The sequence below is a fragment of the Zeus faber genome (genome assembly GCF_960531495.2).
Source record: "Zeus faber genome assembly, chromosome: 20".
NCBI lineage: Eukaryota > Metazoa > Chordata > Actinopteri > Zeiformes > Zeidae > Zeus > Zeus faber.
The window spans coordinates 9,227,286-9,299,058 of NC_137207.1; the positions used below are offsets into that span (position 1 = coordinate 9,227,286).

The 71,773-nt window shown below is 44.8% G+C and overlaps 5 protein-coding genes and 1 pseudogene across 7 annotated transcripts in view; 2 read left to right on the forward strand and 4 right to left on the reverse strand.

The window, feature by feature from the left end:
• Positions 1-622: 622 nt before the first annotated feature.
• LOC307245966 (peroxiredoxin-like 2A) lies at positions 623-2,572 on the reverse strand (annotated as a pseudogene). The gene is made up of 5 exons (XR_013844777.1): positions 2,166-2,572; positions 1,899-1,990; positions 1,629-1,769; positions 1,222-1,386; positions 623-1,068 (listed from the first exon to the last, which is right to left on the reverse strand). The product of XR_013844777.1 is annotated as a peroxiredoxin-like 2A (transcript).
• A 1,160-nt stretch (positions 2,573-3,732) lies between these two features.
• dydc2 (DPY30 domain containing 2) lies at positions 3,733-6,815 on the reverse strand (the record flags this gene model as incomplete). Its single annotated transcript, XM_080020866.1, has 5 exons — positions 6,499-6,815; positions 6,272-6,376; positions 4,843-5,034; positions 4,453-4,599; positions 3,733-3,894 (listed from the first exon to the last, which is right to left on the reverse strand). Exons 1-5 carry the CDS (start codon positions 6,643-6,645, stop codon positions 3,733-3,735), a joined length of 753 nt encoding a protein of 250 aa, XP_079876992.1. The 5' UTR covers positions 6,646-6,815.
• Positions 6,816-9,608: 2,793 nt separating this feature from the next.
• LOC307245806 (S-adenosylmethionine synthase-like) lies at positions 9,609-16,801 on the forward strand (the record flags this gene model as incomplete). 2 transcript variants are annotated; one of them, XM_080021487.1, is made up of 9 exons in its annotated part: positions 9,609-9,726; positions 10,846-10,923; positions 11,532-11,654; positions 12,364-12,476; positions 12,690-12,833; positions 13,329-13,547; positions 13,646-13,828; positions 14,367-14,500; positions 14,912-16,801. In XM_080021487.1, the coding sequence occupies exons 1-9, from the start codon at positions 9,642-9,644 to the stop codon at positions 15,012-15,014; spliced, it is 1,182 nt and encodes a 393-aa protein (XP_079877613.1). In that variant the 5' UTR covers positions 9,609-9,641. The 2 variants fall into 2 exon arrangements, with proteins under 2 accessions (XP_079877613.1, XP_079877614.1); XM_080021488.1 differs by lacking the exon at positions 14,912-16,801 and having other exon boundaries at positions 14,367-14,504.
• A 6-nt stretch (positions 16,802-16,807) lies between these two features.
• On the reverse strand, positions 16,808-32,354 carry LOC307245807 (transmembrane protein 150A-like; the record flags this gene model as incomplete). The annotated part of the gene is made up of 7 exons (XM_080021489.1): positions 16,808-17,112; positions 17,594-17,771; positions 22,961-23,088; positions 25,625-25,692; positions 26,939-27,025; positions 29,142-29,189; positions 32,290-32,354. 7 exons carry the CDS (start codon positions 32,352-32,354, stop codon positions 16,868-16,870), a joined length of 819 nt encoding a protein of 272 aa, XP_079877615.1. The 3' UTR covers positions 16,808-16,867.
• A 6,987-nt stretch (positions 32,355-39,341) lies between these two features.
• On the reverse strand, positions 39,342-48,968 carry LOC307245517 (very long chain fatty acid elongase 6-like; the record flags this gene model as incomplete). The annotated part of the gene is made up of 4 exons (XM_080021123.1): positions 39,342-40,739; positions 41,665-41,816; positions 45,027-45,158; positions 48,874-48,968. 4 exons carry the CDS (start codon positions 48,966-48,968, stop codon positions 40,309-40,311), a joined length of 810 nt encoding a protein of 269 aa, XP_079877249.1. The 3' UTR covers positions 39,342-40,308.
• An 18,675-nt stretch (positions 48,969-67,643) lies between these two features.
• Positions 67,644-71,773, forward strand: part of LOC307245337 (PH and SEC7 domain-containing protein 1-like) — a gene marked incomplete at its 3' end in the record, with an annotated part of 35,465 nt that continues 31,335 nt past the window's right edge. The window contains exons 1-4 of the mRNA XM_080020867.1: positions 67,644-68,676; positions 68,984-69,101; positions 69,336-69,885; positions 70,671-71,138. Of these exons, the coding sequence (XP_079876993.1) occupies positions 67,729-68,676; positions 68,984-69,101; positions 69,336-69,885; positions 70,671-71,138 (2,084 nt within the window). The 5' untranslated portion in view covers positions 67,644-67,728. The remainder of the gene's footprint in view (positions 68,677-68,983; positions 69,102-69,335; positions 69,886-70,670; positions 71,139-71,773) is intronic.

Below are 71,773 nucleotides of genomic sequence, written 5' to 3' on the forward strand. Positions count from 1 at the left end.
CAACAACAGATTAAGGACTACACACAGTGATAAGGGGGTTTATCAGTCAGCTATCCTTCACTTCCACAAAACGAGGATCGCCGGTGTTTTTGTCCATTGAAGCAAGAGCAGAAACATAAATATGTTGTTAATAGATGATTAAGCTTAGAATGGATGTATTGTCACAGGTCTTTGTGATAATCTGGGTTTCTGCATTGATTTTCATTTATTATTTTTAAGTGTAAATATTTAGGTTCCCCTATTTCTGGACATTTTAAAAGCAGCAAAAGCATATTTGTTTAGATTTATATTAATACCTGATACACATGCAGATATAAAAATAAAAAAAAAGATCCATTCGTTCCACAGACACTGCAGTCCAAGCCATTTCACCCAGAAGTTTTAGAGTCAGTGTCTGACCAAGTGTTCCTATACGCTACACTGTTCTGATAGATGACTACACTGGTATTTGAAGTGGAAGGGCACACAATCGATTTTGAGTTTAATTGAAGAGGTTTGACCAATGAAGCATCAGAATGTGCGACATGGAACATTTTTCAATCCGGAAAACAGGGCTTGCCCGATAAATTCTTATTTCAATGTCATGTTCGGAAACAACACACAAGATCCAAATGTACATCATACCACTTTATTATTCAAAGACCACCAGCTTTAAGCTTCTGAGAGAACATGTGCAAGAGATGATTAGTAATAAAGTTAACCAAAAGTGTTATACATCAGGCCTAATTCCTCTATCGAGTTTAGAATCAGACCATCATTAACACACCTAGAACCCCTTAAAACAAACACACACACACACACACACGTCCAAAGAGCAGAGGCCCTCAGGAATAGTCACCCCAAAAACAAGCAAGTTTATTTTTTTTACAGATTTTAAATGTGCAAGATTTCAGGTCTTCACTTACAATTTGTAGGAAATAACATTTATCAATGGAAGCAGAAATATTTAGAGTATTATCTATTCTCAAAAGACACAAGCTCCTGTGGTATGTGCCTTGCAGCTCTGAGGACATCCAGAATATTGACCTTATCTCCAAACTCGATCTCTCGATGCTCAAGCAATATTCCCTAAAAGAAACGAAAATGGGACACAACGAGAAAGTTACACAACATGTCCAGATACGGTAAGAAAACAAAAAGAGAAAGCCGGTAAATGCGTAACTTGAGCTCAGCGCAACATTGAAAAACAGTCAGCCGGGGATGAGACTGGAGGGGATTTACCTGCTGTCCTGGTCCAAGAACAAACACCCCTCCCAGAACTAAGCCTTCCCCGAAAACATTTCCCACAAAGCCGTTCCTGAAGGCTCTCAGGCCGTTCATCCACACGCCCACGCGGAGGAACGCGAGCAGACCCATCTTCCGCTCCTGGGGTCCATAGAAATGTCGCTGAAAGAACACAAAGAGTTTCACTTCTCTTCCGCGCACCCTTAAAAAATAAATAAATAAAAATAAAATCTATCCTAACAGCCGAATGACCGGCAACTTTCAGAAGAATAAAAGCCGCCTCTGTCTCACTTGAAGGGCTACGTTCCACTCTAACAGGGGAAGCAGGCCAAACCATAAAACCGCCACCCCCCCCCAGCCCCATGGGAATCAAGCACACGGGACACGCACGACAGGGCCGCCACCTTTTCATCCAAGAAGATCTCCCCGCTGAAGTAGGGTCTGAAGCTCTGGACCTCTGTGCCCACGTCCTCCTTCACCACGGCGAAGAGGGCCACCCCCAGCTGGTCCAGCTGGGGCTTCAGAGAGGACAGCTCTGCGGCCTCCTGGCGGGGTCGGGGTGGGTGAAGAGCGACCACAAATGAACGTCAGATGCCGGGCCGCAATTCCGATTCTCGACGGGTCAAATGGGATTGGACATCCGCAAAAAAAACTAACAAAAAAAAAAACCTTACCTCCCTGCACAGAAATCACCCGGGCCGGCGGACAGCCAGGATAACGGCACCGGAGTCACTCCACAAGGACTTTGCTTTGAAAGTCCTCGTTACTAGGGGAAGAGACACGACATCAGGCATTTTAATACATTTTGTGGGGTTTCGGTAATTATCGGATTCTCTTAAAACACAATAGAAGGCTATAACACACAGTTAAATGCAAGTATAACTGTACACAATACAACTAAAAAATAAAATAAAATAAAACAGGAGGCTTGAAGAACTTACCTCCTTTCAAAGTCTTCAGCTCCGTCTCCTCCAGATGTCTGAGAGTGGCCCTCGGCGGTGGAACGAGAAACAGGTCGGTGAAATAGTTGAAAATACGAGTTATTAGGGCGACAGCTGCGCCCACCGCGCGGGCTATAACCGCCATGGTCAGGTGAGCGTCCAGACGACGACAACAACAACAACAACAACAACAACAACAACAACAACAAACAGCGGCGGGCGGGGGGTGGGTCGGCTGCGGAAATCCCCTCCAAAAAAAAAACCAAAACCCCTTCCTCCGAGCTCAATCCTTGCTTCCTGTTGGAGCTCGAATGAAATGTTTGCGGGCTGAATGCATATTTAAAGCCTCGGTCTTTCCACGGGTCGGACCCATTCGAGTCGTCACCGAGGAGCGCTGCCTCCCGGGGCCGCCTTTCAATCAGGCGCAGCTGCGCGGGAGGCGGCCAAGCCAGTCAGAGTCACATGACGTGACCTTTGAACCGCGTGACCTTAGCCCTGATTTTACTTCCCGATCCCACTTTTCACCGTCAGAGTGTGAAACATTTCGAAGAATGACATCACCACCGGGACGGTAAACGGTCAAATCTACTCAATAAGTATCGTTTATAAAATAATTATAATAGTAATCATGTTTTTTTTCGTTTGATTTTCTTTTTCAAGGGGGACATGGTCAAGAAGGCAGTTGCGGTTATTTAAAAATAAAACCCCACACCCACACACACACACACACACACACACACAAAATACAAAAATACAAAACGCACAACTAATAAAACAAATGTGATACTATAAATGACAGATTCAACACTTTTTTGTTTTTGTAATTAGTTTCAAACCAATGCGTTCCAAAACTTTATTGAGAATGTAAAGTGGACTGCTTCACAAAAAAAAATAATAATAATAAAAATCCACTGGGAGAGTCTAGTCGTTTTTTTCTTCCTAGAAAAGCAAAAAAAGACAGAAATAAGCCTCATTAATAACTTGGCAAATATTAATCAGGGATATATTGTTAACGTATGTGTAAAAAGATTTTGGGCTGGCATTTTCAGGCATTATAGGCAATTTCAAGAATTCTTGTATAACTATTTAATTTTTCTATTTTTCCATGTAGAGATGATAAGACTTATGACACAATAAAATTCATTTTTGAGAAGCATTATCTTCTATCTCCTCTGGGGGCTTCCTTGCTGGAAGGAGAGCGTTCAGGCTCCCCCCCCCCGGTGACGCCGTTAGCCCCTCGTACTCTGTACCGTCCATCAGTACATCACACTCAGTTGGGGCCGTATTATCAGCGGCCCCGCCTGTCTGGGGCCTTGTTTGCCTCTTGAGACAAGACTGTCAAAGCAATACCGGTTAAATATTTAATCAGGGCCTGCTCCCGCATTTCTGTCTCTTGACGTCCTTCCTTTAAGAAGCACTGTTCTTCTCACGGCCCGGACAGGCTGCCTCTAAATCTCCAAGTCTCAAACTGCTGCCTCTCGGCTGGGCTTCTTTTTTTTTTTTTTTTTGTCTCGAAAATGTCAGCCAATCGGTAATTAAATGGATGTATGAATGCATAATGAAGGAATTATATCAGAGCAACCACCTTATCCTGGTCCTGATCATCCGGGGGGACATTTGTTTCTCGTGTTTCCTGTTCCCCTTCCTCCAGACCTTCTTTCACTGGGCCAGGCACTGGCCCCGTCTGGACAGAATCAGCAGCTTCACCGGTTTGAGGTTCATCCGTCGCCTGGTAAAATTGTGCCATGAGAGCAAAAGTAGTAAATTAGACTGTGGTAAAAATGACTCCCAATTCAACTCTACTTTTCTCCTCCCTAAGTCATCCTGATCAATGATGTGGTTTTTTTTCATGAATATCTCAGACCTCTTGGTGGTAAAAGTAAATATTTTTGTCGACAGTACATTCCAAATGCTCCTTTGTGCTTTACCAGAGGTGTTCTCTTACTCCACTGGGTGTTCTTTCCCTCATGCAGCTAGTTGTAGAGGGTCTGTCCTACAGTGTCAACGGTTTGCTCCGAGCAACATGTCTTCCCTGTCGTAGTGTCCTTGAGCAACCAACGCTGGACTCCTATTCTCTTACTTGTGGAAACAGTCGCATCTTAATGGCTAAAAATCCAAATCTGACCTTTTGCATGTCCCCAGTTAGCACTTTTGATTCTTCTACCAACTCGGTCAGCTTGCTTTCCTTCCTGTTGTTTTCTTTTTTTGATGCATAACACAAAATCCTCAAGCTGTGTTAAAATTAAGAAAATGGCATTGGTTGACAACGTCTACATTTCATCAGCACCTCCTTCTCTTCATCCCCAGGACCAAGGGGAGAGGGGCTTTGTTTCTCTCGCTGTTCTTCTATTTGATCATATTTCTGATCATCGGTTTCTTGGCTTGAAGCTTGTTGTCGTCCGTCATCGGGCTCAGGTTCGAGTCCATCGGCCACCTGCTGAGGAGTGCGCAAAACCCACCAATTGTAAGATGTCAAATCCCAGCCGCTTAACTTCTGAACGCTTAACAGCTGAAGATACCTCACCCTGTGCTCTTGAATATCTGCCTTCCACAATTCTGGATACTGCTCATTTATATGGTATTTCATATGAGTGAGACACCATTTGTGTAGTCGGTTAAGCTACAAGGACTTCAAATACAACTTAATGCCCTTTGGTCACTAAAAATGACACATCACCTCATCCTCATCTCGGCCAACCGTGGCATCTTTGTCCTCCAATGGATCACCACTTGGTTCCGCCTCAGTTGCGCCATCAGGCATTTCCATGGACGCCTGTTTGACTTGAGACCCGAGGACCTCAGGAGGGGAAGAGTCCTCTGAGTCCTCCAACAAGGACGCTGGAACGGTTGCGTTATCTCTAACCTCCATCTAGTAGACACACCGCAGCCTCAGTCACTTTCCCACGCCACGCAAACCAAGCGACGAGCCGAGTAATGGAGAAATCATCAAAGCAGGAGGCCCAAACCTACACCCACTCCAACACTACAAGCATCATGCATAAGAACCATCATGCACATCATGCACAAGAACCGAAGGGGCTGCAAAGGGCAGGAAAGAGGTTATCCCAGAAAAGACACCAGAGATAAAGCAGGGATGCTACCACCGAAATCACCAAGATCACACAGGTGACGATCATCATATCTTTCACCTCCTGTTTAACATTCTCTTCGTCAACTTTACTGAGGTCGTCCGTGCTGTGCTGGTTCTCCGAATCAGAGGGAAATGTCTCCTTTGACCTCAGATGACTGTTCCCTTCAGCATCGGCTGTTGTGGCCACTTCTGTCGAATCCGATGCTGAATACTTGCTCTGCGAGATCTGATAATACGTTGATCACATAGTTTATATCTTTTGCCCAAACGGCCTCATTAGATGGAAATCAACTGGCTCCATGAGAGCAGAGGTGTGCAAACATTCATGAGATTATGTTTATTTTTTATCAACCGCCTTTTCTCTCATTTGCACAGAGCTGCCATCATGTATGATTCTTAATAAAGGAATTATATTGGAAAAACCACCGTATCCTGGTCCTGATCATTCGGGGAAACATTTGGTTCTTGTGTTTCCTGTGCCCCCTCCTCCAGACCTTCTTTTACTGGGTCAGACACCGTCTGGACAGAATCAGCGGCTTCACCGATTACAGGTTGATCCGTCGTCTGGTAAAATTGTGGCATGTGAGCAAAAGTTGTAAATTAGACTGTGGTAAAAATGACTTCTAATTCAATTCTACTTTTCCTCCACAACTCAGCCTGGTTAGGTTCTTCAGAGTCAGTTCCTGCTTTATTTCACTTTGCAGTACTTTTAGCACAATGGGTTAAAAAAACCCAACTCATTTTCAAGTGTTGCACTGGAGGGTAACAATGGAAGATAGTAGAAAATGGCCAAACGTTTTAGTCCAGCCCCAAAACCATCCAATGCAATGAAAAACAGATCTTACAACATCTCCCCCCAACACCGGCTCAAGCTTCGTCTGGCCAGCACTTTGCGGTCTCTCACATGCTGGAGCTGGTGGAGGACTTGACGCCTTCAAATTACACACATACTATTAGGTGTGCGGGTCACATGCAAGAAATAATTCAATATCAGTCATAAGATAAGTGCCCATACTTTGTTTGAGTCGGGAGCTTCTTGAATCTCCGTCTCGTTCAGCTTTTTCTGCTCCTCTCTGGCTTCACCCCTTTCCTTCTCTAGTGATGCCAGGTTGCTCTTTTTCTGGAATGAAAAGACGATTTCATGAAACGCGACGGGTCACAATGTCAGGTGATAATGCTGCTTGGTCACACGCCTTGTGCGATTCCGCCACTCGCTGGCAGGAACAAGACACGGCAGTTTACCGTGGCCTCGTATTTCTTTTTAGTGTTGTATCCGTAAATCCAGTGAGCAAGATAATCGATAGGATCCGCAGGTCGTCGTTCGGCCACTTCGGAAAGTGCTTCAGCGAGACATTTACCCAGATGCGTTTTGATGTATTCAGAATCCATTGTTGTTTGAGATTTATATATTTAAAAAAAAGTTAAAAAAAAAACTTTTTTGAAAAAAGTTATACATATATAAAATAATTACATATGTATTAAATCAACTGACTTTATGGATTAAGAAGACTGCAGTCTAATTTAACGTGATATCTGCAGTGTTGCGTTCGTGGTCTGGCGTCCGTATGTCCCTGGCGTTTCCATAGCGACGCTGGTACCGCGTAACCCGCCCTTGCGCTGCTTCCGTTTTACCACAAAAGACAAACGTTGTCGTTGTTTATGTCACGTTTGTACAGCACTTAAAAGCCACGCGTGCTTGCTAATTCTGGTACGGAAACCTGGCAAAGTAGTCGAGCTCACAGGCTCACGCGAGGCGCGTCGCATCTCGCTTTTTGACATCTTTACCGAGCTAGTTATTCAAACGCACACTGTCTCGTCTCCGCCGCTAGGGGTCTCTCAATCAAAACAAGAACAAAAGACGGCGTTTGATGACGTCGTGAAGCACCGTGGGATCATGGGAGTTGCTGCCTTCGTCTTTGCGGAGACGGCCTCGGCGACAGAACGCGCAGCAAATGGCAAATAATAATAAAAAAAACAATCGAGCTCCACCAGACAATGGTAATTGAATTTACAGAGCACGATAGCAGATAAATACAAACATTAGTACAATACAGTGGCGACCATCACCCGGTGTTCCCCGTGTTGACCTGGAACTCGTAGCAAGTAGAAGGGGTAAAGGGGTTATGACGCCATTGACAGGCGACTTAATGAAACGGGCCGTTACAGACGGACGGACGGACGGACGGTAGATGGATGGATGGACGGATAGGTAGGCAGACAGACAGACAGACAGAAAGACAGACAGACAGACGGACAGACAGATAGACAGACAGATAGATGGATATTAGATAGGGAAGTTAAGGCATTACAGCAGCTCACGTCACACACACAACAACAACGACAACGACAACAACAACATAAAAGTGACAATAGAAAAAATTAAATAAAAATAGACATCTGAAACTATATTCCAATCACAGATTTCCCTGGGTTTGAAAATTTGAAAAACATTTGGGATAAAGTAAGAACACAACTCGATTAAAATATGTGACGTAGGTCTAGTCTTTTTCCAGACATTCTACTGCAGAGAAGTCACATAATGCACCTTCAGTGTGAACAATTATGTTTCCACTCCTGTTACAGATGCGACACGTTTTAAGTTACAACGATGCCCTTTTTTCCTTCATTGAACAGAATTACACAAAAAATGTCAGAGGAAATCGGAATTAAACAAATTTACCAAGAAGTATGTCGATGTGAAGTGATTAATAAAGTAATCCGTCGACAGACAATTAACATTTTAAAATTCTAGTTATAAAATAATCGGTTGTGTGATTTATCATGAAAAAAAATATTATGCTATTTACAATTTTAGCAACAATGTCAATGCCACGTCTGCGTTTATTGTGATACAATTAAAAGCTATATTTTAGCTTGATTAAAAAAAGAAAAAGGTATAGATAGCTGTCCACTTCATTTCCATCACCTTATTTTGATTGTCCATTAATCTCTTATTAGATTTACTAAGTGTCTACATGTTTCTTAAATGTTGCTTTGTTATTCATTTTATTGTATCTCCTGTTCGAAATACAGCTGTCGGTTGACTCTTGTTGTGTAAAAGCATACTTGGTCAATAAAGCGTGATTCTGATTGTATTGAATAAGTTAATCGTGCAGATTAATCAACCAAAAAAAAAAATAAATGTGAAGAATCATAGGAAAACGAAAGCAGCATAACTGCATTAATAACATAGCCAATTATTCCGATGATCCCGTTTTAGCCTCAATGTAATTTCTCAGGTACAGGCTTCTTCACTAAACCAAGGGTAGAGCCACTGTTGAGCGGCTCAGAGGAATGTGCTGAGGTCCAGAGATGGACCCTCTGCCCGCAGCTGCTGCATTCCTCTGAGCTGCTGGAGAGGAAACAAGATCTGAGCACATTGCTCATCATGCCCAGCAGCGACAAACCCTCATTTATCAACACCACAGACTGCACTGAGTAGGGTTACAGCAGGCAATTGTCAGGCAGTTACTAATTATTTGGCAAATGCTCACTCGTTAAGTTGTTGGGGGTTTTTTTTCCCCCTCCTGACTTGCTTGAACATCAATACTAGACACGCTTCTGTGAATATTACAACTTTTTAACGGTGTAAATGTATTGTAATACCGTGTTGTCAAAGGAAGAATCAGCCAGCTAATGAATATCTTACTACCTATTGTTTTTGCCCTCAGGTCTGACCTAAAATGTACATGTTTGTTGTTTATTGTGTTATTGTGCTGCAGAAACGGATGCATACATTGCATTAATTTAAAGTATAGAATTTGAATTAATAAAAGACGAGTAGCTCAGCTGCAGAGGTTTCTGTGTACGCTGCCCCAGACAACCCAACAGGAACCTGAGGGGCCCCCGAGCTACAAAGAGACAAAGACCATCGGGAAGAATTGCGTGTCTGGGAATGCCTCACATTGAGTAACATTTGATGAAACAAGCGCTTCGCTTTTATCCTGTCTTATTGCAGGAATTCTAGGACGTCTTTGCACAGGCGATTGCTTTCCATTGGCCTGCTGCTGCCAGGACTCTGGCCAATAGGGAGCGTGTCCGGCACACAAGTGGTTAAATCCCTTTTCGCCCTTCTGAATGGTCAGGCCCGGTGGTTCACATGGCCCCCTCCTCCGGAGAGCAGAGCGCATGTGAGCGTAAGAAGAGTGTACGTTGCCTTTATAAAGAAAAGTGTTGTCCCGCTGCAGCGCCCAAGAACTGTATGATTAGTCTTCACGTTTGCAAAGGACCGGCCAGAGTCTCCTTTACAACTTGCTCTGTCACCATTGTCCATTGCAGATTGAAAAAAAAAAGGGGGGGGCCGCAAAGGTTTCCTGCGCGTCAGACTCGTTCAGACCTCAACGCAGCTCCTTCCCCGTTGAGTCGTGCTCTGGGGGGGGAACACAATGAATGGCTCAGTGGACGAGATGTGCGAGCACCATGACGGGTCCTTCATGTTTACCTCTGAATCTGTCGGGGAAGGACATCCCGGTGAGTACAGGGAGCCCCTCTGACCTCTTCGCCGCATGCTGCGGGACGCGGGAGGACCGTCATGTGGATGTTTGATCTGCAACGCACTGCAAGATAATGATACTTTTGACCAGTCGATGACTACCCCGGATTATTCTATGCTATAAACGACATAATATCCTGTATTATTGTTTTTGCCTCCTGTACAGTAAAAATAAGGCTTGCACGAGATTGAACCAAGCTAAGACCTAAGAGTAAGTCTGAAGGTCCACGCAGGGACGACTTGTAAAAGGTTTCTCTTTTAACGCAGAGTATTACGTGTGAACAGGAGGTGAAACGAACCCATCTGCGACAGGCGTTTGAGGAACGAGAACCACAACTGCCTTTTGAACTCAGAAAAGTGGGAAAACCAGCACGGATCGTGCGTTGTGGGTTCCCGCCTGTTGATTTCCCTCTTAATATAAGTTTGAAAACGACGATCCTTTGCACAAACGTCGTTGATGAAAAGCTCACATTGAAACACACGGTGCATACTGTACTAAACATGTTACATAAGCGATGCTGAAGATTCATGCATCGTTTCGACGCAGACCCGGCAGCCTTCCGTGCAATACAGTCGCATGCACGCACGCACACAAACACACACACACACACACACACACACACACATACACATACAAAAAAATCTGCCTTTGAATATGTTGCAATGACATTGTTGCAAGGCCAAAAGAAACAATATTATGGTGTGATAGATGCTCTTCAAAAAACTATTGGTTTTCTATTTCTCTGTTATACTGTAGTGTGGCAACTCAGTAGGGTTTGGTTGTATTTTGGCTCTGATGGGCATGGGATACTACATGCTACAGTGCAATGCATCTGACAAACTACCAGGCTATTCTGGGCACTGTGGCTCCAAATATGACCCACGAGTAGTAGTCTGGTGGAGGGTTTGAAACGTGATATTTTTGTGACCCGGCTCAGTTGGGGCATCTGATATGTGGTGCAAAAAGGTCACGCAATGAAATATCGCCAATATGTTAAGAAAGCTGACATATGCACACCCCAGCCTTCTGGGGAACCTGGCGTAGTCAGGCGGTGGGCCCTCTTTGAAACAGTCCCGACCCCTCCCCTGTTTTCCAGATAAGATATGTGACCAGATCAGTGATGCTGTGCTGGACGCTTACCTGAAGCAGGACCCTGATGCGAAGGTGGCCTGTGGTGAGTAGCAAACATGGCCACTAGGGAGCAGCAAAGCACAAACCGGGCTTATTGTTTTTTCAGACCAGTCAGATAAAACTCTGTAGAGGACTCTAAGTCTAAACATGATGATAATTATAATCAGCTGCATTACAAGTAAGTCATATCTAAGTAGTACACCGAAAGTAAAGAAATGGCAAAATGAGAAACATATTGATGGAAATAATGAACACAATAGCAGAGACATGAAGTATTTGTATTACATGAAACAATATTTTAGAGGCACTTGTATGAAGTCCATGCCATTACTGCTAATGTAATGTAATTATCAAACCAGTGCCAAAATAATAAATTACTAAACAAGTGTTTATATATATATATATATATATATATATATACATACACACACACACACACACACACACACACACACACATATATATATAGTTTTCCATAACTGATGACACAATGCTGGGTTACTTTGCATTGATATGATAGTTGTCTGAAAATACATTATAAAGATGCCATATAACTGTATCTTAAATCTGAACCCCAGTTTGTTTTATCATCAACACAAATAAATGAATGCTTAGTGCTGTACATACTCTAATGTGTGTATTCTGAAACAGAGACGGTGTGTAAGACCGGCATGGTGCTGCTCTGTGGAGAGATCACGTCCCGGGCCACAGTAGACTATCAGAAGGTGGTGCGGGACACCATCCGACACATCGGCTACGACAACTCAGACAAGGGTACTGTATGAAAACAAAATGAACAAATACCTTTTTTGGTGTCAGTTGTAACCATTGTGAGTCTCATATAGAACATTTTCCATTCATTATGTGCGTGTGTGTGTGTGTGTGTGAGAGTTAAAGACAGCAAACCTGTCCCTGCCCCTGCCCCTGTTATTTTGCTTTATAATCAAATATAGGAGTGGTTCCCAACATTGGGTGCCCGACCACCACAGGCGGTCACCAGAGTTTGCACAGGGGTCACAAGGCCTTGGACGAATTGAGGCATGTCTCCTAAATCGTGCTTAAAGAAGTGTTTGTTTATTTCTAATTGCCAAGTGTGGTCGGATTTGGGGAACTTCATAAATCCACACGGGTTCAAACGTAAACTGTGACAAATTCCACCTCTATATGTTCTAATGCATCGCATGCCCTAAAAACCTGCTCTCGCTACCAGTGAAGTAGAACCAATCAAGATGAAAAGGGCCATTAATAAATACATGAAAACAAAAAAAAACCATCTTGTCCTTAAATGGGGGGTCTCGGATTGAATCAGGTTTGATTTAGGGGGGTCTTTTAGGGAAAGGGGATGGGAGCCCCTAAATTACACAACATGCATAAGTGAATGGAATCCAGTTTGAGCACCAGTGCTGTCTCTTGTTAAAATTAGGTATCTCTCTCTCTCTCTCTCTCTCTCTCTTTTTCTCTCTCTCTCTCTCTCTCTGCGCAGGCTTTGATTATAAGACCTGTAACGTGCTGGTGGCCTTGGAGCAGCAGTCCCCCGACATTGCTCAGGGCGTCCACATCGACCGCCTGGAGAGTGACATCGGAGCAGGGGACCAGGTGACCTGCAACACAAACACAACTCAGTTTTTCCCGCTGTCCTTCCAATGTCACCCCAATACCTTCACAGGGGGGCGGGGCATCGCTTTAGCGGGCAATGAAAGAATATTAACCCTTTACCCTCCTTTGGTTTGCATCTGCATTTACTTTGCTGGTGAGGGTGCGAGGCATTATGCACAGGCCAACAACGTACTGATCGTTTTATGCCGACAGGGTCTGATGTTTGGTTATGCCACGGACGAGACGGAGGAATGCATGCCCCTCACCATCATCCTCGCCCACAAACTCAACGCCAAGATGGCGGAGCTGAGGCGGAACGGCACGGTCCCCTGGCTGCGCCCCGACTCCAAGACACAGGTATTAGGGTTGGGATGGTAGGGCCGCGCGTCGAAGGTCAACTTGTTATCAAATAGGTTGAATACTATCAGTGCTATTGACTATCCAAAATTGAGTATTGGCATTTGATTCCAGAATTTGACACCTATTTCAAAGGAAAATAACAGTAAGAATAAAAAATTAAAAAATAAAATAAACTACTACATTGTAGAGTAAGAATAACATGAATAATCTGTTTTTCTTTTTGTGAACGAGGATTATTTTCCTTGTTTTATCTTGTCTTAACTTATCACACAATTGTCTTTTAAAGCAATATTATATGAAGTATTTAAAGAAATATTTACCCCAATGTTTCTGCGATTAACAAAAATAAATTGCTATAATAGAAAAATATTGAAGTTTAGGAGCTGGCATCAAAGTCATGGTATTGAAAACATTTCAAAAGTACCCAGTCTTACAGCAGACTCTCTTCTCCAACTCCTCCGCATCTCCTCCTCTTCCTCCTCCTCCTCCCAGGTGACCGTGCACTACACCCAGGAGAACGGCGCCGTGATCCCCAAGCGGGTGCACACAGTGGTGATCTCTGTGCAGCACGACGACTTTGTGAGCTTGGACGAGCAGAAGCAGGTCCTGAAGGAGAAGGTGATCAAGGCCGTAGTCCCGTCCAAGTACCTGGACGAGAAAACCATCTATCACCTGCAGCCCAGCGGACGCTTCGTCATCGGTGGACCCCAGGTACGAAAATTTAAAAAAGAAAAAGGTGACATGGTGGGTGTGCTCAAGTGAAACTCAACAAGTTGCGGTAATCCGGGTGCGTGTCACCGGCTCGTCAGGGGGACGCTGGAGTGACCGGCAGGAAGATCATCGTCGACACGTACGGCGGTTGGGGGGCCCACGGCGGCGGGGCCTTCTCCGGGAAGGACTACACCAAGGTGGATCGCTCCGCCGCCTACGCCGCACGCTGGGTGGCCAAGTCCCTGGTCAAGGCCAAACTCTGCAGGAGGGTCCTGGTGCAGGTGAGGGGAGGCTGTCCGACCGATCTGCAGGGAGCCAACCAAATTAACCCATATCGACAGATATAAGCATCTCACTCTGATACCGTCAGTGGTTGGAAAGACATTCAGTGTGATCATAGTAAATTATGCAAAGCCTATCCAGAAGACAATGGATTCAGACGCTGGATATACCGTATGGAACTGTGTTGTACCAAAAGCAGACTGCAGTTCAATATAGTATGTGCAAAATAATACTATTCAATGAGGGTATTATATGATAAAACTATGACATTTTTGTATACCACAGTGGTAACCTGAGCATTTTCTTATATTGGAGAACAGTAGCCACCAGCCTGAAAGCCATCAGTACTTAAGTGCACATTCCACCACGACTCGCAACTTACCTGGCGTTTTTGAATGAGAACGATTTGCCTGTGTGGTCCCCTTTAATCACACTAAAACAAATACTTCAAACGCTCCCCGCTCTCTCCCCAGCTGTGCGTGACAATGCATTACAAGGCCCTGTGTCCGAGTCTCCCTGCCGTTTGTGTTGTTTCAGGTGGCCTACGCAATCGGAGTAGCCCATCCGCTGTCCATCTCCCTGTTCACCTACGGCTCCTCGCAGAAGAACGAGATGGAGCTTCTGCAGATCGTCAATAAGAACTTTGACCTCAGGCCTGGGGTCATCGTGAGGTGAGCGTCAGACGGTTGTGCGTAATACAGTCTCACACGTTGACGGCGCATTGCTCTTTGAGCCACGCGGTGGCGATTTTTATGACAGGAAAGTTTCAGCTTTAAATTGATATTTGCAATGGAATTGGCCAAGCCAACGTCAAGGCTGAGTTTTAAGGTCGGCGTAAATCTGATATGAAAAAGAAAATATGTAAAGTTATCGGTGCTGCATTTGACAGATGGAGGGAGTTCAAAGATCTTTATAGAAACACGGACATGCCGATGTTTAAGACATTTGTTCTGGGAATTGTACAAATAACCGTTTAAGTAACCGAGAACAGCTGTATTTTGGTCTTTATTAAACAAGGCCAGAGAGGATGGTGTAATTTGCACAAACTTTGATTGCTCTGATTGGTGACGATTGGTTTGCAGAGACCTGGATCTGAAGAGGCCGATCTACCAGAGGACAGCCTGTTATGGCCACTTCGGCAGAAAAGACTTTCCCTGGGAAGTCCCCAAGAACCTTAATTTCTAACGTGTGTGTGTGTGTGTGTGTGTGTGTGTGTTCATGTGGCGCCAGGGTGTGGCTACCTGTATATGTGTGTGTGTGTGTGTGAGTGTGAGGCTGGCGACTCAGATAGCTGTCCTCGTGCTCTGGTCAGGTGTAAATGAGATGTGCAGCCTCCCTGTAAACTCTGTTCTTTGAATGAGGTTTTGGGAGTATGTGTAATTTATGACTCAGGTTTTGAGTCATCACTACTTTACAGTTCTAGTGAATAATAGGGAGGGGGTGTGGTTGTATTACAAAGATATACAGTAGTTTGCTATATGCACATATATGCATAATTACTTTCTTTTGTACAGATAATTAGCTGGTTGGTACCAGTTATGTAGTTACATCTGTTACAGAAGCCTTGCAGTATTCAGCAAATGACCAAATCTGAAGGTGGAAGAGCCATATTTTGCAAAGAGAGACATCTCAGAATGTGTTAGTGTCTTAATATAAAGGAAATATTTAAAATTAAACACTGTTTTGCGAGGTTACGGCAGCTTAATTATACATCTTTGAAATCTTGTGTAAAAAAAAAATAGGGAATGGGTTTTGAGAAAGCATAGATTGTTTTGTTTTTTTCTCATCATAAACGCTGCATGATTCATATGTGGATGGATGGTGTTTACACTGTGTGACTTCAGATCTCCAAAAGCTTTGGGTTAGATTATGGATAGATTCCCATAGGTATACAGCAGCATTTAAGTTGAAATGCTCATGTTAGGTCGAGTGTGTGTTTTTTCCCCTCAAATAATACTTGCAGTGTCTTTGATTCCCCCCCAAAATGTTGGTAAAGAAAGAGACCAAGTGAAACACTCATAAGGAAATATTGCTTAAAGTAGATTCAATTGTCAAATAGAGAGAAAATCGAAATCTGTGGCCTCTTCCTCTACCTGTCATCTTGGTAATTGCAACATGTCAACTGACGTTGTTAATATGCATTTTGAACAATAAAACATTAAACACTTTTTGTTTATCGGCCCACACAATAAAAGAAAACAATAAAATATAAAAATTGTATTACTTTGAATGGTAATAGGAACAACCGAACAATTTAACTCAACATGACAAGGAATGGAGAGGTGCATAAGATCAAGAAGAGCCCACCAGCTCGGTACTCGGTTTTGGTCCTGTAGAGCCTTTGAGCAGTCTTTGAAGGCTCTTTTTTTTTTAAAGTGGATTTCAAGGCACGGAAATATACAAACACATGCCTATGCACCATGGAGAACTGGAACATCTGCTGGAGCGAAACGTTTTCTTTTTTGAACAAAATGTATGCTTTCGTGTACCAAAACAGTTTAAAACCTTGGACCAATACTTGGAGCAAATAATCCACTGTAAAAAACAACAGTCCCTCTATTGTTTTAAGATTTTGGGTGATTCTAGCGCTGGTGATGAAAGAGAATGTTCCTGAGAATAAAACAATACAGGGCTTGGTGGCCAACCACCAAACATGAGAACAAACTCCCAACCCCCACGACATTCTGCAGCGAAAGGAAGGACATCTGAGGCACCGACGGGATGCTGGAACAGGAGTCAAGAATGGGAGAGTGATGGTTACATAATGGTTATCAGAGCGGACGGACAGAAGAATAGTGCATGCGTGAGCCTCCGCACTCATGTAGTGGTGTTTGATTTCGTTCCAAGAGGCGCCTCGGAATACACAGCGCCGCAATCCGCGGATTGAATCCACTCCGTTACGCGGTTTGATCATCTGTCGTCCAGTCCGGGTCTTTGTTCATCGGCGGCAGCGTTGTCAGGCGTGGCAGAATGCCGGAGTCCCAGCTCTATGTTCTTCATGTTGGAACTGTCCTTTGTTTCTGGCTCCCATGGGGAGTTTACGGTATGGCCAAACTCTCTAGCTGGTGGCGGTGGGATTCCGCCTCCTCAGCTTTGTGGTTGACGATGGAAAAGTGTTGAACTCCGACTCCCCTGGAGAGAACCGTGAGGGTGTCCCCCGACACGTCCCCAAATTCATGGGCGAACGTGCTGTAGAAGAGCATGATGAGTATGCAGAAGATCCACTCGAAGATGGCGGAGGCGTGCTGCAGGGCGAAGCTCTCCTGGCAAAAGAAAACGCCGCCTGGAGGGTAGAAGTTAAGGGAAAACTCTACAGAGACGGAGAGAGAGCGAGACAAAGAAAGAAACTGTTGCCTTTGGAGATTAACCTCAGTGCTTCACCACAATACATTTCATTTTGACTTTTAAGTTTCAGCCTGCCTATAATAAGGAAAAAAACCATGGGGCATGAACGGAACCATCAATATTTTGGTTGAAACAGCGCAGGTGAATGCATTTTCCACTACTGTATTATTCGTTATTATTCATCTCGTCATTTTTTCCACCTGAAATTTCTTGCATGTGGAAAATATCTGTAAGTTGCGCTTCCAGATTCTATTGCCATACCAGGCCGGTTAAGGCTTTTTCGACTGGCCTTGAGTGCTTGTAAATATACCGTCGGGCCACCCAGTATGTTGAGCCCTGGCGGAGACACAAGCAGTGCCAGTCAATGAGAATGGACTTCTCGAACCTTTTGAGGAGTGAACATTTGTGGTAAAGGATACTGAGCACCAGTGCGATGAGCGCCAGCAGGGACATCCCCACGCGCACGTGACCCATGCGGTACTCCTGCCGCGTTTTGGCCAATCTGTAGGTCAGGGCGGACTGGAGACACACAAACAGCATACTGGTTGGGAAGGCCACCCCGGCTCCGACATAGTGGAGGACTTTGGCGTAATCCACCTGCAAACGCACGCGCACGCACACGCACACACAGGTTTTATTCATATGGCGACAGAATGGTTTTTAAAAAACAATCCATCATTCTCGATACCAGTGATTTTCAACCTGGAGGCCACGTCCCCCTGGTGGCATGCAAGGGGACTGGAAGTGCATAAAGCAAAAACATAAAGCTTCCACTGACTTCATAACTTGAACTTCTGAACTCAAATAAATAACAAACATCACAACAGTGCCCGGGATATTTGTGCAGGGACATTTGGAGGCACAAACAGAGGCCCAGCAACCTCTACTTCACCACTCTGAGTAACCACACCCTAATCTGACTGAATGTCACGTTGAAGGACTCTCAGCTGCTCTCCAGGAGACACGCTGCACCAGGAAGATACACCATGTACAGGAACAATAACATTATTATGTCTTGTAATAAAAGAGATTGGATAGTGTCAAGATGAGCCATCTTGACACACTTGGATAGTGTCAAGATGAGCCAGAGTTAGAGATGCATCTCTGCATCTCTAACTCTTTATTTATCTACATTATGCCATTTGATTACGAAAGCAATTAAAAAGTAGTAAGTGAGTGCCATGGAGCTAATTGTCACGGAATCCTTCAAGGAATTCCAGAACCTCCAATGGGAACACGGACCAATGTGCCAACGACAGAAAAAACATGCGAAAAAAAAAAAAAAAAAAAAGGATTGAACTACAAGGCAGGATTCCAGGATTCTCCCAATAGCTTCTCTCAGTGGCTGAAGGACGAACGGTGCAAGAGTGAAAAGGTATGGACATGGTTCACGCAGATTAAGCCTATTTGTACTGTGCACAACATTACAGTACACTATTGTTGTTCAAAGATAATGCTGTTTTATCCTTTCCTCCTGTACAATCATTTAAAATGCACACACATGACGGACGGACGGACGGACGGACGGACGGACAGAGAGACAGACAGACAGACAGACAGACAGACAGACAGACAGACAGACAGCTACTGCACCTTCATTCACTTCCATGTGACCCGGGAACCATTTCTCTGGTCGCGTTTAAAATCCCAATGTCACACGTTTAACCCTTTGCTCTTCTGCAAACATTGGGCCGCCACCTCATTCAAAACACTGTGGCTGCGTTATGTAAACTGCAGACCATGAGTCTTTGCGTGTCGGTAAAGTTGTATATCGGGCCGATAAGACGCCAAAGGAGCACATGCAGAGTTTGGTGTGTTTTCCAGTTTTTTTTTTGTGTATTCCAAACTCTTAAGAAGCCCGCCATGTTTACCCCCAGGCAAACAGCGAGGTCCATTATGCAACAGGAAGGGCCAAGCGGGGGCCTACCACACGTAGGGGAGGTGGATGCGGGGACCAATGAGGGGCTGGCAGACAGGAGGACAGAGCTTGTTGCTGTGATTTATGAGATGGGGGTGGGGGGATTTGGGGGGCAGTCCCTTAGGTGTCAAATACTAAACCCCTTCCCTCCCGAACCTCACACCTCCGTCCACCCCGACATTAACCACCAGTTACTATATTTCACGATGGGTTGAGTCAGGGGTTCTGCTGGCGGGATTGTCACTACCAAATAAAGAGGGGTTTTGGGGGGGATTGGGGCCCTGGGCCACGAACAGACGAAACCGGGAGGTTTCACGAAAAAAGAAAGACTTCCCACAAGAGTGAACTTTGACACCACTCCACATGTGCACTATACATGTAACATGTGCTCACCTCCACTGTACCGACTTCAACACACAATGACGTCCATCCTCACACACTTCAATAAATAAACTTTGAGCAGGGAATGTGATCCAGAGTGTGTTTGTGTGCCATGTGTGACATTTTTAACATCCTGCCCCCGCCGCCCTAAATTCTTCTCCAAATCAAATATGATCAAGCTTTGACAATCAATCACTCTTCACTTCAATATAGTTTCAACTAACAGTTTTAAATTGTTTACTCTTGGTGCATTAAGCAGTTGTTTGTCAGAAATGTCGGTAACTGTGGAATTGATGTTTCCATGGATTATACCGTACATTACACTGCTGCGGCTGGGGAAAGCCCCGGTGTTCAAAAGCTATTCTTTAGATTGCGTCTTTATCCAGAACTCATTCCACAGTCACACTTTTTGATTTCTCATTGTCATTTTTCATTCGCATAGTTTGACACAAATGTCTTTATTTGAAAAGCCATTCGTCACTATACATACCGCTTGGCTGCGTAAATCCCCACTATTTTTAATCTGAGCTCCCATTTTAGTCCAGAGGGATGCGGCGCGTGGAACCTTTTTTTCTGGATACAAGATAATACCAGTCTACGTATGGCTGTCGTCAACGGCCACGCAAGGTGGCACTTGCTCTTTGCTGGAGGAGGAAGGGGAGGGGAGAAGTTGAGCACGTCCTTAAACTGAACTTGCCTTTGAGTGTACGGAGGGCAGGACACTCTGGGCGGAGCGCAGGGGGGGGGGGGTGAAAAAAAAAAGCCTCTTGTTTTTAAGATCATGCTACCGCGGAGAAGCCGCCGCGTGATTTCCAAACAGAGCGTCGGGGGGAGATACGTCTGGGAGGCCTACAAAGGGATGCGAGGGTGCAGGTGGGTTTTCGGGGGGGGGGGGGGTCGGGGCTCTGGAAGCCCCCAGCGGCTCCACCGCAGCAACGGTAGAGGGCTCGCAATGGTGTTTTTTTGGGTTTTTTTTAAGCCTGCGGCCGTTGTAAGCCAAGGTCCTGTTACAGGACGACGCGTGGGCTGTGTACGCAATGGGCCGTTTCGCGCGGAGCAAATGTGTGCGTTCCAAGTTTTGGAAAGGTGTGGTGCAATTCCTTGCGTTTCCAATAGAGGCGCTAAATACTACTCAACAAGTTCAAGTTCAAGTTCAAGAGATTATTTGTCACATATATACACATACGGTCGTACATATATGCAGTGAAATGTCATGACACCTGGTGATTAAGCACAAGCTCTATAAGCTCAAAAAATACTCTAATGTGCGCACGCGGTGCTCGTGCAGGCGGCCTCAAGGGGAGGCGCCACAATCGCGATTCTGGGTTCTATAATTATATAATAGAATAAATTGTCTGTGTTGTATTAAATATACATCTAAATCCTCCTAAATGAAACTTTACCATAACTTACCTACAGAGTACAAATCCTCCAAGTGTTCACATTGTATCTTGGTCACAACGCCCCACTAGCTGAGGGATGTTTATTGTCTTCACCATGCTGTTTTGAACAACTGCTGCAATTTCCGCAAGTGTGTTCACCCTCGTCTTTCTGGAGTCCAAAGCACCAGTCTGGTGAAAACTTAGTGTGGCCTACAATCAGGAAGTGTAGATCCATACGATGGAGCAGCTTATGCAGTATACGCCAAGCACAGTACCACAGCATGAACTTGTTTTTGTTCTGTCCACTACAGTTGTCACAGTGAAGGTCTACCTCAGTCTCCCCAAGACCATAGTCTTGGAAGAGGTGGTGCAGGGAACTAATCACGGCGTTGCTGCCTTTGCTGGATGACATACCTTCGTGCAACAAGTAGTTGACACTGAAGACGTAACCACTTCCAGGGAACATGAACTGAGCGTACCGTGGAAATAATTTGGGCGTACACTCATCTCTGTGACACGGCGATCGAGAATACGCAAAATGATGCGTTCCTCCTCGGTAGACATTTTTAAATACCCTATTAATTAGTGATTTTGGCGCCGCCTGGTGGATTAGCCATTTAAGACTCCGGCAGGGCATGTGGCGTGTACGAAAAAGAGTTGCGTATGGTCAGGTACCTGGTCATGTATTGTTATGGGTTGTTAACGCTCATATTATCGCATTATTCTTTTTCCTAAATGTATCTGTGTCAAAAGTCTGTGTGAGGTTTGATGGACGACAATATGAGACAACCTAGAAATCATTTGATGATTTCATGATCTTTTAAATTGATCGTTGATTGAGAGAATAGCTTCAGCCGGTTGCTACACAGAAAGCTGCAATAGGTAGCACAATTAGGAAATCACAGTTGCTGAAGAACTTGGTTGCATTGATCGAAAGATGAGGGTAAAAAAAATATATATATTTTTTTGTTTTTATTATAATTGCAGGCACTAAAGATGATTTAGGGGCTGGGAGCTCTTTCGAGAACCGCAGATCGTTTCCGTGAGTTCAAACTCTCAGCCCTGGTTGTTTACATCTCAGCGAGAGACCAGAGACCCTCCACTCTCTGTTGCCATGAAGTCACAGAACCCACCCCCACGCCCCACACGGTGACACCACAGAGGCAAGATCAGAACGCTGCACGGGCCTGAGGAATTAGATATGTTTTCCTTTTATAGCCAAAACCTCAGCGAACCCTGGCCCGTGCACACACGCACACGCGCACGCACACACACACACACACACACACACACACACACACACACACACACACACACACACACACACACACACACACACACACACACACAGCTGAGCTTTAAATCAACATAATGGAGTTAACTGTAACCCCCCGGGCTAGAGACAGTCAAATCAAGCCAGTTCAAAAGGCTTGAGTGGCTAAAACAATCCTGCATACTATTGCGATTAGAGAATAGGCCCCCCCCACCCCCTAATTCTCCACCCAGCCTGGGGGAGCTTCCACTCCCCCAACAAGATCAAACGTCCACCATAACAAAGTTACTGCGAAGAAGAATGGGCGGAAGTAGCATAAATGGTGATAAAGAAGATAGAAATCAATCTCAGGAGATGAATATTGTTCGGCACTTAAATAACAATTTATGAAATTTGGTTGTTGACTTTTATCTTTTGGAACCCTTTTTATAACTCGAACACGGTGGGGGATAGAAAGGTTTGGTATTAAAAGTCATAGCAGGAGGAGTATCATTTTTTTTTCTGCTGAAAACAAATCCAATGTGCTGTTTCCTGTAGTCTATGAAGTCAACCCACCTACCCGCTGATGTAACTGGTTTCCATGGTTACTTGTTTCCCTATTCATCTGAAAACTGCCTATGAAGATTAATCTACTGGTTGGAAGAAGTGACGCAGAACAGGGGAGTCAAATTTGACCATTCATTTACCAGGGAGGGAAAAAAAATGCTTTGCCGTCACTTTGTCCTTGTTGTCCCCCTTGATAGCGAATGATAACACAGAGAGACGGCCAAACAAATCAACTGAAAACAAACTGAGCACGTCATCAATGCGACTTGTGACGGGCGACGCTTACCTGAAAGTTCCCCACCATGATGAGGCCGGCGGCGCAGATCCAGCCGGTGGAAAGGCCCGCCGTGTTCAGGACGCAGCTCTGGTGCTTCTCTATGACATGGACGTAGCGCAGCAGGCTGATCAGCATCACTGCGGGCACGAGTGAAAGCAGAAGGAAGTTGGGAGAAGGGTACACCACAGAAACCCCGATGTCTTCGCCTCTGGGAGCTCACGAACGAACGCCCTGGTTGTAGTTTACCACTCGCTTTTTAAGATAGAACGACCCCCCCCCTGAATCCAGCTAAGAATAGTGTCCATATCTCATTATGCCACGTTAAGAAGGAGATGTGTTACTTTCAAATGTCCTTGTGCGTCGCTTTCCTCTCTACCACATTTCAGCACGATATACAATGCTGCTCACATCTGGCATCCATCCCTCCACCGACAAACAAGGACAAGTGTTTAGATTTCCATGCTGTTTGTAACTGAAAGTTGTCACAATTTGTCATGCCCGATGTTTTGCTATTAAACGTTCTCGGGCGATTCGCCCCCGTCGGCGTTCGGGGCCCGTCGGCATCCTTTGTGTCGAAACTCACGCCGCACCTTTTGAGTTCATCAAACTCTTTCACAAGAATTAACTGGGCATTGTTTGCGGGGGGAAGACATTTGATGTCGGGGAAACTTTTGAAAGTCGCCCAAACAAAAGACAAGAACACCCGTAGAGTGCTGAGCTTTCATTATGGGACTAAAGGTGGAGCTACTGTAATGCAGCTATGTTCCTGTACAAATGACCCTTTTTTTTTGTTGTTGCCAGATTAGCAAATGGTCTCTCTCAACACTTGCGCCCACCATGTTGCTTTTGCTTTCCCTACAGACATAACAGGCATTGGACGAGGGACAGGATCAGGGTTGCCAGGTCTGTGTGATAAAACCATCGCAATGGCCAATCAAAACCAGCTGAAAGCCAGGTGGTCGGGGGCACTCCCGGAGAACGTGTCCCCATTACGCACGGTTTCGTTCCAAACCGTTCCATATCCAGCCCCATTTTTATTATTTTTATTTATACATATAATTCATGTAATTTGCATGCAAAATAGGTCTACCCAATCCACGGACAACAAATTCAACCTGCGGCAACCGTGGGAAAACTGCAGACCTGGCAACACTGGACAGGATGATGAATGATTGTTTGACAAAATATGTTTTTCTTTTAATTGTTATGAATACATGAACTGTTTGACACTATAAATATAAAACCCTGGTACTGGTTGAAAAAAAAAAAATGGCTTTCTTACCAGAAGTCATAAAGACTTGACAACACTCAAAGTTGGAGTTAACAGGTAAGTAGTAAAGATAAATAGCAGATACAGGAAAAAATAAAAAACTCTGGCAGACAGGTTAATGGCCTCGAGAAATATTCCAAAGTGCCTGTGTTTTCTCAGGAAACCGATAACAACCAGGTGTGCCCTGGTGAGATGGATCGGGTTCAGCCCTCAGGAACAGAACCAACATTTTCCTCCACTCTTCAAGGTCGAAGTGCTAAATGTCCGCGATCCAGTGTCCCAGTTGTTCCTTAGTGTTTATATCATAGTTGGTTTTTTCCCCCTTTTAATGCAGTGGTCTCAAACTCAAATGACCCGGGGGCCACCAGCCCGCTTGTCTTCTTCTAGGGGGGCCGTGTTGAACTTCCAAGGGAAAACTGGCCTGTTTGTTTTGTTCTGTTTCTCCCGCACAGTGAATTGTGCCTTGTAATCCTGTTCGAAACAGCTCTCTTATGATCTATTTAATTCTGTTTCATATTTTAAAAACATGAAGTACATTTGCATGGATTAATTAAGTATTGCGATTAAAAAAAAATAAATAAAAAAAAGTTTTCGCTATGATCACCATGTAGCGGGCCACATTGAATTGAAGGTTGAGACCCCTGGTTCAATGGATGGCTCCATCACCGCCAGTTTAAAAAAAGGAATCGAAAACATAACTTGAATGTTTCAGGTCAGCTTTTCAATCTTTGAAAGAGAAACACATGAAATCAAAACTCATTCAACATCAGGGTGTGAGGCTTTCTAATGCCCGATCTATAGATCTGCATCGACTCAGTCCAGTGCATTTAGCACATTTTAAATGGAGACTTTTGTAAAACTCAGCAGTCTGATTATATTTCCTGTGTCAACAAAGCTGGACCATATTTGGTAAACTCCCGGCAGAGTTTTGTGAAGCAAATATCCAAGAAAAGAAAATCAAATAAAAATAGATAGGTTCAGTGTTTTTTGGGCACAGCCTGCCATCTCCATATAGACTGTCCACTCCGCAGTAGTTGCCCTTGTGGTCAAATGGCTGCTGCTATTGGGGGTCATGGGGGGCGCACGGAAGGGCACAGAAAAATGTACCTTCCAGGGCACAGATTTTCCCGGCAGAGAGTGGAGGGGAAAGGGGATCTGGCAGCAGACCCAGTGGAAATACAAAGACCTGGCTGGTGCCACTGCTACAGCTGGAAAAACAAGACCACGGTCTTGAGAGTATAAAGCCCCATTCAAACAAGAGCAGCGCATAGTGCAAAGCATGTGTGGCGGCTGAAGGTTGAGCCTAAAGGTCTAAATATAAATGTAACCACCTTTTTTTTTAAAACGTGCTGCATATATTCATGTACTTCTGAAAAAAAACAAAAACAGATGTGGATACTTACCCATGAAGGATCCCGTGCTGCATATGAGGCTGAAGAAGCAGCTCTCTGGCGGCAGAGTCCCACACTTACTGTAATGAACACGGAGAGACTGTGTTGGGGGATGGTAGGGAAGCAGCTCATATTGACAACATACCATCTTCACATCCTTACGTTTGGGCAAGACTCCCTACAAATTATCCATAGAGAACAGTTCCGCAGATACACCACAATATGTATAAATTAGGGATGGATACGGACCCCCTGCATCTGGACATCTTGGTCCAACACTGCGCACACGTAGCTGTAATAATTCTCTGACACCTGACACTAACGTAACGTGATGTAACTGCATTGTTTTCAAGGTGAATCTTTTGAACTCGGTGAATGTTGAATGTAAAATCTCAGTTTGTTCAATTATAACAGTGAATAAATCCATTGCCGAAAAAGGATAAACAGTCAGGGTCTTCAAAACAATGATCTCACTATTATTGTAACTGAAAATATCTCTGTAGTCCAGCGCAGGTCCGGAAAAAACAAACAAACATAAATATGCATAGCTTGGAGCCACAGAGTGATTTCATCGGTTTGCAGCGCTGTGCTTCTCACACTGTGGTACAGGTGGGCCGGTCCACAGACGCTCGCCTAGAGACCCTCAAAGACAGGAGAGACGCGGACACGGTGACGACTGAACACAATACGGACGACGAGGGCGCTCGGATGGACATCTTTTGCTCCGGAATTTTCTATGCCTCTTTTTCGGATTGAGCGGCCCAAAAAAATAAAAAAAATAAAACAATGCAATCAGGAAGTAAGAGAAGAAGTAGGAAGGAAGGGAAAATGATGGAAGATATAACAAAATAATAGATCAAAATACACCCGAGTGGCACTCCCTTTGAATATAAATATGTTGACGATAGGATTAAGAGGGATTTTAAATTTGACGACGTAATTGTTGATTTACCAACGATGGTAACCTATTTATTTATTTATTTATTAATCCCTTTGGGGAAATTGGACCTCTGCGTTTTACCCGTCCTATACCTAGGAGCAGTGGGCAGCCTCAGTGCAGTGCCCGGGGACCCACACTAGCTCTTTTGCCAGTGCCTTGGCCGGGTCTTAGGATGGCTGGGTGAAACCGGAGCACCCGGAGGAAACCCACACGAACACAAACACGGGGAGAACAAACCCCACACAGAAAGGACCAGGGACCCAGGACCTTCGTGCTGTGAGGCAACAGCGCTCACCACCGAGCCACCAAAATGCAAACACATTTCAAATGCATGTCTCTAAGACATCAACAGAATAATCAGTAAAGACAATAAGTCTGACACAAACCTGATGAGTGGTATGTTGTCCAGGGTGCAGCATAAGACAGGGCCCCTCTGCAGAGGCAGCTGCACCTCACACGACTCATTATAAAACCTGCACGCGCGCGCGCACACACACACACACACACACGCACACACACACAAGAATACAGTGACAAAAATATGAATTCTCCATTCTACAGACCATGAAGGATATTTGAATGAATATATTTTTACATTTATATGCATCTTTTTATATGAATATATATTTATATATACATACGCAGTTTATATATTTTTAATGATATTGAAGATTCTTAAACTTCTACACACTGGGTACCTCCTCCACTGTGTGTAAGAAACAACGTCAGGCATATCTAATGTTCGCCGAACTGGTACAAATTCTGTTAATGTTTCAGCATGTGAGTAACCCCTCAGGGCCAACATCATCACTCATACTTTACGCAAATGACAGTAGAAAATTAACCTGTTGTACGTTTTAGGCAAAAGGCTCCATGACAAACTCCTCGTGCAGTTTTAATTTTAAATCCCTAAAAGTCCTACGGCAGTGTATGATAGGGCCACATGTCAAAATATTAAAGGTCTGCATAATACTGCCTCCCACAGTGTTTTGGAAAGTAAAAAATATTATTGTCCATTGTAACTGTAGTGTTATACGTTTACAGATGTACAATAGCTTGGCTAGACAATGAATGGAATGGATAATTATGAATTATTATTGCATGTCTAGTGTTTTTGAAAAGCAGAATATCATCATATATTTAGGTAAAGACAAAGACGTCTTATTGAAGCATGGGTTTTTAAGTTTTAAGTATAATGCTTTATAATAACCCAATTAAAGCTCTTTCGTCATTAGCACTGACTGGACACAAGGCAGCAAAATAATGATAATAATAATAACAGTAAAAACCTTGGGTTTTAAAAGCACAGGTGTATCAACAGACATCTGGGCTTCTACGCTCCCGCAGACAGACGCTTAACAGACCTCCTTTCAAACGCGATAGCACGACTACCACGCCTGCACTTTTTTATTTTCTCTGCTGGGCTGACGTGTCGACGGGGAAAGACGCGTATTAATGGGAAAAGAAGGTGATTTTTAAATTTCTGTTTAGTCTGCAAATATCCCACATGTCACCTGGAAGTATCTGCTGTCCAAATAATATTCTGAAAAAGTCTGGTCAGGAGTCTTCCAATGCATTTTCAGGACGGTGACTGGTACCATCTCACTACCAGTGGAATAGCTATCCGTCATAGAAAATATTGCTTAAATAGATTAAGCTGAATTGTAAACAAATTCAATTTGCTCACTCAAAGATTTGCAATAAAAAGTGAAAGTTAAACCAAAGTTACACTTATTTACACTTTCTCACACATGCACTTACAAACACACAAATACATACTGGGTTCCTTACACTCCCTCACAATAGCTCCTTATCGTTATGTTTATCGATCTCCACGTGCAATGTCCCATTTTCTTTGCGCCAGCTCCCCGTCCTTCCTTTTTCTCCCCACCTCGCCCCAAAACCTTTTCTCCCCCCCCGTGATTTTTTCATGTTCCAAGTCATGACTGGAAACCCGCCCGGGAAATCTAAAGCAGGGCCTTGTTGCCGTAGGAGGCAAAAAGCAATGGAGTGTTTTCGGTCTTGCGCAAAGCCCACAACTAAATACCTTTCCCTGACTCCATGTTGAGTAAACATCGAAGTTGTGGGGTCTTGTGTTTATCCGTCTTATTGCTGGACGACAACTCTGCTTCACTCTGGGACACTGGTCTTAAATAGTATCTCGCTCAATGAAAGACTAACTCCGCGGCAACTTCCGGGCGTTCAGTTCGTCCCACACATCTGCTCGATTATAAAAAGAGAATCCCAAGCAATCACTGGTTATAGAAGCCAAATGGGTAATTCCCACCAATGACCATTCTTGCTAAATCTGAAAGCTGTCAGTGTATTAATCACGATGAAATGACTTTCCGTGAAGGTTTCGATTGTAAACAAATTGGTGACCTGGCTCTCACGGTCAGTATTTTTTGGAGAGAAATGATTTGCCTGTATAAGTGAGCTGCCTTAGACGAGAGGGATAGAATTACAGCACGTGGGCATTTGAAGTGGTCTGCTGTCCGAGAACTAAAATAAACATGACGACACAAGGAGCAACATAATAACGTCGTGGACATTCAACAGCGGAATTGTGTGTAAAGTGGAGTACTTTACCAGTTATTTATAGGGCAGACGTGCTGGTTGTACAGGGCCATTGCATATCTGAAAGGAGGGAGACGGAGAGAATTAGTCTGTCTGTCTGTCGATCAACAAGCCTAAAAAGCTTCAATTTTATAATACTTTCAATAGACTCAATAACTCCATATCAAAACAATAATGCTGTACAGGTTATTACGGTTCAACAAAACAGTCGTGTTATTACATAAATCATATAGGGACACGTGGAATATGTGCCAACTGAATTACCAGACAACATTTCTCCATAATAAATGTAAACTCTGTTGGTGGTGAAGTCTCGCTTTAGTTTTAAGCTGACCTCAACACCAAAAGGGACCCTTCTTCCCCTTTCCCTCGAGGGCCTAATCTGTCGAGCACGTGGTAAAACCGCTTCACAAATGCAACGCCGTGGCCACAGCCCGACCTCAATACCTCATTATACTGGAGAGGACACCCTTACCCTACCTACCTCATCATAGAATACACATTCAGATATACCTGATCACAGGGGGAACACTTCAGGATACTTAATCATAGAGGACACCTTTTTGAGATACCGCATTATAGAGGACATGATTAAGATACCTTACTAAAGAGGACATGATTAAGATACCTCATTATAGAGGACATGATCAAGATACCTCCCTATAGAGGACATGAATAAGATACCTCCTTATAGAGGACATGATTAAGATACCTCATTATAGAGGACATGGTTAAGATACCTCATTACAGAGGACATGATTAAAGATAGCTCACTATAGAGGAAATACTTTGAGATACTTAATCAGGACACTTTATTGAGATACCGCATTATAGATGACACACTTTAAAATACCTCATCATAGAATATACACTCAAATATACCTGATCATAGAGGGAACACTTTAAGATATTTAATCATAGAGGACACCTTTTTGAGATACCTCATTATAGAGGACAGGAATAAGATACCTTATTATAGAGGACATGATTAAGACACCTCATATAAAGGACCCACTTAAAGACACCTCATCATAGAGAAAATACTTTAAGATACTTAATCATAGAGGACATTTTTTTGAGATACTTCATTATGGAGGACATGTTAAGATACCCCATAATAGAGAACACACTTAAAAATGCCTCATCATAGAGGAATGTAAGGCTTGAGAGTAAGGCTGTAACATAACAAAAAGCGAAGGTCTGAAAGCTTTCGGAATGTGCCTGTGTTTCATCCTCGAGGACACATTTACAACATGTAAGGTAACTTAGAATAAACTGAACAAACCGCAAACTACTGCCGACCAGGTGCATTCTGAAGTGTTCCAACAACTGCCAATGCGATACACATGGCGCAGTGACCGCAAACCAGCTTGAACACAAGCTACCTCCAAAAAAGCTCCATCGTCATATTTGCGCAAAGACAGCGCAGTGTCTTTGCACGGCCATTTTGGGATCTTCACTGGTCACGCGGTTTAATCATTCCTCACTTGACCGAAGGGTGGCAAAAGCAAATAAACCCCAAGGCAGGACGCAGATAAACGTGCGGAGAAAAACAGTAGCACTCTAAGCTCAGCGGAGCGGAGGGCACAGAGGTCACCTGAACGGGAGATAAAATGTAACTGATTAAACATTTCTGCAGCTCTTGAATGTCACCTGAATCTGTAACGAAGCCGCAAAATCCCACTGCTGGGCTTACGACTTCTTTCTTCACATTTTCGGGGTCATTTCTTAGTCTAAGTCGAAAAAAAGAAGAAAAAGTACGTTTCGCGGGTATCGCGCGTACACAAAATCGGTGTTTACGCGTCCGTGAAAGAGCAGGTTCAGGTCGGCGGATTTGCCAGCCCGCTCCCAAACACGCGGAGGCTTTTTCGACATCTGCCGTGAAAAAATTCTCGTGTCCACTTTTCAAAAGCGGGGCCAGAAAGTTTCCCGGTGCCCGAAGGTCTGTGTGAACCGACTCAACAGGAGGGAGTTTGCGAGAAAGAGGTAGAGGACGGGAAAAAAGAGGGGGGAGGTAAAAGGAGCGGCGAGGAGGGATAAACATCCAAGAGAAAGAGATGAGAAAAGATGGACGGTGAACGTAAACTAAAGAAAGGGGGAATCAGAGACCGGGGGAAAGATAAATGGAGGGAAAAGTTTGGTTACACACACACACACACACACACATACACACACACACACACACACACATACACACACACACACACAATTCCTGAAACCTTTTTAGTATCTCCATGAAATAGCAGATATGTTGCAGCAGCGTTTCATTTGTAAATTTGGGGGAATTTTCCTCATGTTGTCTGTCCAAAAATCCCGGGTTCCTCCAAAGATCTATTCGATTTTTGTAAAATGGTCCAAAGTGGTAAATGCAGCGAAAAGCACGGACCCCGTTCGGGCGAGCAACTCGGGCAGGTAAGTGTCACGCCTTTGTATAATGTACCACAGGACGACGGATTACTGATCAAAGAAAATATATATCCTTATTCCTGCGTGAAATGAGAGGGTTCCCCCATTCAACATTTGATCGTTTTTGTTGGTATTACGTTATGCCGTCCCTTTCACCGTGAAAACCGATCAGTCGGCGAGGTCACCGCCTCTACCTCGCCATCGGTGAATAATCTGAGGGACTACACCTTTACATGCTGTGATCCACTCCATGAATACAGTCTGTGTATCACTTTACTACCATCCCCCCGATATAACTACCTGTCTATGAACATGAGTTTTGTGGCTGCTTTTTTGGCATAGGTCCACTGCAGAGTTTCACTCCTCCAGATGTTACGAGAGATTTCCCCGACGTGACACCGGGGGACGCCCCAGCAGCTGTGGGCCGCAAATGCCCACTGACAGATGCTGAGTGGGCCTCCACGCTGTAGCGCCGCGAGCTTCTTTTCAACGTGAGAGTCGGCTTTCTTTCAGGCGCTTGTCCGGTAGATATCCAGAGATGTTCCCCGACTAATTCTCCCACTTAAAAAAAACAACAAAAAACTTTGTGGGCTCAGTCAAGTTCATCACTGTCGAGTCTGAGGCTCATGCCGAAGAAAAAAATATAAATAATGCAATATACAGTGTGAATAAGGTTAATGGATGGTTGCAAACTGGGCCATCGTGGCAAATGGATAAATAGACAAACGTGCTGAATGTTTCACTCGGTACTTACACGACCCATATTCCAGTGATGGTAAAGACAGCTAGGCTGACGGGAAGAATCATCCACATGGACATGTTGATGGCTCGTAGTGCCCCCCCCCCCCTGAAACAAGAGAATGCAATGCACACGTTAAGAGTAACCTGTCGTGGACAGTTTATATCCTCAGGTGTTCGTCGTCATTTTGGTTTACTCTACATTACCGTAGGGTCAGTGCAAACGCAAAGACATACTAGGTTTGGGCGACAAAAATAAATAAATAAATAAACAAACAAATAAATAAATAAATCCCTTTAAAACAAATATTTTTGATACCACGATAACGAATAATGACAAGGTTGGGGGGTCGTATCATGACGATATTGATATTACATCGATACATCGCTCAGCCACGTCACATATAACAACCCACACTCCAGAGATGTGTATACTTTCATTTTAAAATGTATAATTAATTGAATAAGTTAAATGACGCCAGTTAGGAACTGTTTATTACTTAGTGGGACGTAATGAAGTAATTAAGTTATTAATGATTTCGTTCGGCCTTTACTGGATAAAATGAATGTTATATATATATATATATATATATATATATATATATATATATAAAATTTTATATATAATTGTATATATATATATATATATATATATATATATATATATATATATACACACACATATACACTTTTTAGGTTAAAGTTAGGAAAATATGCAGCTTTTCACGTGACTCTCCTCAAAAAAGTCCATGATTTGTCATAGAACAAACAATATAAACAGTAATGAAACAATGCAGGAAACAATGTTGCGTGAACGAAAACGTCCACGGGGGGTGAAATGACGCGGAGAGGAGTCCTACCTTGATCTAAAAGGAAGAGCTCAAGCTCCCGGCTCCGCTGCTCCGCGTCCCCGCTCCGCCGCAGAACCCCACGAGGCCCGCGGTGCGTCCACGCCGCGTGTCCCGAGCGCGGCCACGCGTCTTCATCTCGGAAAAAAATAAAAACCCCCACCACGCACACTTCTCGAGACCAGCCGAGCCGCGGGCGGGGGCAGCGTCTCCGTCCACCCACCCCTGCCCACTCCGCCACACGTGTTATTATGGTATGGCTGGAGGAGGTGGAACACCTTTAGCGCCGCCTACTCAAGTCGCTTCCAAGTCGTACTTTTAACAGCTTGTTTCAAGAGGCCGGTTTTTTTTTAATTTGTATTATCAAGTACGGTGCAGTAATGGTGAAAGGGCAAACAATGAAACAAACTGGATAAAAACGATCTCAATAAATGTATCCCCCCCCCAAAAAAAAAAAAAAATATATATATATATATATTCTATAAACATATATACACAAGAAAAGCACATAAATAGTGAGTTCTAATCAAAATATATATGTATGTAACAGGGCATGTACATTGTACAGTGTAGCATGGATAATAATAATAACAATAACAATAATAATAATAATAATAATAATAACATTAATTATAATATTGCTGTTATAGTAGTGATAATAACTACTTTAAAAGCCATTAAACTGTAGTTTTGTGTTTCTGTGAGAGAGATAATAGCTGGGGTGGGAGCCGTCGAGACAGCGAGTAGACAGTGGGAACCAGCGCAATAAAAGCGCAAGAGGGCGGCTCCGCACTCCGGGTCCACACTCCTCGATTTGGCGCTGTGGCGTCGACGTGAGCGGGCGCGCAGTTGAAAACCTGTCTGTTGCCTTTTGGGGGCACACCTCCTGGAAACTGCTCAAAGGGTTAATACACGAGAGAAGCGCAGGAGTGGACCCCTCCCTCTCTCTCTCTCTTTCTCCCTCCTTCTCGCTCTCTCTCACCTCCCCCTCTCTCTCTTTCCCTCTCACCCCCCCTCTCTCCCCTCTCCCTCTCACCCCCTCTCTCTCTCTTTCCCTCTCACCCCCCTCTCTCCCTCTCTCTCTTTCTCCCTCCTTCTCGCTCTCTCTCACCTCCCCCTCTCTCTCTTTCCCTCTCTCGCCCCCACCCCCCCTCTCTCCCCCTCTCTCTTTCTCCCTCTCTCTCCCTCTTTCCCCCTCTCTCTCTTTCCCTCTCACCCCCTCTCTCTCTTTCTCCCTCCTTCTCGCTCTCTCTCACCTCCCCCTCTCTCTCTTTCCCTCTCTCCCCTCACCCCCCCTCTCTCTCGTTCTCTCTCACCCCTCTCTCTCTTTCTCCCTCTCTCTCCCTCTCACCCCCCTCTCTCTCTCCCTCTTTCCCCCTCTCTCTCTTTCCCTCTCACCCCCCTCTCTCTCTTTCTCCCTCCTTCTCGCTCTCTCTCACCTCCCCCTCTCTCTCTCTCCCCTCACCCCCCCTCTCTCTCGCTCTCTCTCACCCCTCTCTTTCTTTCTCCCTCTCTCTCCCTCTTTCCCCCTCTCTCTCTTTCCCTCTCACCCCCCTCTCTCTCTTTCTCCCTCCTTCTCGCTCTCTCTCACCTCCCCCTCTCTCTCTCTCCCCTCACCCCCCCTCTCTCTCGCTCTCTCTCACCCCTCTCTCTCTTTCTCCCTCTCTCTCCCTCTCACCCCCTCTCTCTCTCCCTCTTTCCCCCTCTCTCTCTTTCCCTCTCACCCCCCTCTCTCCCTCTCTCTCTTTCTCCCTCCTTCTCGCTCTCTCTCACCTCCCCCTCTCTCTCTTTCCCTCTCTCCCCTCACCCCCCTCTCTCGCTCTCTCTCACCCCTCTCTCTCTTTCTCCCTCTCTCTCCCTCTTTCCCCCTCTCTCTCTTTCCCTCTCTCTCTTTCTCCCTCCTTCTCGCTCTCTCTCACCTCCCCCTCTCTCTCTTTCCCTCTCTCCCCTCACCCCCCCTCTCTCTCTTTCCCTCTCTCCCCTCACCCCCCCTCTCTCGCTCTCTCTCTTTCTCCCTCTCTCTCCCTCCCTCTCTCTCCCTCTTTCCCCCTCTCTCTCTTTCCCTCTCTCCCCTCACCCCCCCTCTCTCGCTCTCTCTCTTTCTCCCTCTCTCTCCCTCCCTCTCTCTCCCTCTTTCCCCCTCTCTCTCTTTCCCTCTCACCCCCCTCTCTCTCTTTCTCCCTCCTTCTCGCTCTCTCTCACCTCCCCCCCTCTCTCTTTCCCTCTCTCCCCTCACCCCCCCCTCTCTCGCTCTCTCTCACCCCTCTCTCTCTTTCTCCCTCTCTCCCTCTCACCCCCCCTCTCTCTCCCTCTTTCCCCCTCTCTCTCTTTCCCTCTCACCCCCTCTCTCCCTCTCTCTCTTTCTCCCTCCTTCTCGCTCTCTCTCACCTCCCCCTCTCTCTCTTTCCCTCTCTCCCCTCACCCCCCCTCTCTCGCTCTCTCTCTTTCTCCCTCTCTCTCCCTTTCACCCCCTCTCTCTTTCCCTCTCACCCCCCTCTCTCTCTTTCTCCCTCCTTCTCGCTCTCTCTCACCTCCCCCTCTCTCTCTTTCCCTCTCTCCCCCCCTCTCTCCCCTCTCTCTCTTTCTCCCTCTCACCCCTCTCTCTCTTTCTCCCTCTCTCTCCCTCTTTCCCCCTCTCTCTTTCCCTCTCACCCCCCCTCTCGCTCTCTCTTCCTCTCTCTCTCTCCCTCTCACCCCCTCTCTTCCCTCTCTCTCTTTCTCCCCCTCTCTTTCTCCCTCTCTCTTTCATCCCTCTCTCTCTCTCTCTTTCTCCCCCTCTCTCCCTCTCCCCTCTCTCTCATCCCTCTCTCTCTCTCCCCCCCTCTCTTTCTCCCTCTCTCTCCCCCCCTCTCGCTCTATCTTCCTCTCTCTCTCTCTCTCCCTCTCTCCCTCTCTTCCCTCTCTCTCCCCCCCTCTCCCTCCTCCCTCTCATCCCTCTCTTTCTCCCTCTCTCTTTCATCCCTCTCTCTGTCTTTCTCCCCCTCTCTCTCATCCCTCTCTTTCATCCCTCTCTCTCTCTTTCTCCCCCTCTCTCCCTCTCCCCTCTCTCTCATCCCTCTCTCTCTCTCCCCCCCTCTCTTTCTCCCTCTCTCTCCCCCCCTCTCGCTCTATCTTCCTCTCTCTCTCTCTCCCTCTCTTCCCTCTCTCTCCTCCCCCCCCTCTCCCTCCTCCCTCTCATCCCTCTCTTTCTCTCTCTCTCTTTCATCCCTCTCTGTCTTTCTCCCCCTCTCTCTCATCCCTCTCTTTCTCCCTCTCTCTTTCATCCCTCTCTCTCTCTCTTTCCCCCCCTCTCACCCCCCCCTCTCTCTCACCCCCCCCCCCTCGCTCTCTCTCATAGCAACAACTGACTCATGTTTAAACGCGCGCGAGGCCCCGCAGCTGTGAGCCATTAGAGCTCGGTGTCGTTTTGGCGGGAGATTTATCGCAGCCGCGCGCCGCCGCTTCCTGTACCGCGGGGTCACCGCGGAGATATACCAGCGTTCACCGCAAGGGGGCAATAACGGCGAGTTGTCGATGCTGAGCCTCATGGCCTTCTAAATTCTAACGACGGTAAATAATGTCCTCTATTGATACTGATTTTTATTATATATATATATTTTTTTTTTATCACACCGTTGTAATTGTTGTTGTTTTTTTGCGTGTTTCTATGGAGGTGCATCTACAAATGTCACCTTCACCGATACAATTCTGCTGTATTTGTATCTGCGTTTCACTGTCGAAACAACGGAATGTACAAGGTAGTGAGTGCCGAGCAAGCGGGTTGGTCAATTTCACTTTTACCAAACGCCGCGATGGCGGATTCGACAGACCGTTCTATGTGAGCGGCAGCCATCTTGGTTGTTTACGGAAACGCCTCAACGGCTCCTCTGCACGGTCACCGTATCAAACCCCATATTAGATAAACAGGTGTGGTTGGCCCCACCCTGCCTAGGTTCGGCAGGAAATATGTTTGAATGGGAGGGTGGAACACGAGCTGCAGATTGGTATGGATCCCAAACGTATACAACCGAGGCCTAGCTAACTAGTTATGTAGTTGCTCTAACCCCAATATCAATACAATCGATATCCTTCGCCCATATAAATACATCATAATTGGAGGGAACAGCAAACAGCTTTCAATAACGGAGTCATGCAGCTGTGATGGATGTTTTATATTCTGTATTGTTTACAAATAATGTCTTGAACTTGAACTTGTTTGCTGACTTTGCTTTCTGCCGGTTAAGGAAGCTTTTCTTCTACTTTGCTCCCGGTTTTGGTTCTGGAGGAGTGACGCCACCCGACAGAGACGCCGAAAGGTACCGTTGGTGATGGGATGTCGGTCGAACAGGACTCAAGAACGTGACGTATGAGGCCCAGCGATGCAACGCTGCGCTCAATTGTGAGTGACGCTGTGTAATGCATGTTGTCGTTTAGAAAATATAAAAAGCACAACAGTTATGAGGAGTGTATGGGTAGTGCGTAAGGAAACTGAGCAGTAATGGAAAATACGAGGAAACACCAAACAACAGGAGACATTTCAAAACCACAATGGATTTATTGATGCAACATTAAACATCAAAGCCCTTGAAGTGATTATTTCCCCTTCCGTTGTGTTTGACGTTAGAACCTAGAGGGGTGAAATAAGCTTGTGTTTTGGCATTTTACAATGTAAGACATGATGCAGACTAACAAGTGAGCTCGCATTTAACCGTGACGGAAGGCAGGAGTATCGTTTGGCACACCGATAAGTCAATAAGTGGACAATGTAGGAAACACGTCAAGTTAGCCGGTACAGTAGTGGTTTCAAATGGCAATTTCATGTTAAACCAGATCTTTTTAATTTTGCTTCAGAGATCAAATCTCGCCAAGAAAACAGGTGCGTTATTTTCATCGAGGTTTAGACTATAACAGCTGTTGCCTTGACCCAGTGTCCCCTTACAATGCTTGAAGGCAAGTATATGGAACTGATTTGAATTTATGAATTGGTAACGACCCTTTAAAACCCAAACCTACAAACTAACGCTCCCTTGTTGATACAAACACAGTACTGTACACATGATCACACAACTATGGTTGGGAAAGGGACGGCACAGTGAGCTCCAGCTCTTCACTACATACAGATGGACAAATAAACCGCCGGAGATTGAACCTACAGCAACAATAAAAATCTTGAATCTACAGTGTGTGATTGGATATGATAACGCACCAGATTCAGTTGGATGTACTAGTCCCAAGAATCAGCTATGAATGTGAATCTTTCTTCAACCCGGTCAACTGTTTGTGTTCCTTGCTAGATATTTGAAAATCTATGCTCCTTAAATGGACAGCTTGGATGCCTTTCTTCAAAAATGCACCACTGAGCCATATTCAGTGGATATGGGAAGATGAGGGGTGAAATTATGCGACGCATTCTGGACACAGTGTGACACTGATAGATGGTTTGAGAAGGACATTTGAGTAAGGCAGACTATAACCTTACAAACACTCAGGCTTGGCTACGCTCAAAGTCTTTCCAGTCGAGAGGCAAAATGGCGCAGAGAACAGTTCCAGTGGACGCAGAGAACAGAGAAATGCATAAATACATCACAGTTCATTTGGATGGACTAAGTGTAAAATCAACGTTACATGGCATGACGATTCCCAATGTAAGACAGACAGACACCCAATCCTGCATTTACCGGGCAAACTTCAAAACTGCTGGAGACTTAGATATTAAGAAAATAAATAGATTCTTATATACAATGGACACATCACTATTACCAGTTGCTGTGCTGTTTAGCTTCAACGCTTCATTAACTTTTTACAGTATCCCAATTTCCAAAAGAATAGGACACATCAAACTAATTCTTTTTTGGACATCACATGAGGGTATGTCATATCTAATGCTGTTCCTACAGTATGTAGATCCAAGTGTACTACTAGGACACTGTGTTACGATTTTAATTGTTTTATTACAAACATGTTCAATAAAAGGCCAATTTTAGAATTGTAACTACTATTTTTAGTTTTTAAGTCAGGTGGGGAACTGCATACGGGTGTCAGTACAGTGTTCTAATTGAAAGGGACAAAGACTAAAAGTGCGCGGTCGGTAAACATTTCAGAAAGGAGATGGGGTAAGGTACAACGGTTGGAGGGAGTTCGGCATTAATTCAAATAGACACAGGTGTCAACTGAGGTACGTGTCTGTCTTTGTGTATTCTAAGATTCACTCAAGAGACAATACAATTTTAACGAGGTGCTGATTAGCCAAGTAAAATATATCACAGAAAACATAGCAATAATGACATTTGTATCATATTTCCATTGTATCTGTCTGATTAAACACTAACCCTAACCCTACCCCAATTAGTAAGGTTCAGAAATTTTCAGTAAATTGCACATGGCTTTATGAAGGAGATTGGGAATATCGCTAGTCAGTAAAGATATGCAATAGCATAAGAAGATGGCATTAAATGCCGCAATCAGGTTTTTGTTCTCTGACAACATAAGTAAGTAAATTGTTTGTGTGTGTGCCTTAAGCTTCATAATTGCATTGTAAGTGCTATGTTGTCCTGTTGTGTGTGCTAATTCCTAAAGCTAAATAGAAGAAAAGTCTATGCAGTGCATTGTGAATTCACATTTCCCTTTTTGAGTATCCCACAATTCCTGTTTCACAGGTGTGTATTAAAAACAGCGGCCCCATAATTACAACTTTCTGCCCAAATTATGAGCTTGTTCATATGCCTCAATTAATGTAATGGAATGTTTTTTTCCCCAAAATATTCAGATGTAAGTACATTAACAGCTGTCGAAACAACTTTTTACACTTAGCTATAACACTACTCAAGAGTCTGAGACAGAAAGCAAATTATTTAAATGAAGTCACTCCGATGTTCATACACAAAATAATCATCTCTTTACTGTTGGTGTATTCCTGGGGAAGATATTATAGTGTGCCTGCACTGGTTCCCCGGTCCACTCATCCCTGACAAGCATCTTTTATGGGTTTTGGGAGTATGTTCTTAAAACAATATTTCACCCCACAGGTGCCTTCAATAGGTTGTGTAAAAATAGACACATTTAGACGTGGACCCAGCAACCAGCAAACTAGTTGTGACTCACCCCTTCATGGCACAACATTGTTTATCATTTATACGTACGGTATGGCACACTCTAATATGACACCCCAGCAGGGTCCAGAGGCTTGTTCCGCCCTGGACCAAAGCAATCTACTCAGCCTTGGTTCCCTTTTCCCCAGCGGAGCCCTTGAGGTAGGAGTTGTAGAAGAATGAGGCGAACAGGAAAAGGTAGCTGAGGTACATTAGAAAGCCCCAGGCCACGTTATGCACATTGGTCGGACAGCGCACCTCATGCATCCAGAGGTACACCAGGCCCAGGACAGTGAGGCCCATCACCATCTGCAGGATCTGTGTGGCGGTGATGACCATGGCGAAGGGGCGAGGCACCCGCATGCCCGCTGCCCGGGCGGCGTAGTAGGTGTACATGAGGGAGTGCACAACGTAGTTCATGGTCATGAACCAGCCGCCTCCGGCCACCTGGTCCTTGTAGGAGTACCAGGAGTAGAGCAGCACGGTGATATGGTGGTACCAGTGGAGGAAGATGAGGCGCTGCTTACGGAGCACAATGAACACAGTGTCACCTGCGGGGAGATGATGGTCGGTTATGCACAAAGTCCAAACAATCTGTATTCATGAGGCAAGCTTTGACCGTGTCAAAAACATTAATCTTACCATCCTCCAGAAAAACAAGCATAGGTCTATGAATGATTTAGTATAAAAATAAATCATCAGTAAAGCTATATTCGGAATTAACACCCCTAAATCCAATAAGCCAGCATGGTATAGTTTATGTCTGACCTCTTGTTAAATAATGCCCCAATCTGTAAGGAACCAGAATGTCCTTCTTATATGAGGCAGAGGAGACATTTCATGTATCAATCACGCACTAATGGATTTTTTTTCCTGCCAGCTCAGCATCATCTTCCATTGAGGACAGCAGCTGAGTCTCTGTCTGACAGGGAGAAAGAAGACCGGATTGCTGTACAGAGAGGGAGAGGGAGGTCCAGCTGCAGAGACATGGCTTTTGAGGTAATGGTTTTCCACTGATCAATGTAAATGCACTAGACCATTAAAGTTCTCCATGAGGAATGCATGAGTATAAAGTGACTTGGTCAGGCAAGGTTACAGCATTGTCTGGCCACTGCTTTGTTCCCACTTAAGGTAAATTGCAGTGGATGTCTGTAATGTAAGATACCAATACAAATTGTGAGATCCTTACTAATATGCATGTGTGTCAAAAAGGGCTTCTAATTTCTATTTTTAAATGCTTACTAGGGAAGTTCATTAGTGTACACAGCATTACGCCTAATTTCTTAACCTTTCACAATTCCCTACAAAAAAGTTTATCAGAGCCTGTCGACAACTGATGTACAAAGGTTGTGTTTAACCACTAAAGTCGATTCCCCTGTATCCCTCACTCCATTCAACCTTGCATTTGCTCATGCACTTATCTATACATTATGCAAGTTTGATCCCTTGACACATTTTATGCCAGCACAGACTTACCCAGCTCGGGGGCCTTGCTGAGGACAAAGGCGTAAGCCCAGAACTTGCTGACGGGAGCGCTGTAGAAGCTGGTGTCACACACCGACTGCCTGAAGCCGCTGCCGGTGAGGACGTGCAGCATGTAGGAGCCGGTCCTGAGAGCTCCTATGATACTGAACGAAGAAGAAGCCAATCCAGCGGCAAATAGATTAGCAAGACAAAAGCCCAGCCTCATAATGCCACCCTCACCAGAGTGGACGATTTACGGTCCACTTTGGCGATTAAGTAATGTCCTCAGATACATCTGTGGTCCAGTAGATAGCTATAAAAACAGCAGGCAAGTGGGTGTGTAGTATAATTGTGCCGTATAGTTCACTATACATCAATATCACAGACGTTTGATCATTAGCAACGATTATAGACTGTGTTTGTGACTACAAATCCCCTTATTAAACGTCCTTGGTTGGCACTGGAACATTGCTGAGTGCTGTGAACAGCACATTCTAACTCAACAGGCTAAATGTAGCACTTAACTTGTGAAATGTTGAATCTAACTTTCCTGTGGATAACGAGTAAGGGCCTACAGAAACTCTTCTCTATTTTTCTAAGAAAGAGTTGAGTTCTTGGATCGGGGTGAACATGGGAAAAATACAAAAAACATACATTGGCGCCTAAATTTACAACTGTGTAATAACAACAATAAGGAGTAGCAACGCAGGTGGGGCAGGAAGAGAAGAACTGGTGACACATCACAGCTACAGCGGGACTTAGTGTATTAGTATTAGTAGTAGTGGTACTCAGTATTTAGGACAGTTGTCGTAAAAGCTCATAGAGAAACACCCTCTTGCTGTAATAGTGTATTGATTCAGATTCTTCAGAGAAATCAAGACTTTTTCTCTGCACCGGATGATGTGACAAAGCAAACACAATTCATGCCATACTTCCAACATGCAGTTTATTGACTGGTAGGATGAGGTGCTTCAGTGACGTCATCGTCGTAAAACACTGTCACCCCTTACACTTCAAATAATTTAAATCAGTTGTTTTCTGTTACGATGAGTGGTGTTTTCTATTGATCATGTTACTTTTACCTAGTGCTTAATGTATACATTGGCATTGACATTCACATACACTGTTTGCTCAGGTGAAGGTCTCTGGACTGCAATGAGACGTCGCATGGGAGAATCATTTTATTAGGTGGCACATTTTACTATCGCTCATTCAAAACCTCCATCTGAGTATTTTGCACATGTCATGACTAGCCTTATGTGGTTTGATCTCTGATGTTGCACACATCAGAGATTTTGTGACTTGGTGCATCATTTCATTTAAAAATGGAGAAGTTCGAGGCAAGACTTGCTGATTTTGCTGGTTCGCGCATGCAGGAATATTTACGACTCACTTGGTGCAGATATGAACATTGAGATGCCAATAATATTACTAAAGACTACTAAAATTATTATATAGAATAACAGACACGAAATAAGAACATTTTATATGTTTTATTGGAGTCATCACCATAGCAAAATATCTCTTGTTTCGTTTTGCTGTCGTACCTCTCCCTTACTCCGGGTTTTTTTTTCCTCTGACGTTATCCCGTTCCCATCTACCGTGTTACATCTGAACGCAGCATAAGTTGTTGAGCAACAATAGACATATACTGAGGTCTCCTCCTTGGCATCGAGAGTGGCCAAATATTATTTACAGATCACTGGGAAATGTGGGCGTGACACTCCTTATAACAAGTTACCACCAGTTCTCTACAGACGATAATAATTTCACTAACTGCGTGTGTCTATCAGCACCAGTGTTTGTGAATTGGACGCTTTTTGCAACGAGGCTCATTTGCATACAAAAGAGCCAATTTTGCACCAAATGTATGAATAATACATCATTAAAATACGTGTAAATAGCACCGTTAGCACAGTTAGCAGTGAATTTCGCCGTTTGCGGGTGCTTTGTGAATTAGGCACTCGCTTTTTCTGTTATTTGCGTCGGTTTAGTGGGCGCAAAAGCCGCGCAATCACTTTGTGAATTTGCCCCTTCACCGATTAAATTCTTATTAGTAATTAATCAATAGTCGATTCATATATGCCTACCTGTAACTGTCTCAATAGAGCGGACGTGGTCTTGGCTGAATATATATTCACGAGCTGACCCTTGAGTGACTTGCTACAGTAACTAGCCAATTACAGGGCAGAGGTTTGGTTAAAACTTAATTAGGTGTTTTAAAAGGATAAAAGGTTCTGAGTTCGCTCCGCACCACCGCGTTGTTCCTCCAACATCTCAACCGAACTGAACCGAACCAAAGAAGGAAAGAAAGCCCGTTTCAGAATGACCTGGAAATGGGTTTTACGGTGGATTTATTTATCCTATTTGAGAATTTCTCCAGACAGGTAGAAAAGGCACTGGATGTTGTTAAAGCGGCAACGTGGAATTCCAGTTCCTATTAGCGCACACTTTGAATTGCCCTTTGCAGGTCATTAAAAACAAAATAAAAAGGACAAAAATCACCCCAAAAATCACCTAAAAAAAAAAACAACTACCGCTGATGGACACGGTTGACATTCAATGTCATCACTGAGAATATTATAATCAATTAAAAACATAAAAAACACAATCAGACCTCAGAAAATATGAAAAACACAATTTGGAAAGGCTTTATGGCCGTTATCACACTCATACGCCATAAATGAATGTCCTGCCGTCAAGTGTGTAGCCGGCGGAGTTAGGCAGGTCATTCCCGCCGCTGTGGGATTAGGATTAAAGAGAGAGCTCAGTGATTATAGCCAGCCATGTCCGGCGCTGTGCAGAGTGTGTGCGCATCTGTATGCGTGCGCTCTCCTCATGTAACAGGGGTTATGAGCTGATTCTACTAATAGACTTTTGCAATGAGATGCGCAGCAACTTCAAGTTTGGTAATTGTATTCCTTCCTCCTTTGCAGTCTAAAACTATACATTTAGGGTCGGTAACTGTTACTCTGAGTGCCTGAGCTGGACTAGATTATAAACATCTCACAATCTCCTGTGCTATTTTCAACGAGAATTTATTATTTTGATCATTACAAAACATTGTTTTCTGAGGTGCTGAGGTGTGTTTTCTTATGGAACATATTTCCGCCTCCTTTGTTAAGTGTAAGTATGTTTGCCATAACATAGCAAACATAAATGCAATGACTGGATTCTCATCTGATAACAAAATACCGTTTATTGACAAAAGCAGTATAGACAGTGGCAGAAATGGTTGTGACACATGTCCAAATAACGTATATAGGTCAACTTTTCTATTAAGGAGAAAGTGAATGAATTAGGGTTAATAAAAACAGTTCATTTTTTTGCACACCACTTAATGTGTGCGAAAATCGCTGCTTTGTGTATCTCACCTGAAGATGGCCAGGCTGAGTGACCACAGCACCAGCGGTCTGCGCAGGTTCAGCTTTGGTCTTTCCCTCATGAAGTGTTGTCCTCCGAATATGAGTGCAGCATACAGGCCACAGAACATGAAGGACTTGCTCCTGGAGAGGGACGAGAGAAACACGGATTATAACTACATCGGCCGCCACATGTAGCAGAGCCAAACAAAAGAGAACAGAGCCAAATTGGACCCGAGCGTCCTGCCGAACCATAAAACTGTGTTGAACCTGCTTCCGATACAATTAATAATACAAAAATAACATAAGGCTCCAGGTTATCGAGTCTTTTTGACGAGACTAAAAATATAGGCAGCATGGTGCTACTCAATTTAATCCTTGTTCAGTTACAGTATTAATCCGTTCAATAAGTAGGAAGTCAAATAAATCTATGATACCGTTTTTACACCAAAATTAGCAGGTATACCCGGGTTTTAAATGTGGGTTTTAAACCCGCTAAAAAATAGGCGATTGATGCCTTTCCCATGGCCAGTAGAGGACTATGCCTTTCTTTTTTTCTGGTCCGGTGTGTCACGTTCAACGTCACAAACCCACCCGAAAAGGGTGTGTCGTGGTTCCAGTGTGATTAGGGAAAAGATCCCCACATTCAAAACATTTCATGGTTCCGCATGCATACTTCTGAATTTGATGTCGGATTCCAAATCGGATATGAAATTATCAAATGATACAAGGATACTCCTGTCTATTTACGCACCCCTGTCTGGGACTTCAACGTGGGTCCCACCGTGCAGGTAAAGGGGTGAAAATTTGCGTGTCTACCCGGGTGTCATGTTTTCATCACAGCTGATCGGAGCTGGAGCCAATAAATACCCATGACTTTTGCAGGGTCATTTGACCTGGGAATGAAACCCGGGTGCAACCTTTCCCACTAATGACAAATACCAGATGTTAGCTGGTGTTAGCAGGTTTTTTGCACAGTGGAAAAGGTGTTTAAGTACGTAAGTGTTGACTGATTTTGTTTGGTTGAATTTCGGCATCAATAAAGTGTTCTCTCTTATCTTAAAAATATAGTACCAATATATTCTTCTGTGCCGCTGCATGAGCATACTATCTAGAAACCACCTGTACACTTAAAGTAGTAGGGCAGAACATGGAGAGAATGTCGTTTCACACCTTGAACACTGTGTTTCAACTTCATCGAAAATATCAAATACCAGCATCAATATTGCTGCATTCCTAAATTAAAGACATCAAAAGTCATAAGAACACCCTAATGTTACCCTCTTATTTGGGTTAACAACTAATTGTGTCAATACTATAAAGGTGGAAAGTGGATAGGGAGACTCTTTCTGATGATGTTTGGCTTTTTTAACTGCAGCTTCTGCCCACGCAGGCGCATAATGTTGCACCTGTACGGCCCCAACCCTAAATTGCATTATTTAGCAATAATACACTGTTGTATGCAATGTAGTTGCGTAAGGCGATCAGAGGTCGGGAGGGTCCATATCTTTATGGTCAAACAACTGTTCTGGGACATCAGACTGTCAGACCCACTGCCATGTGTTCGTGTGATAAACCTATGTTGACTTTGTTATCACTGGTAACCTCTTTCAATGTGCGCATGAAGGCTTTCTGTTTTGTTCTTCCAAGTGTGTAACACTGAATTCTGGTTAAATCAATTGAAACTTATAATAATTGAGTATTCGATTATATTGTTAAGTGACGCCTATCCCAAGATGGAGGCACCAAAGCTAGTCGAGAATCTATGAAAACCTGCTGGCTCGCCGTTCGCTGTTTATTGAAAGTTTTTAAATATTACGCGTGCCGGGGGTCCAAATTGCACCTTATTCGACTCTGCCCATCCTTGGGTCCCCAGCAGTACACCCGCCAAGAGTGAAGTTGATCGGACAAATGGTTGTCGAGATAATAGAAGGACATTATAATCGAAGACATATGTACACATTTGCACATTTCTGAAAGAGGTTTCACATAAAACTGCTGGCCATGTTGCATACTCGTCTGACGTCCATAATTAGGAATAGTTAGATGCGGATCATTTGGAATCGCCTGAATGAACGCTAACTTTGAGGCAGTGAGCCACTGGACACACCTCACCGCGGTCGATTGATGTTTGTGAAAAGTCTAGTTTTATCATGAAGAACTCACTTGGGTAATGGGCGTTAAATATATCTCATGTAAAAGTGTCATTGGGAAAACAGGCATATTATTATGGGAAGGTGCATGTTACAACTGCTAATGTAATAACTGTAACCGCTCTCTAGTTTTTCTATACTTGTGAACCTTAGCCTGGGGCACCAGGATCATGCAGGGGAGTGTCCTCAGCTCATTGTAGGATTAAGATAACACTTTGCGACACATGTTATCCTGGCGGAGTCCAGAATTTTAGATAACCCTTTGGTTTGCTGACACAATAACCTGAGTTGGCTCCTTGTCTTTGACATTATTGTTAAAAAAAAGTCAAATTTTTTGCCATTCATGTCTGCGTATGATACAGGGAAAGGCTATTGTTGTTAATTATTACACATTGTCATAATAATGATATTACACAACTCCTCCTCATGTGAACTACAGTGTGGCAGTGCCTGGTTCCCTTCATTTACTCAAAGTTTTGTGTGTGTGTGTGTGTCTGCGATTGCGCATGCGTGTTTGTGAGACAAAAGAGATAGTGTTGTGTGCATTCCTGAAGCAGCTACAAATGCATGATTATAGTAAGGTCATGACTGATGACAAAGTCATGAAAGGGACACAGAGGTACAAAAGGGAATTTGCTCATCTGTGCCCCTTCTAATTCCCCTTTTCTGCCCATCCGTGTCCTTCTAATTCCCCTTTTCCTCCTTCCTCATTTCGGCTTTACTTCCTCATCAGGAAATGTGTTTCGTGGAAATTGATATGTGATGGAGTTAATGGCGTTGCTGGAAGTATTGGGTGCCTCAGGCTTTGCAGAAGGCTTATGGCAAAACAGCAGAAGGAAGAGGTCAGTCAAGTCAGAAATCACTCCCACTTTGCACACATTTAATTGGAAAATGGGAAAATCGCTTGGTGAATAAACGATAAACATGTATACAGGGGTTGAGTCAGATGCGCAATTTATTATTATATCATATAGTGTATATATGAGAATGAGAAGGGTAGAAATGGCCCACTGTCTTGTCCTATATCTATTTTTATGTCCCAACCTTCAACGCAAATACAACTTCTGTAATAGGCGGATGTGCAAATATGCAAGTTTTACTCGATGCCACTATATAGTGCCATTAAACGAACAAAATGAAAAGATCACAACTGATCACAATTATGTGTGTGATAATTAATCGTCAACTACAATTTCATTGGAGTGCCAAGCTCAGAGAAATTTGATTCACTTCGGCAGTGAGGGCGGGGTTACATGTATATTTGTGTGTGTGGGGGGGGGTTATATACTAAAAACGTAAAACAAAGAATAAAGGAAAGTATTTTTGGGGGCGGGCCCCCTGCGATCCCTCCACCGTGCCCCCCAGATGCAAATCATGGTGCTGATGATCATGATGCTCATGAACACGCTGCGGATGATGCTTTGAAAGGTGGAGCCCCGACGTAAACTACATTACGTGTGTGGTCCGAGGGGAAGTTCACGGCCGCGTGGCGCATCCCCAAGGACATCCCAGTGGGGACCGGGGCCGGTGTGGAACATATCAACCCGCACGAAGACACGCGAAGCGCCCGCCCACCGCAGAGACGGTCGCTCCCGCATGGGGCGCGGAGCTGCGCGCCAGGAGGGAGGGGAGCAGCGACCCGCCGGTTTTTTTTTTTTTTTTTAAGGCGTTCGGTTGCACATAGTTTGGATCCGGGCGTGACCTACCAGTTTTCCTGCATCCATTCCAGAGCCTCCCTCTCGTCGAACCTCCGCTCAAAGTCGTACTCTTCCAGCGGAGCGGAGCCGTCGGTCTCGTTCATTTTTTCGTGCCTTTTAAAAAAGGGCGATATCGCCGCGTTCTTCCGCCAAACTCGGGGCCTGTGCTCCTCTATCGGCGGGTATAAAAACAAACAAACCAAAAACAAAAAACAAAAACAAAAAAAAAAACCGCACACGCAGCGAGCACCCGTTTGGCCGCGGACACGGTGGCGCTCGGTCCTGCTCTCGCTTCTGTTCCCCGGGCGGACGTCGGAGATGCGGAGACGCGGAGACGCGGAGACGCGGAGATGCGGAGCCCCGGGCCGGACGCGCGTCCCTACCGTCACCCGAGAGCGAGACCCGGTGCCTGGATCCTCTGCGTGCGCGCGCGCGGGGGGAGAGAGAGGAAGCGCGTGGTGGGTGCAGACGGGCGGAGGGGCGGAGGGTGGAGGGTGGAGGGTGGAGGGCGGAGGGTGGAGGGCTTGTGTGTGACGTAGAAAGGCCTCGGCGGTAGCGCGCGGCAAATAAAAAAAATCGCCACGCTCCACCGGGCACTACAGGCCTGTAATCTATATATACGCAGGAATAATTCATGCTAAATTCATATTATATATATATATATATAATATTTATAATATATATACATTTTACATGTACATATATACATTTTAGTTGAATAGAATTACTTCATAATAATGATTATAATTATATATATTGTACATTTTATTATATTTTATTTTATTATAATTAACACGATAACAAAACACGTCTGTGTTGGACGTTTAGAAATGCAGGTGAAACAGACAAAAACAGACTGCGCGTCATTACGCATTATTACCCAGTCACAACGCTTTATGTTCTGATGTTTTCCTCATGTTTTAAACAGTGTCGCCCCAATACACGTGAATACACCAGTGGACTGTGTACAACTCTTCGTGCATCACACCCAGCAATTCATTACAACCATTTCCCCCTCGTTACAGGTTTGCATGCAATTTGGCCGAAGTTTATCTTTATACTACCGGTACACAAGTGGCATTAAAATGAAAGGTGTGCACTTTGAGCGTGATTTGAGTGTATTTTGGATGTATTTACAGCTGGCTATTATAGTCGTCCGAAAAGTCGTCGGAAAAGACATGCGCGCCATCTTGTGGACAACACATAGAGGTACTGTTGCAGCTGTCAATGCATCCGAATGCATGGTCTTGGTTTAATCTTTAGTCTGTTATTCTTCGTCTTAAAAAAACCCAATAATAATAACAATAATTATATATATATATAAAATAAGCCTTCCGTTTATAAAGTGAAATTATGGGTAAACAACGGAATTAACGTTGAAAAACCTTGATTACCATGCGGGTCAGGTAATACTGCATGGTGACTGTGAGCTCTGAGTGAGCTCCACCACGTCTTGGGCACCACGTAGAGGTGCTGCTTCAGTTGTCTAAGTGAAGTTTGTTGAGAGGATAATCCTGGCCTGCTTTGCAAATGAACATGGGCAGTTTTGTAATTCCGCAACAATTATTGCACATCAGTAAAGCAGTCGATCGCAAAAGCCTCAGGGGGATACAAGTCACCCAACATAAATGGTGCAGTGGAGGTCAGATTAACTAGTTTAAATCAACAAAAACAACAGCAATAATAATAACAATATTAAAAATAATAAAAATGATGATGATGTTGTTAAACAATATTAAAATAAACAATTAAAGCAACAACAATTTGGTTGGACCTCAGCCCAACTGGAAGCCTATTCCAACAGCATGTTAAAGTCAATCGTTGATCATATGCAAAGTAAAAGTACACTGATCTGAACACAGATGTGATGTGTTTATTTTTGCGATCAGACTCAGGCAGCAGTAATGTGAATAAGCTGCTGCTCTTTTCCTTCTGCTAAGCAGTGTGAAAAGTAAAAGTAATCATAGTAATAATAATAATAAATATTATTATGATGATTATTATTATGATGATGATGATGATGATGATGATGATTATTATTATTATTATTATTATTATTATTATTATTATTATTATTATTATTATTATTATTTCATAGTCTTGTGATGACATCGTCTTCTATGACTGTAAAGCACTTTGAGTTGTATGTTGTGTATGAATATAGCTATACAAATAAAGGTTATTATTATTATCGTTATAATTATAATAATAATAATAATAATTATTATTATTATTATTATTATTACTACTACTACTTAATTGTATGACTCTCACCAGTCAACCTGCAGTTTACTGCTGTTAAGTAAAAGGTAGTGACTGGGCATGCCCGACACGGTAGGTGGGGAGGAGACAGGAGATTGGGGAATGAAGAGAGAGAGTGTGTTGCTCCAAGTGTTGTGATGAAGCTGGAAGCACGTCGAGCTGGACCTGAAGCCCCTTCCCTGCACGCCTCATCCCGGAATGCAGCGTTGCCCGAACTGGGTGCTGTCCGCCTCAGCACCCCACCACCTCCGTCCAGACCTGACGTAGGACAGACGCACCGCACGAGCTGGAGGAAGGATGGATGTGGACTGCAGCACCGCCTGCAGCACAGCGCGGTGTAGCGGAAGCTCAGCATCCATGGCTCCCCGGCAGCCAATGCAACCCGCAGAGATCACGGGCATTCTGGTAAGTACACGCTCTCCCATCGCTTCCGTGGCAATGCCCCGGCTGAGGCTGCGACGAAGCGGGTTGCCGGTTTCTTGCGCGTAGCGTGCGGCGGGTTTTGGCGGAGAAGCGGTCGCTGCGTGTAGATGCAGAGCATAACTTATGCACTATCTGCATGCATCTCAGAAAGAGGTGCAACCGTCCGCATGGACCTATGGGATAAACCTCCAGAGAGGTCACCACATCACGCACGGAGCATCGAGGCAAACAACACCAGCAGTGACTGACTGACTTCGGTCCTGTGTCTCGGTGATGTCCTACTTAACAGGAATAAGTTTCGCCCTTGGCTGTGAAAGTTGACATTGGGCTATTTGTGTATGAACTGAGAGTATTTCCCATAACTTTTATCTTCGATTCGTGTGTTTCCCTGAACGATGCAGGTCAGCACAACACATCTCGCAATGCATGTCTGGTGGCTTAATGGCAAACGTGTTTTCTATCTTTGAGCTGTCAGTTATTCTTATCGGCTCAACAGGCATATAAAGCCACCATGTTGCAGCAAGACAAACACATAAGCATTTCAATTCATCCATAGCATATTTTACAGAATCATCTCCTGACCAGACGTGGAGTTAATCTCTCTCTATTGTCTGTGTAATGTATGTTTCTGCATGCCGATGATGACAAATGATACTGCAGAGGACATCGTTCTTCCCTGCGGCTTGGTGACAAGGCCACACCGCCGCTCTAAGACCCTGTCAAGTGTCTCTTTTGCCCCAGAAGCAGCTCCGTTCCCTCCTGACAAGGGCGGCTCGGGGTATTTGTCTTCATTTGTGGCAGTCTATGAAACCCCCCCATTCTGCTGTTGGCCCGTTGGGCGGCGCAGGTAGAAAGGCGCCGCATTCCCTGGACAGAGAGAAAAGGAGACTTATAGACAGGGAGGGAGAGAGAGTGTCTGATGTACACAGACATCTCTCTGAAGGTCTAGCTGTCAGCTCCTGAACGCACAGGAAAATCCACATAGAGAAAGATCCAATATAAAGGAGCGTATACAGGTATTGTCAGGGCTCGACGATAGCAGTTGCCCAGTTGCCTTGGGCAACCAGATGTGTGCCGTCTGGTTGCCTCGTTGTTAACCAGTGCAGTATATCTGTCCGTTTAGAAATCTGTTGATCTATCGATTTATCTATTGATCATACTAATTTACAAGACGGTTAAAATTGGGCAACCATTTTGTCAGTCTTGGCAACCAAAAGCTGATGCATGTTTGCCAATTTAGCAGCCACTTCTAAGGGTCAGTGACTGGCCCTGATTGTGAATCATCATTTTCATATTAACGCATTATATTAGTCCATTTCACTTTTTATAAATCGATAATTCAGTGTCAGTCCATTGGTTAGTCGATCACATATTGCCAAATATTTGAGGAACGACTCGGATTATAGACTTCCATGTGGGAAAAACATTGGATACCCTTCCATTCTGGTATTATAACCTTTTGCGGTCCCAGATTTGAAAGTAATGCGGGGACAAACAGACAGGGCAGGGAGCACATTTGTGGCCAGCAGCTGATGCCCTGCTGGTGTGTGTGCGAGACGGGCTGAGAAAGTGGTGAGTGCTTGCACACGGGTCTCGATCAATCCTCATCTGGAGGCCGTGATGGTCCAGCGTCGTGTTGATAGTGGTGCTGAGACAACAGAATTATAGACCGTGGCTTCTTAAAGGATTGTTTTCTACTCCTTCCCACGTCTCCGGTTTCTCTCTCCTCTCTCTGCCCACACCCTCCCACCGTGTTCTGCTCGCTTCCAGGAGCCCAAATGTATCACCGCTTCCCGTCTTACCGCTTTCATTTGTTTATATCTTATTTCTTATTTTTTGGGCCTTTTCTTTTCTTTTTAAACTTTGAAGACCAATGGCCGGAACATATCCCAAATGTGGGGAAACGTGGGGAGTTTTTTTTTTTTTTTTTTTTACGACATTGCATCCACCCTTAAATCCAGTCATTAAAGCTAGTCCTGGGAGCGAAGAACACATTTTGAAGGGGCGTCAGTGGGCGGATTGGGGAGGTGAGAGTCGCTGAAATCGGCCCGTTAGCGTTTCCATAAGCTCAGGCGATGATGGCGAGCATTAGCATTTTACAATCCTGCTGCATCCCCCCCCCGCAGCGAGCGGCCTGCTCCTCGCCACTCCGATCTGCAGCTCGCTCTCCCGTGTTGGCTGCGCTGCGGATCGAGCGCTTTGCAGTGGCCTGGATCCTGTGTTTAATGAAAAAAACAAATCTGCTGTCGAGCCCCTCTCTCCCTCTCTTTCTTTCTCTATCGCTCCTTGTTACATGCTCAAATGCCTCCTTGCATCACTTTGTCACGTCCTGCTGTCAGCCAGAAGGGGGACGGCATGGTTGCGGGTTTTAGCGTCGGCCTTGGAGCCAAAGTTTCTCAAGTAACAATTCATTGCATGTAACGGATATGGACTGTTGAATTGTTAGGCTCCATTCCCAGTTTGAAGCCTTTAGCTACAACTGATGCTGCAGTATGCAAGGATGTCTGTCTGCAAGGAGTTCAGATGAGAAACCTGAGGAGCAAATATCAAAGTGGTATAATTTCTCATTTTAGTTTCTTGTTTCGTTCACAAGATATTCAGCTCCGACAGCTGGCACAGTGAGAGAAAATCCATCTGTAATATGTCACATTCTGAAATGTTCCTTTTGAAAGGCGGTTCATCAATGGGTGAAGTTATCCATCGGCTTCTCAGTTGCGCGAAGAAAACGAAAATGAGCGAGGGGGGGGTGGAAGAAATCAGCAGTTCCTTCAATTGGATTATCCCCCAATGTTATTTGTTTAGAATGGGACAAAGTCGCAGGTGGCTGAAGTATTTTTGTACACAGCTGCTGATCACCTTGCCACTTTTAAAACCCATCCATGTCTGCTTCAGCATTTCTAACACTGCCACGAGTTAAAAAAAAAACAACTACAATTCCGGCGTGTTTGGTGTGTTTGGTGCAGTCTGGAGAGCAGGTGTGTTTCGATAGCTGGCCTAGTATCCGCTTTCGCTGGTGGCGGACCCTGCATCGCTGCTCACTTTGCCCCTCAGATCGTCGCCGCGATCACAAGGCCGCAAAGTGTTGTTCCGTCGAATGTCAAGGACCCAAGTGACGGGCAGATGGCGAGGGGTCTCCTGAGGGAAGAACCTCGAAAAAAAAAAAAACAACAACTCTTCCCCGGGTGTTGGGCTCAGACTAAATAAGCCGCTCTCTCTGCCCGTGTTTGTCGAATCCATTTTTCCCGTCATCTTAGCGGGGCGGGATTAGTGGATATTGTTGCTCAGAGTCGAACGTGAATCCTCGCCCCAACTCTAGAGAGTAGGCTCGCACACAGCAACTTGGCTGACAGGAAGTATATTTAGATAAATGAGCGGCCTGCTCCAAGGGCTGGCTAGAGGTCATGGGATAAAGATGCCCAGCTGCCATACAGCACCCTCTTCCACTGTAACAAACGAGCGTTTTTTCCAATTGATTCTCAAAGGAGGCCTTGGGAATAGTGCAAGGATCTATCGGAAAGAAAAACAAAAAAACTGTTGTTATAGCACTTACTGGAGGCTACTTCATACTAATATGTCTTTTTTGACGATGCAAATAATACAATGACTTATACAGCGGTGGTTCTCTCAACTAGTGGGTGCCGCTCCAAAACGAGGTGGTCGGTCCATTTCGAGTGGACTGTGGCAGTTCTTCTTCAACGATCAAAATATTTGGTATATATTTCCACCGAACTGCACATGCTGTGCTTTTATTTTGAAATGCTGTTTCCATTGGCAGCGTGTGGCAGTCATGACCTCATATCATCAATGTCCCACAGGTCGCACCATCATAAAGCTTTCTTTTATGACCCTTTTTTTATTATTACCTTTTCCTCTAGCTGTGACCACTATTTGTTTTCTACGTCTTTGTTCCTGTCTGTGTTCACACCTTCAGTATAGTTTTGAATGTTTAAACAGCCATTTATATATATATATTTTTTTTTGAGAGTTCATACTATGTGCTGATTTTGTAACTTAAATAAAAGTCAACAACAAAAGAATAGTGCCTTAATCCACAATGCTTTTGTGGAAAATGTCATTATTCTTTTATGTGAAATAAATAAGAATGGTTCAAATCTCAAATTATGTTTGGGTCATGACATAATGACTTAGGACAAAAAGGCAAGAGCAGTTGAGAACAACTGATTTATAGTATTACATTTACATTTAGTCATTTAGCAGACGCTTTTATCCAAAGCGACTTACAATTGTTCAAACACCGACGGACGCAGCCATCAGGAGCAATTAGGGGTTAAGTGTCTTGCTCAAGGACACTACAGCATGCTAGCAGGAGGAGCCTGGGATCGAACCAGCAACCTTTAAATCACTAGACCACCAGCTCTACCGCCTGAGCTACCATCCCCCATAAGTATTACTAGTATGCATGGCTTATATAAAATAGAAAACTGCAGTAAAGGGGAGTGGTCAAGTCATCCAAACTTGTGTTTCATGACACTAAAATTATATTTTAAAAAAATACAGAGACATCACTATTTTCAAATGCGACAATTAAACAACCTTTCTGGCAAGGGCAGAAATCACCCAGTTTGTCTAGACAGTTTGCGGTATTTACGAGGCCTCTAGGATTGCTGGAAATTGTTGAAGGCTGCCCGGGTAGGATCGGAGGAGGGAAAAGTTATGGTCGTAGCTGCACAGTTTATCTTCCCTTGTAACTCATGGCCAGCGGGTCACATCGTCCCTCGGTGGGTCAGGGCGTTGGACGGCTACTCGGCCTCACCCTCAGCGTTGGTAAGGCAAGACAGGTTGGAAAACAGGCAAGTAGGCGATCACACGTACACATTGGCATTAGTGGGAAGATACAGTATAGTCAAATGTATGTGTTATTGATTATTAAATAGTTTAAATTGAGTAATAGGGGGGTGGTAGCTCAGGAGGTAGAGCTAGTGATCTAAAGGTTGCTGGTTCGATCCCAGGCTCCTGCTAGCATGCTGTAGTGTCCTTGAGCAAGACCCTTAACCCCTCATTGCTCCTGATGGCTGCGTCCGTCGGTGTTTGAATAATTGTAAGTCGCTTTGGATAAAAGCGTCTGCTAAATGACAAAATGTAAATGTAATGTAATGTAATACTGACAGGAAAAATGTTGTCGATCAAAATCAAAGCTTTGAATACAAAAATGGAAAATTGAAATTGCAATGAAAAAATAATATAGTGAAATAAAAAAAAAATCTTGATAATGAAGGCAGAGCAAAAATAAATGTATTTTTAATTTATCAAGACATGTACTCTAATTTTGATTCATCAGATAGCATTAGAGGGACTTTTGTGTCGGAGACTCCATTCTGAAATTCTAATGCCTTTTTCATACACGGTACCATTTGAAGGATGCTTTACTCCATTTATTATTAAATATGGTGGGTAAAAATGGAAATACTGTACATAGAACATAGTGGGAGGAATATTGATAAAAAATAAAAGCGTCGAAAGTGAGCATCACATAACATGAAAAAATAACAACTGTATACTGTATGTCTAATCTGTTTAAGTAGCTGGTTACATTCATCCACATTCAACTTCCCTCTGAACCCATTTTTCTTACTCCACCATAATAGTATTTTTAATTTCTTTTGTCTTTCTTATGCATACATTTAAGATCTCCTTTGAGATTGCTTCCCGTGATTTTTTTTTGTTTGTTGCTGTTACCTATGGTTATCTATTCAGACTATCTTCACTGTCCCTTGTGTCAGTTCTAAACTGCCTCAGTCCCAGACTGATTTTCTTTAAGACAAGGCTTAGTCTCCAAGCCTATGATCACCTTCACTTTCTTAAGTAATCCAGGTACTTTTCCTGAGGTCCCTTACCTGTACGAGCGGACAGTTTAGTTTGTCAGTACAACAGCCTACTTAACTATTTCAATTAATTTTTTTTTAGCGAGAATTTATTTTATATGATAATTATTTTATATGAGACCTTACCTTTTCCTCTGGGTTGGTTCGTCAGCCGGTTCTCCTCCAGTGAGAGATTGGCTCCCTATTTCCAAATTCCTTTTATTAAAAAAAACACAAAAAAAAACAGGTCTTTCCTTCTGGGTACTTTTTGGTCTTCCTGGAGGAAAACCAATGATGATGGAGCCCCACCTCGGGTGCCAAGTTTGTTAAAAAAATTTTTTTTGCTGAATGCCCTGTTATCTGATAAACAATGAAGAGGGAAAAGTTATTGGTCTCAAAGTGAATTTATTATCTTGAACAAGGGCCGGTTGTACAAGGGTTTTACCAGAGATGTGCTTAAGAGCAGCTCTCTGGAATCAACAGTTTGTTTTGCGGAGTCAGAGAATAAATGGTCAGTTTGGCATCAAAGATTTGTACGTGTTCAAGATGAGGCAAACTGTGAAGCAAAGGAGTGGATATTGTTTCCCCTTTGTACAGTTTATCTCTTTAGATAGTTCACAGTGCGTACCATCTGTGGGAATTAACTCTGTGTGCTGATATGTGATTACATAGATTTAGATATACTGTTACACACACAAGTTTATATGTTCATGGTTACATCACATAGAAAAGTAATTAATAAAATTCCCATCATGGAGAAATTGTGTTTAGTGGTGACTGAAAACAATAAAAAAAAACAACAACCTGAACATTTTGACTTACATGTGGTGCAAACATCAAGTGTGAGGATTAGCAGTATATTCAGACTCTTTCGATCACCAACTACAGAACTACAGTTAACCTCTGATTTCTTTTCATTGGGTATATACTGTACATTGGTCTACACTGATACGAAGAGCTTTTGAAATCTGCTAAATTACATGTCATTGTTATTACCGGTATATGGTACTAACGTGGAGCTATAATATATATAACACTCAGACAATTTGGACAAGCTGAAGTAAGTAGGAGGTTTTTACTGTAATGTAGCTTAACAACCTTTCACGCAGTTACACATGTGTCATATATTTTTCATATATTTCAAAAAGCAAGGAATAAATTACTCACTATTAATGGGGAAAACATGTTCCCATTAATAGGAATGATTTTATTCATTTCTTTACTCAATCTATTAAAATCTGTAATATATCCACTATTAATGGGAAAACATTTTATTCCATGAATAGTGGTAACAAAATAATAATAAATAATAAACCTAATAGGGCGATAGAACTGCCTTCTATTAAAATGTTTTAAGTGTTTCTATTTCAAGATCTAGATCAATTGATCTTTAAACCCAAATATCCCACTGCACATCCAGACACTACTACTACTACTACTACTACTACTACTACTACTACTAAAAAGTGTGTGTGTGTGTGTGTGTGAGTGTGTGTGTTTGTGTGTGTGTGTGTGTGTGTATGTGTGTGTGTGTGTGTGTGTGTGTGTGTGTGTGTGTGTGTGTGTGTGTGTGTGCGCGCATGTGTCTGTGTGTGTGGTGTCTCTGGGTGTGTGTGTAAGAGAGCAACAGTAGCAAAGACATTGGGCAGGGTTAGATTTACGCAAGCCTGCTAATTGGCTGGGTGGGCAGCCAAAGGGGCGTCTATAAGTTTGTGTGTGTGTGTGTGGGGGGGGGTCACACTGGTCTAGCATTTCCAACACGGGGGAACTCGGGTTGTAGTAAGACGAGCAGCTCCACTCTGCGTGCTGCTGCAGGAGGAGGAGGAAGGATGGTCAGACAGTGAGAGAGAGAGAGAGAGAGAGAGAGAGAGAGGGAAGAGGGGAGGGAAGACAGAAGGGAACACCAGGGAGGACGCAACCAAATTAAGTCCTGTGGGAGGTGTAAAGCTGACAGAGGAGGAGACGTGCCTGTGAGAGTGTGAGACACAGAGTGGGATGAGCAGGAGGAGGTGTGTATTTGTGTGTGTGTGTGTGTGTGTGTGTGTGTGTGTGTGTGTGTGTGTGTGTGTGTAGATCTGCTGTTGTGGCTCCGCCGGATGCCTGAAAGTGCAAAATGGAGTGGATCGAGATAAAGGATCGCGGAGGTAAGAAACAACTTTGACAAAAGACACTAATGTTACATGCGTCATTGCGTGCCATGGTAAAAGAGGAATAGAGGGGAAAAGTAGGATTACCCTGTGTGTGTTTACGCGTGTGTGAGTGAGAGGCTGCACACAAAAGAGCATGCGTGTGTGAGGGTGAGCACGATGAGGGTTTGCATATTTGTGTATGAGTGAATGCGGGCATGGCGGTGCCACCCTTGTTTGCAGCTACAACCTAATGTGAATCAGCTATCAGCAACATCACACACACACACGCAACACGACTGCACGGCCGCCACCATGCACTTATAAGTCCATCTAGTCTTTCCTCTTTCCTGCTCAACACTGAGACATTCTTTGGTTTCAGTTGTTACATAATCGCCTGGTCGCTGACAATTTCAACTGACCACAATAATCAGATCAATAAATGTTTCTTCTTCGCCAGGTGGAACGTGGGCTTGTGCTATGATTGTGACATAAAACAAACAAAATAAAGGCAATCAAATCTCTAACATTGACGATTAATCAGTCAATCACATTTCATGGTCGTGACAGCCCCATTTAAACTGCATATCTCTGTATTCATATGTACTTTTCTTGGATATCGACCATCTTGAATTGAGTTCAAAAGCTGTGAATTTGAAACTAGCTCACAGAACTGGTTATCTCTGGGAGTTTCCCACACCTACTCTGAATTGAGTAAGACTGGTTCTCAGCGTTTCACACGTTTAAAACTGCCGGAGTTGCTCTCGACAGTTGAGTTGCTCGTTCCTCTGGATGATTTTTTTTAAGTTTTAATGATGTTTTTTTTCACCACGATCGGTTGATGCGGTCCTGTCTGCGTGGTCTTGTGATGGTCATAGGTCTTGTTCTGTGTGATCAAATTGTATTGATTGATTGTGGCCGGCTCTCGGTTTTGTTCTCAGGAGGCACGAAAGGTACCGGAGAGATTTCTTTTGTTTGTTTGTTTTTTGGGGTTTTTTCGGCCGTGTAGGTGTAGTCTTTCGCTCGGCCGTGTCACATGACCTCGCTCACGACCACACAGGAGCCAGGTCGTTCAAAGCGGAATCGCCCCCCGTTGTCGTAAAAATGCTGGCGGCTGGATATCCGTTGCATTTAGTTCCGCCAAAAGTTTTCCTGCAGTTCTCCGCACCGCCGGATTCTGATCAACCTCGTCGTCTTTTATCATGCGTGTGTCACTGAGGGCTGGAGTGAGGCCAGCAGTGCAGCGAATAACAGTGAGGCACATTTGAACATATATGTGAAATGGTTCCCATGTCTCACTTCCAGTGACAGCCCCCCATGCCAGAGGGACATCGGATCTGTCTGTCAATAACTTTGAAGCCCCTTTAAACCCATAGGCCACCACTGCATTGTGCTGCCAGTGGTTCTGTGGCATCGCGTTAACAGCGATACTTTCACATCCCGCAGTGGCAAAAGCCGAATCACAAATCGTGGAAAAAAAAAAAAAGAAAAAAAATGGCAATCCGTAAGATCATCTGTGTTGAGTGGATTACACTACAAGTCCCAGAGTTCCATTCGAAACGGCGACGTTGCTGTTTCCAACGTCGCGGTTTATACTGGTATTTGTCGCGTTCGTCCAAAGTCCGGCCTCTTCTGATCGATTTTTATTTTTTTTTATCCTGTCGCCTAGGGCGACAGGGACGCTTTTTCATCCGAGGGTGCGGCTCTCTGTCCAAATTGATAGTTTACCGACCACAACTAGCTGCTGATTCATCAAATTCACGGCAGCTGCTTTGCGCTTCTTGATATTGCCCTTTACTTGCAATCAGAAAGATGGACCCCTGCCACCAACAGTGGAAACAACATAGAGCATATACTGTACATTACCACTTTAAATTCAGTGATATTAAGATTTGTGACTTGACAGCTCGAGTCCAGCATCCATTCATCTATTCAGTGGGAAAAGGGTAAAAAAAACATAGATGTTTTGTTGTTGCTTGTTAATGCTCCTGTGTGACGTCGATATTGCACCGACAGAGGCAGTTGATACCTGGAGCGGCTCTACAGGCTCCAAGGTTGTGGACACACGCACCCACACACACACACACACACACACACACACACACACACACACACACACACACACACACACACACACACACACACACACACACACACACACACACACACACACACACACACACTCACTCTCATATCCTTTTGTGCCTCTGCATGAGTCAGAGAACACTGTGTCAGAACCTGTGTTTGAAGTTATCATCAGCCAGAGATAGCAACAGGGAGAGAAGTCTGAGGGGCCCAGACAGTCACATTCGCAGATGTTGAGGAAAGGCTTTGTCCCTCACATCCTTAATTCCACTTCAGCCCCCTTCTGGCACCGCCTGCGTCATTGGGATTCAAGGCAGCAGCAGAAACTACATTCAGTAAGTTAGAGCAAGTGTATTTCGGGCGCGCTGTGCGCAAATGTGCATTAACCAAGACGTAGCTGGAGTGTCGTCTCCGGGGAGAAATCGATCGTCCCACTGATCAATGTGGGAGTGGGAAAGCGCATCCATAGCTACGCCGGCTGAAACATCCCCTCTCAGCCATTAACTAAATACAAACCCATTAAATTTCTCCCGGTGGGCTCTAATCTGTCCCAAGCTACATTGCCCGAGTTGTCCAGCCTGTGAAATCTTAGTTGCTATAATGCAGATTGCAAGGCGTCAGCAACCAGTACAGCCAGAAGCTAATATTAGCCCCGCCGCCGTCTAATAAAGCTGCAGCTACACGCTCAGCGAGGTTAAATTACCTGTGTGATTTGGTTCATAAACCCCCGGTCCATGGACCTGGTCTAATTTGACTGTTACGGGGCTGTCACATTCACCTGGTGCCTGTTTTCTGGCCTTTGTGTGTGTGTGTGTGTGTATGTCCCTCTCATATCACTTCCGCAGTCACTTAGGGGGTATATTTATTTGTGTGTGTGTGTGGGGTGGAGTGGGGTGGGGGGCAGGATGACTCATCAAAGTTAAAGCGGGCTGCGTCGGCCTTGTGCTGATAGAACTTGGCAGAGGGAAGGTCACTCGACTGGCACCCCGCGGCACGCTGGGAAAAAACCCCGATCAGGGTTAATGCTCTTCCTCTCCTTTGTTGTGCGCTCGAACAAGGCACTTTTATTATTAGTACTAAAACTAAACTGCTGTTGTGCTGCAAGGGCAAACATCCAATCCCCATGCATCTCGTTGCAAGAGCACTGCTACGGCTTAATAAGGTTGGTGTTCTGAATCGATGTTTCCAAGGATGTTAAGGTTAAAGGTCGTGACGGCTTAGGAGTTGAGTTGGGGACAGAGCCGGTTTTTCTCAGGCCACCGCAAGAGTCTCGTGAGACAAAATAATCAGTAGTCTTCGTGGGGTTGTCATGGAGACACACCGATCATCTCCCCGATGAATTTCTCAAATGTCGTTGTAATGCTAGTGTAGGAGTGTGAGTATGGCATGGTACAGTGGAGTTTTATCTATTAAAAATAGCCAAATATGAACTCAAAATTACATCAACAAACATTTTTTTAGCATTGAATCATCCATATATTTGAACTAGGAATTGCGATTTATTGTTCTATCAGAGTTGAAACCCTCCATAGGGACCATCCTGTCGCCAAAAACGCCAGAAATAATTTTGATTTGTCGCAAATAAAACGGAGAGAGAGACAAATGGTGGGTGAGGAACGGCTTCTTTGCCAGTGCATCTAAGTCCAAGTCCATCTAATTTGAGCGTTTTGAGGTGTTGCTGTACTGTAAATCGGCGGCGCGTGGCAGGTGGTGAGTGGTAATGATCTGGTTCCATTGTGACTCCTGGCACGGATGCAGTGTGTGTTGCCGGAGTGTTCCCATATTCGCTGGGTCCAGCTTTGGCACGGGCTCAGAAACACAGGGCATCCAAGGGTAGCATTGCAGCACTGGGGATACGGGCCAGAGTGTTAAGAAGGATGTCAGTGAAATGTTAAATAATAATAATAATAATAATAATAATAATAATAATAATAATGATGATGATTCGATTTTTATTTTTTATTTTAGTGTGATAATCTGTTGTACCACTGGTATCCCTTTTTTTTTTTTACTGAATATAAACAGCTTGTACTGTGAAACTCTGTACATTGCCAATACATTTCTGCAAATTGAACACTGTCCAATTGTCCATTTTTCTCCCCATCTGGTGTAAAATGACTTTCAGCAATGCCACAAGTAAGAAAGCTGTAAAGAACGTGTTATGAGGCACAGCTGTTGTGCTTGACAACTGAAGAAGAATAAGAGGATTCTCACTCAATCCTCTCTGGCCAGTATGGTGTTGCATAGCGGCAGCCTTTCTGTTGGCTACGTAGGGTGTGCTGTGCATTTCTTTTCCTTTTGCTTCTTTCTTTCCCTTCTTCTCCTCTCTCTCTCTCCCTCGCTCCCCTCTCAGCTGATGAAGTGACGGATTACCGCACTTCGACGAAAATCTGTCTGATCAGCTCTTTCCAGAATGGATATAGCTGCAGTTTAGCCTTTTACCTTTACTCCCCTGGTGGGTTGGCACCCAGGTGTCAAATCTCTGTAGTATTTATGGCGCTGCCACCAAGACATTCACACTCCTCACACGCTTTCCACAATGAGAACCCCCCGGGCGACTGCCCATAACTAAAGACAGGCCAAATTTGAATGGCCTTTTTTTATTATTATTATTATTATTATTATTATTATTGGGGACATTACCTATTCATTCAAGGCGTGAAAATGAGAGAACGATACCGTGTGAGACCAGAAAGACAGACCAGAGAGAGAGAGAGAAAGGGAAAGATTTCATTGCATTAGAAGTGCCACAGTTTGCAGAGCTCTCTCTATACTGCCTCTATACTGTATACTGCCTAGTGCCTACCTAACTCTTGAGGCGTTTTGCTGGTAGCTCTATTTAATTTCAAAGCAAATTACGATAGGTGCAGTAACGTGATCAAGTGACTGGACTCATACATATCAAATAGGTACGTGTGACCAATGAAGGGGAAACAAATGTCAAAGAGTGAAAATTGTGTGAAAGTATCAGGTTTAAGTTCAAGCTGCAAATATGTCTGGGCGAACTGGACCCGGGGTGAAACGGTTAGTCGGTGTAAAAAGTAGATGTCGTGCGTGCCAAAACCCGCCCCGGTTTGTCTTTGTTCTGTCAACTCCCATTTGCAACGCATACATCGTCTCCTGCTGCTGCCATAAGGTGAGTCCAACTGTCACCGCAGGCTCGAGTCTGGAGCTCACCAACATCCTCAGAGGGTTTACTTACCTCAGAGATGTGTTATCTCTGAAATGGCAACAGAAATTCATTTTTCCATGATTGGACCATGTTCAACTTGCCAGTTTAGCAACTTCTGAGAGCTCTCTTTCCCCAAGAGGACAAAATATAGCCGTGTGACAAAAAGGGAGCGAACGCTTCTGCGCTGTGTGTTTAATCACCCAGTGAGATCTGCTCCACACTCCTCTTTTAAACAAGGAGAGGAAAGCTCATGAAACCCCAGGTTGGTGCCATTTCACTTGTCGGAGACACTCGGAGATTTGACAGATATGGGCTGAGTTCTGCCAAGCTGAATAAACTTCTGTTCATTTAATCAGAGACATGTGTTTTCCGGATGCAGTGACAGACCCCATTTGCCGAGGCCTCGGATCTCCTGTCCAACCTACTCCATCATTGTCAAATTCATCGGCGCAAACAAAATCAATTTTCCTCGACTTCCGGTCTTCCGGTATCTATAAAGCTAAATCACATTATAGTTTTCTGACAGGGGTGAATACTGGGTTGTGATTTGTTTCATTCACAGTGCGAGGACAACATTTCTTCTCATTGGTGAGGCAGAGGGCAGAAAAGGAAGTGGGGGATAATTCCTCACTTCCTACAGGATGAGGATACTCCCCTCTCATTGTCATACTGTAGAGCAACATCTCTAGGAACAAGTCAGTGTGTAGTCTGTAGCCCTAGGGGAATAAATCATGCACTAAATTCATGCAGTGAAAGACTGAACTCCTGGATTTTAATTATCCTACCTCGGGAATTGTATGTTGTCCACTGATGAAATAATCCAATGCAGATTAGCCAAAGTAGGAATTTATGAGAAATACCAGTATGTACCAGTGAAGGGAATCATTCGTATTTACAGTTACAAAATTCAATGCAAATGATTACGTCAGTGCTGCACAGCATTATTTTATTGACTTACCTTATCCTAATTATTCCTAACCATTACCTGTCCCTACCATCCCCCTGAACCCCCAGGTGGTACACTAGTGGGATAGTTCTACATTATCTGTGTGCCACCTCCGGAGTTGAAATAAATTCTTGTTTTTTTAGTTGTCAGTTCACCTCATGCTCCCTGCTTACAGAATAGCAAAGAACATAACTTGGTTTGGTTACCAGGTAAATGAAGTGCAGTGGTGCCTCATTGTCATTTTGGAACACCGATGCCATCTCGGCCCTCTGTCCAACTCTCCATCCTGCTCCACCACAGTTCATGCAAACCTATCAGCTAAGATCTCTCTGGTAGCAGTTATGCCATTAATATGAAGTCCTCTTACTAAGCACCATTGACAATTTCAGGATAAGAGAAGTAATAGATCAACTTTCTCTCTCACCCCACAGGTATGAAGAACAAGAGGCTGTTGAAGTTGTCCTGCGGGCACACTTACCCTCTGGCCATTCCACTTGTGATCCGCCATTCAGCACATCATTATCGAGGGGAGGAAGGAAGAAGAGGGATATTCTAAACAATAAACAGGCATTCAGCAACACCACAACAAAACCACTACAAAAACAAATTCAAGGAAGAGGGAAAAGGACGAAAAGTAAACACCCTCTTCATGTCTCCCTATCCATATCCCCCTCTGCTCCCAATTGATGGTAACTTGGAACTTGCTCTCTCTCTTTCTCTCCTCGTCTCTCTCTCTCTCTCTCTCTGTCTCTCTGACTCTCTGTCCTCGTTATGTTCTGAGGTGAGGTCATGTCTCAATCTGGCAACGTCCTTCATCTGTATGTGGAGGTGAGGTCTGCCCCAGAGCATGATGCAGGGAAGGGGGGTTTTGCGGTTGTAGGAGAAGGGGTTACCCACGTGGAGCCTGCCCAGGAGGGCCCAGCAGAGATCCTGTCCCAGTTAGCCAGCCAGACAACCTGCCAGACTGTCTCCGTAGGCGCTGCAGCTCATCACCTGAGCCAGGAAGGCACTCACAATCAGTCTCCATCCAGACAGACTATGAGCAGACCTCACACCTCTTCGACCTGTCCAAGGTTCAGTGAGGAGACGACCAGTGAAGGGAAGCGGTCCGTGGTTACCTTTAGCTACGTTGAGAAGTCCAATGTGAAGACATTGGAGAGTCCCAGGGGCTCCTTGTATCACAGAGGAACTAGAGAGGACAGATCAAGCTCCACCCACATTTCTAAACGGCTAAGTGATCCAGCTTGGTTTGGCAGTCCAGATTCTTCATGCGGCTCGAGTCCGAAGCAGACCTTTCCCTCCCCAGGGAGTCACCAGCAGACAGCATTCTCGTCTTGCCTTTTCCAACCCCCCATGGACCCCATTGGAAGGGCAGCTACCCAGAGGGCTGTGGAAGAGTTTGGCTCCCCCTTGCTGAGGATTAAGCTAGCACATGCACTTGAGCAAAGCTCAGTGTCACGCTATTTCCCACAACCACGCTGTCAGTCCTGGGCTGGGTCCCCTGTTCAGCGTCAGAACCCTTGCAGCTACCCCAATGACTATGCCACACATAGGAGCCAAGCTTGTTGTACCCTTCCCCAGAGCACAGCCACAGAGCAGCTTTCCCGATCCAGACAGTCTGATTTTGGAACATCTCATCACTCAAGGCCAAGGTCCTATATGGGGCCAGAGAGCCCTATTGACTGGCCAGTGAAGGAAAGAGCCCCGGCAGGCAGTCCAGCCAACCATGGACATGTACATGGGACCTGCAAGAGGAGCTCCTCGCCCCATGGAGCAGTCCTCCAACTTGGCAATAAAATAGTTGAGGGCATGAATCAGCTAAGTAGCAGTAAATCCTCCTCACCAGCTCACAGCCCTGCAGTGGCCCGCAGGTTAGCAGAAGAGGCCTCCAAAGTTTCCTCTATTTTCACAGAGGCAAGGAGGACCTCCTTGCATAATGCTTTTGGTGAGCTGGTCAGCTCACACCCTGAAGAACATCACAGTTCAACTCCAAATGCACAACAGTTCCAGCAGCAGCAGACACTTAGGATGAACATCCCTTTAAACGGCCAAAACACACCAGCAACTGACAACATCGACCCTCACCAGCCTGAAAACTCACATTCACAAGAAAGTAACTCACGCACTGATCATGACACGCAGCAAGAAGAGGGCCTTCAGAGCTTCCAGCATCGGAACATCATCCTTCCAGACACAGCAGCCCCAGGTTCCCCTGCCCTCCCTTCCCGCTTCCTCCGCCCCTCTCATCCGCCCACTGAGATCAGCTCTCCCATGAGGGATCCCAGGTCATTTCGAGTAGAGCTCGGAGCACCGGATACCCCCACTCTGCACCGGCGTCAGCCCCCTCAGTACACAGGAGACTCCTGGTCCTCGGGAGTGGACAGGAGAGGAGAGCCGAGTAGTTTTGAGAGAGGGGACTGCACGGAGCTTTCTCGTAGACTCTTCATCAATCAAAGTGTTGAGGAGGCTCCGCTCAGCTGGACGTCCAGGCAGCAGTGGGGGCAGCAGCAGGAGGTGGAGCAGGATAGTGGCCTAAGGCAAGACCCTGCTACTGTGTCCAACTCTGTTCTACCCCCTGCTGCTACCACCTCCAGCAGTGGGCCCAGACAGGGCCGCAGGGCGCTTAGTCCCGCAGCCCGGCAGAAACGAGCAGAGCAGAGGAGAAGGGAGGCCCTGCTTCTCGGACCAGTTGTTTTGGACTCGCCTGAGGAGGATGAGGACGGAGATGAGGCTGGTGATGAGGCTGGACATGAGGACGGGGATGAAGCAGAGGGCTACAGGGGTGGGCGTCAGCTGGGTCTGCTGAGGGTGGAGTATCCTCCTGAAGGGGAGCAGAACGGTGTGATGGGAGGGTCATCCTCACGGAGTTCCAGCGGGGTGACAGGGAGCCTGGGGGACAGGGACTGTGTGTCCCCAGAATCAAGTCAGTCTAGTCACCAGAGCAACGATACCGCGGCTGCCACCTCAGGAATACAGGTGAGCTTTCAGTGAAATCCTATTTAACATATTCCTTTACCTGCTTATTCCTGTCCAAAGTCATTGGAGGGGTCTTGGGGAAGAGACAGCTACAGTATGAGCTATGAACACAAAGATGCAGCACAAGACAGCACTTAAATCAAATCCAGGCATGTGTCACTGTGAGGCAACAGCACTACCCAGTGTGCTTATGCTGCTGAAATACTAGCTTTGTATTTATAGATATAAACAACACACAGCGAGTAAAAATATACATTGTCATGGTACATTTTTTCTTCTTCATTTTGATCTCTGTGTGAATTTCCAGACGGACAGTGGCTGCACTGTGCCTGGGCCTTCTCTCCACTGTCAGAGAATAGCTCGGGCCAAGTGGGAGTTCTTGTTCGGGACCCCAGCTGAGGAGGTTGCTGCTAGAGGGGAAAAAAGTAAGAGCTCTGACATCAATGATGTATTACAGCTAGTGACTCGCATATGGGGAAGGGTTGAGAGGTGTAATAGATGAAGATAATAGTAATAATTTTTTCGCTATTGATTTTATGCTGAGGTATTTAGTTATATTAGGTGCAAACACATTTTACTGTGCTTTGGCGCTGAACTTCAGATTCAAGCAATTAAAAAGGACAAAGTGGGGTGCAGAACTTGTCTCTTTCACACTGCAGATTCTCTGGGAGCCTCCACAGCTCCTCCAAGCGGCACGTCCAGCGAATCTCCCACTCCGACTCCCCCGTCTTCCCTGCCTCTCCTCTTGGCCAATCACGAAGTGCAGCATGTCGAGGTGGAGCTGGTCACGCCTCCCCCGGCGGCGGCCGGGGCGTCACCCAAGACAGGCATCATCCGGCGGACCCTGAAGTACGCGGAGACGGACCTGGATGCTGTCCCGCTCCGCTGCTACAGAGAGACGGACATCGACGAGGTGCTGCTGGCCGAGCAGGAGGACAGCGACTCAGCGTTCGGGAGCAACCGCAGTGTGCTGGGCAGCCCTCTGGGCGGCCTGTCCTATGAGAGGCCAGAGGGCAGCGGGGCAGTGGAGGTGGGAGGATCGGGAGAGGATGAGGAAGAGGAAGAGGAGAGGGAGATGAACGAAGAGGAGGAAGAAGAGGAGGAAGAGGAGATGGTGAGCTGGGCCAGCGTCAGGATGCAGGGAGACGCCAGGAAGAGGCAGCACGCGGCCCGGGAGGAACCGGAGGTGTTTGGATACCTGCTGAAGCGGTAAACATAAGCATGCAGACACACACACACACACACACACACACACACGGACACACACACACACTCACACACACACACACACACACACACACACACACACACACACACAGTACCCAGAGGGCAACTGTTGACTAGATGTTCTGATTTCTTGGGGTCAGTCCAGGATTTGCTGTTACATCCTGGGATCGTCACTTGGTCTACGAATAGAAAGACTGCTAATAGAAAGTGTAAGGCAAGATTTTCCATTGACCAATCTTCAATTTCTATTTTTGTCTCACCCACAGCCTAGTTTTACAAGTAGACCGCAAGCAGTCTGGGCGTTAATTACATATAAGGTTCTGGGCTACGACAGTGTAAGCAGAGTGGCACAGACAATTAGTAAGATGCCTTAAAATGCCTACATTCACTCCCTCCCAAATCAGGTGAATCCCCCCCCCACATGCACACACACACACACACACACACACACACACACACACACACACACACACACACACCAGACTGTGTGAACAGTGATGGCCATGGACAGGGACAGCATTCTTCCACATTTTGTTTGATACTTGTTTGTTGTTTGTCATGAGTCAATGTAAATATATGAAAATTGCCCCAAGTGAGGTTTTTGAAAAAAAGGTTATTATGGTAATACTTTGCAGTCTTTATCATATGCAACATTTTACCATCTTTGTTTAGAAATACTGCAGAAATGCTTAATGAAATGATCAATTAAAAAGAAAGAAGAAGGGGGCCACTTTTTTTATTTCATACTTTGTTCTGTATTTCACCAGGCCACTGGAAACCTTCTTTGACAACCACCATCCCGCTCTGAAATCTCCGCTCCTGGTCTCCGGTCCCCGCCGCACCTCTGAGGACACCTTCAGCCGCCATTTCGAGAGCATCATGGAGTCTCACCGGGCCAAGGGGACGTCCTACAGCAGCCTGGACAGCGAGGAGCTGCTGACCTCCAGCATCCAGACCGTCCTGAGCTTTGACCTTCCCACGCTCACCCCGGCCATCCAGTGGCCCGTCTGCCAGAGCGCCCGGCAGATCGTCCAGCTGAGTTTCGCTCCACTGGCCCATGACGAACGTCCCAGCCTGTCCGACTCTATCCTCACCGTGACGGGGGACTCGGACGCCACCCGCGCCCCTTCCAGTGAGAGGCTGAGCAGTGGCTCGGATGACACGCCCCCTAGGGGTGGCACGAGGCTGCAGCTGGGGAGCAGCTGGTACAGCAACCCCTCCTTCTCCTTCCCCAGGTGAGTCGTGGGATGCTCGAGTAACAATAGCGCAACAGTAAATCTGAATCTTATTTCTGAGTAGACATTTATAACACCTGTATCGTCAACAATTTTAGTTCTTATTTGCTTTCTTTTTTTTACTTGTTCCTCCTGACCTTATCTTACCTTTCCTGCGTTTTGACTGCTGATGCATTCCCTAATAGTTTGTGGATTCGAGTCAACGTCCCAAAAAAACACTTTTAATATATTATACCCTTTCTTTATGAAAGTCAAGTAATGTTATACAGCCCGCTGGAGGGCTGATTAAACACCAGAAAGGGTGATAAGAATTTAACCAGGAAGTTAAATTGTTATTTTGAATATTTATTTGACTTAATGCCATGACTCTTAGTACCCCAAGGATGTATTCCATTACAAAATGATTACAAGCTTTTCCTTTTTTTTTTAATTCTCAAACTTGTAGACAAGGTGTGCAACTCACCATACAGAGTTAAGTTGGATACAAATGGAAAAGGTTTTTGCAATAATAAAACATGTTTGATTGCCTTTTTATGAGGTTGCACCCCCCCCAACAGCTCATTGTCAGTCACTAAACAAATTAGTCTTTTAGTTGTCCCTCATTCTCCCTGCACAGGTCAGTGCTGCAGTGCAAT